Source organism: Anabrus simplex, chromosome 6 (genome assembly GCF_040414725.1).
Source record: "Anabrus simplex isolate iqAnaSimp1 chromosome 6, ASM4041472v1, whole genome shotgun sequence".
Taxonomy (NCBI): Eukaryota; Metazoa; Arthropoda; class Insecta; order Orthoptera; family Tettigoniidae; genus Anabrus; species Anabrus simplex.
This window is the reverse complement of record NC_090270.1, coordinates 94,348,549-94,420,637: the sequence shown is the minus strand read 5'-3', so window position 1 is coordinate 94,420,637 and position 72,089 is coordinate 94,348,549. Positions and strand designations below refer to the sequence as shown.

Here is a 72,089-nt window from a genome sequence, read left to right as displayed (position 1 = left end):
TATCGCGGTCATTTGTATAGAATAACAATTTTTATGAATAGGAGAGAAAGCTTTGATTAGAATTTCGCAACAACGTGTAAAAGTAGAAGTTGAAACGAGAAAAGTGAATGATGAAGGAATAACATAAATGAAGCGAAATAGGGGGCTATTATGAGAAACTGAAACAGCGAAAACTATTTAATAAGTAAATCTACAGAACCTTCAAAACTCTTCAGCCGTTACAATAGTGACAGCCTCTTTTTCTCCCTGTATCCTTCATATCCTCATTATGTTTAGTACACAGTGCATAATTAGTAAAATAAATTACGGTTTCTGTTTATGGTTTTAAGGGGCTGCCTCGCCGAGGCGGTAAAGGCGTGCTCGGTTCGCCCGGAAGGACGTGGGTTCAAATCCCCGTCAGGAAGTCGTAAAATTTAAGAAACGAGATTTCCACTTCCGGAGGTGCATGTTGCCCTGAGGTTCACTCAGCCTACACCAAAAATGAGTACCAGTTTAATTCCCGGGGGCAAAGGCGGCCGGGCGTAGAGCTAACCACTCTACCCCATCATGTGCCGCGGTTAACAATGGTGGAAGCCTTTACCTTCCACTCCTCCAAGGGCCTTCATGGCCTGTACGGAGGTGACTTTGTCTTTTTTGTTTATGGTTTTAGGATAATAATAAATGAAAACGCTTAGGTACCATACAAGTCACGTGCCGGAAGCCCTCCTTATCACAGTTAAGGGATAAATTAGAAATATTTTGTTTAGAATCATTGTCCTTTCACAACGATAATAATAATAATGTTATTGGCTTTACGTCCCACTAACTACATTTACGGTTTTCGGAGACGCCGAGGTGCCGGAATTTAGTCCCGCAGGAGTTCTTTTATGTGCTAGTAAATCTACCAACACGAGGCTGGCGTATTTGAGCACCTTCAAATACCACCGGACTGACCCAGAATCGAACCTGCCAAATTGGGGTCAGAAGGCCAGCGCCTCAACCATCTAAGCCACAACGCAAGCTATGGCTACTTCATTGTTCTTACCCTCTATGTCTATCTTCATTCTAATGACACTGTATGTTTCTCGTGCTGCACTTAGAGTATAATAGAGGTATGTATGGTATAACTACTCGCCCGTTTGGGGGATGGTGGTGTTTGTTGCTTTTGTTGTATTGTGTCCAAGCGATCTATAGGGACAGGTACTAATGAGCACAGACTAGCCAGTGAGTCACGCTGTGTATTTGTCCAACAAGTCTCTGTGTACTGGCACTGTTCCTTTGTGACTTGCACTGTTATTCAGTCTCTGTCAACATGATGTTTGAAAATATATGCTTCGGTACACACACGCAGTTGAAGTGTGTTATTCTCAATGTGATCACACCTCCTGTTTGTTGTTCTATTTAAGAATTATTATTGTGTAGTACGCTTCACTATATGCAGGGTGCTATAAAAATACAGGGTAAAAGTTCACGAATGGATTCTTCATAGTGTTATGGTAATAAAAATCCACCGTTCTACCCGTTCAGCAAGCAACTCAATGTGGTAAACGTCCTAGGAATATGAGGTACGAATTTTAGATAAATAAAATATAATAAACTACTGGAGGACCCGTGCTGATCCGTAGCATTCCTTATAAATAGGTCACATAACTCGTCTTAATATGACTGTCCTAGTCATACATATTGGATATCCTGTGCTTTTCATTGGTTTTATGAACATTTAATAAGAAGCGCATTATTGGTATTCCGTAGTTCGTAGTCAGAATTCATCCATTCTGACGTCATCATACCGTATGTTTGGTAAAAATCTATCCATATATTCGCTTTTTAAAATCCTGCAGTTCTTTATCTAAAGCTTGGTATTGTGTCGTTGAAGGCAATGGAATTTGTAATCGCATTTATTCTATATAGAACGGTTGTTTGTGAGCTCATAGGTTAGTCTCGAAGGAGCGTTTTTGCCAGGCAGAGAACTTTTCTAAGATGCATGGCCTTCACTCTTTCTTGTGTAGCTAGGTTATCTTTCGATAAGTGTTCCCAGATAATGTCTAGGGCGTATCTCATGATGGGGTCTGTTTGTACGTAGACATTTTTCTCTTAGCAGCATGCAAGTTATTACGAATGCTCTGGCATCTGTTGAATATATTTGGAAGCTGTGAAACTTTAGAGAATCAAAGAGTATCTAGCAGGGAATAGTATTGTTCCGTGGGCAGAGGAAGTGTATACTCTCTGGCTTGACAGATATTATTCATACATGGCCACATGCAATGACATTACTAAGGATGAAAATCACATATATCAGAGTATTAATGAAAGTGTTAGTCACTTAGCAACCTGCTAAGTACAGAATGTATTGCGGTTTAGGGTAAGTCTTCACCTGCAATTATTGGAGTGATTATTAGTGATTGTTTTATGATTACTTAAAGTTGGCTGAACTTAGAGACCTATCTATGTCTCATGATTCACTGGCAGGTAATTCTGGAGAAAATAAAACAAAAATGAAGCAAATCGGTCCAGTAGAACGGATGTGCCAAAGCTTTATTTTTAGGAAACTCTTCTAATATATAGATGAGAATATATTTAATTTGATTTATTTTTCAACAGGCATTTCTGCCTACTTGCAGAACATTCCCATTCCTTATTTTTAATTTTATAAATAATTTACAATAAAAATGAAAATATGAAACCTAATACTATGCTTATGGACTATGGACAGTGGTAAGTGCGTGCTTCAGATTATTATTTTAATTTCTCTTAAAATATACATTGCGAATCTAAATTAATCTAAGCACTAAATTATTCATGGTACACAAGTATGCTATTCCGTTTAATTTATGTATTCTCTCTGTGTGAATCACCCTCTGACTGACCGTAACAAGACACTCACCTCGTGAAATATGTCCACGTTTGGCATTTTATTAATTGACCGACATATTCTCTTTAATGGTGAATTTCATATGGTGATTTGTGTTTGATCTTTTAATAAAGAAAGATAAATTATTTATATTACTTCCAAACGGTTCATACAGGTTTATTTCGTGGAGTAACTCTCGGTTATGCCGGCCCCGTGGTGTATGGGTAGCATGCCTGCCTCTTACCCGGAGGCTCCGGGTTCGATTCTCGGCAAGGTCAGGGATTTTTCCCTGGACCTGTTGGCTGGTTCGAGGTCCACTCAGCCTACGTGATTACAATTGAGGAGCTATGTGACGGTGAGATAGCGGCCCCGGTCTAGAAAGCCAAGAATAACGGCCGAGAGGATTTGTCGTGCTGACCACACGACACCTCGTAATCTGCAGGCCTTCGGGCTGAGCAGTGCTCGCTTGGTAGGCCAAGGCCCGTCAAGGGCTGTAGTGCCATGGGGTTAGGTTAGGTTAGGTTAACTCTTGGTTATCTGCTTTACCTTTGATAATTCTATGTAGGTATTTTACACTCATTAATGTTCTCCTAGTATGCAACTTATCCATCCCAAAATTTGTTATTAAGTCACTATATGCCACATATATTGCACTGGTTTTAGAGATGCAGAAATAGAGATATTTTAGAAATTTAGCCTGAACATCTTCTATTTCTTATATACGTTTAACACATGATAGATTCCAGACTATAGAGGCATATTCTATTACTGTTCTAAGTAGTGAATTGTATACCTGTATTATGGCTCTGATGTTTTTGAATTTGTTTGTGTTTCTCACTAGAAATCCTAGGCCTTATTTACGGCGTTATTTATGTGCATATTGAACTGAAGATTACTATCAAATATTACTCCTAAATCCTTCCCCTCCTCAACTCGTTTTAGGCTGATACTGTTCATTTCATAAGAATGGATTTTTGGTTATCTTTTTCTGGTAAATATCATTGATTCAGATTTCTTTATTCGCATTTTTTAATTTATTTATTCCTAAATATAACAATCCTTTTCTTGGTCGTCGTTATCTGGTCGATTAGATTAGCAGTTTGTCTTTTTCTTACACTAAAAGCGCTAATGTGAGTCAATGCAGAGTTTCGCTTAAGCCCTTATAACCAAATTTGGTGTGGACATTTTTCAAAATTCACAAACGTCTGAGGTTATTGAAACAAGGAACACATTACACAAAGAATTATGTAACTGAATTAATTTGAATCAAAAAGGAAACGCATAAATAAACAATAGATTTTAGTCTGCTTTTCTGAAACTGCATTCAGGCCGGAAATGATTTTCGAAATTTTGTGTTTTTTAGTTTGATAGAGCTCTACAGGACTCACAATTTGAAACATTTCAGCGTCCTTTATCCCTTCAACTACCTGTGCAATTGATAAAATTGTTTAATTTTACGTTTTTTGTAGTATGGAGACCCCTACTTTGTCTGCTAAGAATTGTTTTCAATATTAAAAATAAGCCATATCAATATTGGACCGGGAATCGTTAATGTCCGAGTTGACACTCTGTCAACTATGAACTGAGTGTGTGATATGTTTTGATAGGCTGGAACTGAATCCAAACCACTGATGTAAAGTCGAACTTCGATATTTCGAAGTGCTTGCAGAGGCTTAAAACTCTTCGAGCTATCGAAAATTCGAGGTATGGGAAAACGTAAGCCTATGTACTAGGCTACTTCGGCTACATGAAAAAAGGTATCAGCCGATCGGTTAGTTACTTCCTCTCTTTAGGAAGTGTCCTCTTCGAAAACCTCACTTTAATTCCTATATCAATTTTCTAAGTTAACGAATTTATTTTCTTACTTCTTCTAGTCAGCATTTTATGTCGTCCTTACTTTTGCCATCATTACTTCTTCTACTTCCCAAGTAACAATATCCATCAGCTTCTTTTACGGTTTCATTTCATACCTCACCTTAGTTCCTTCGACTGCAGTCTATTTATTTTCTTCTTGAACTCCACCGAATTCCACTTCTGGAGGTGAACATAGCCCTGAGGTTCACTCAACCTGTACCAAAAATGAGTAGACCCCTATAAGATTCATTCCTATGGGCAAAGACGGCCGGGCATAAATCTAACCACTTTACTCCACCAATTGCCGAGATTACGGGTAGTAGAAGCCTTCGACCCCTACCAAGGCATTCATGGCCTGTACAGAGATGAATAATATGTTTTACTCATCTTCAAGACTGTGTCCATAACAAATAATAATAATAATAATAATAATAATAATACGGAGTAGAAGAAGAAGAAGACTGTAGTTCATTCCTGAGAGGTATTCACGCTTTGCTGGCAACACTAAAAACGGGCCTGGCTTGACATATTCGTTTGTACAATAGAACTTTTTACTGGAACTTACTGCTTCATAATAGTCATAGCCAGATTTAAATGGTACAAACAATATTTTTAAATTTGTCGGGAGTGTAGGCAGATTTAAGAGCTAATTTATATTTTTAATACTTAGAATAATCTGCGACTTCGTACCGTACATCATGAACCACAGAAGTACCGAGTTGAAACACACAGCTGTTTCACAGTCTTTGAATAATACCCTTTTAAATTCGTAAGTTTATTTTGTAGTTTTTCACTCAACTTACACTTTCGTTTTGGGGCCATTTTAGGAGCTGTTTAGTCAAAACATATAAAAAGAACGAAACCACCATTATTTCACTTGTCGCATTACAAGTCGAAACATATAAAAAAGGACGAAACCACCATTATTTCACTTGTCACATCACAAAATCGAAACTTTAAACATTTCAGCAATTGCGAAACAACTGTTCACTGTCTATGTTTGAGTTTGACCGAATGTAAACTGAACTAACACTCCATTCGCAAACAGTGAGCTAATCATCTTCAAAATTGTACATGCTTCCGAATCTTTCATTGTTTTGATGATTAGTAATAAATGCAACGGACATGTGCGTAAATGCATGGTTACTTTTTACCGTCCCCTTGCCTGAAGCAAAAACCTGTAATTATTTTAATTTTGTATCAAATTCGGGGTATTTGCATGTCCCTACTGAGACAGGTAACTAGTGTACATAACACGGGATGAATATCAACCATACTCTGTACCAATGATCTGTTTCAGTGATATTACAGATAGAAATCATGAACTGTAAATCACTCCTCTATAGCAGTTCAACGATCGAACGAGTTGCCGCACGGTTAGGGCCCCGTAACTGCGAGTTTATATTCAGGAGATGATGAGTTCGAGTCCCATCATCGGCAGCCCGAAGATGGTTTTCCACACTGGGCAAGTTCTGGAGCTTAACCTAAAAGCCACGGTAGCTACCTTCCCAATAGTTTTCCATCCTTGGCTTGCCGAAAACTTTTGATGTGTTACTGAGACGTTAAAAATCCACCACTGTAATAGTAGTTTATGCTAGTACTGTAGTTTTATGGTTCAGTAACATTCAGTCTTTATCCATCGCAATCATAAACAATACTGTATTTATAAGTAAATTTATATCCATGTATAAATATGCTTGATTATGGGCTGAAAACTATTAGTGATTAATGAATTATTCATGTTGCTATTCAATAGCAGCTACCGAGCGTTCTAAATTTAATCACACAGTTTCCACCAGATAATAAACTCGGTGATTACGGCATATTTCTATGAGCACGATGTTTATTTTCTACCGGAATCTCAACCCCTAAAAGAGTAAAATGTACAAAGGTAAATCATTGACACGGAGGAAGGGGAGTTTAGACATAGGAGGAATAAATATCTATACATTTACGAAAGGAACGTCCAACACGAACGGATAGATGAGCATTACATTTTTTGTCACATAATGAGAGTGGATAATAGCAGATTGTCAAAACGAGTGTTCAACAATATTGACAAGAGCAAATGGCACCCAGTGGATCCAAGGAGTAAATATTTATGACAGAGATAGGAATAACAAAAGATACGGTGTAATACAAGACAGAATAACTTTCAGAAGATTGATAAAAAATTTCAAGGGTTTACAGGAGAAGGGCAAGAGGAAAGGTAATAATATATGGACACAAGAGAAGAAGAAACAGAAAAGTGAAAGGATGGAGAACTATCGGAACAGAAGAAAATGAGGGTCAGGATGAATGCAAGGGTTACTTTCCGTGATCCTTAGATGGCCAAAATTAAAAAACAGTAGAAGTAAGCTTAACTTTTATGCGTTTCATCCCTCTTCGTGCGACATCATGGAACCCTATAACTAAAGAAATATTCATCTCTTCTCTATCGTTTGTTATTCTAAGTATTGAATTACTTCCATCCCTCTTCAAGGATAAGCATTACCTTTAATGTAAACGTACTATTGCAAAGACTAGTCCTTGAAATTATCATCGTTGCGCCTGCGAAATCCGCTCTGTGATAATGTTGTGAGAGAAATACTCACCTGCAGCACATATATGAAGAGCTAGAATTCTTTGAATATAGTCGCACAATATTGAACCGTGCTTCGGAATTCCACACGGAATAAAATAAAGACAATCTAAAGGTCTTTGTTGTATTATTTATGTATTAGTTTTTTTTAAGTGTGGTAGGTGAGTGGTATTATCACCTGCTTTTCACCAAGGCCCCTGAAGCTTCAATTCTCTGCCAATGCATGTGGAAGTTCGGAAAGGAAATTCCTGTTATTTTGGTTCAGATTCTACGTAATACTGTAGGTCCCTTGGCAATTATCATTATATCAACAGTCACGCAAAAACTTCCAGCTTGCTTAGCATGGTAGCTATCATCTAGTCGACCTGAATTTAATGCTGCAAGGTAATCACATTTTCCACCTTTCCTGGTAAAATTACAGCCGCTTTATTAGTGCACACCTTGCCCATCAAGTATTGCCACACAGCCAATTGAACATCAAAGGTTGGGGCCGATGATCTTCGATGTTAGGCCCCTTAAAACAACAAGCATCATCATCAGCAAGCAGCATCAGAACATCAAAGGGATGAGCGTATTTCTACTGTACGTTCACTTTCCTTGCACTTAATAAACATTTCCGAAGATCAGAGATTTATTCGCGTAAACAAATCGATAACATTTTCAATCATTCCATGTTATGTGAAGGTTATTTCCATGATTTTGACTCAGCTGCGTCCTATAACTCAGCCTCTTATGTTCGTAAAGATGAGTACCAAGAAATGTGTTTCTCTGGTTCGTGTCAATTACTTTTCAGTAATAAGTAGTACGTTGACTGCAAATTCACCATTGCATAGAAAGATCCTTGGACTATACCGTCGTTGCGCCTGCAAAAGCCACTATGGGATGATGATCAAGTGGGAATGGGTGGCTCTGTTTCTAGAAAATAGAACTCAGAGAATTAGAGTAGGTGAAGCTTTATCTGTCCCTGTAATAATTAAGAGGGGAATTCCTCAAGGCAGTATTATTCGACCTTTATGTTTTCTTATGTATATCAATGATATGTGTAAAGAAGTGGAATCAGAGATAAGGCTTTTCGCAGCTGATGTTATTCTGTACAGAGTAATAAATAAGTTACAAGTTTGTGAGTAACTGCAAAATGACCTCGATAATGTTATGAGATGGACAATAGGTAATGGTATGTTGATACACGGGGATAAAAGTCAGGTTGTGAGTTTCTCAAATAGGAAAAGTCCTCTCAGTTTTAATTACTGAGTTGATGGGGTGAAAGTTCCCTTTGGGGATCATTGTTAGTACCTAGGTCTTAATATAAGGAAAGATCTTCATTGGGGTAATAACATAAACGGGATTGTAAATAAAGGGTACAGATCTCTGCACATGGTTATGAGAGTATTTAGGGGTTGTAGTAAGGATGTAAAGGAGAGGGCATATAAGTCTCTGGTGAGACCACAACTTGAGTATGGTTCCAGTGTATGGGACCCTTACCAGGATTACTTGAAATCCAAAGAAAAGCAGCTCGATTTGTTCTGAGCGATTTCCGACAAAAGAGTAGCGTTACAAAAATGTTGCAAAGTTTGGGCTTGGAAGACTTGGGAGAAAGGGGACGAACTGCTCGACTAAGTGGTATGTTCCGAGCTGTCAGTGGAGAGATGGCGTGGAAGGACATCAGTAGACGACTAAGTTTGGGTGGTGTGTTTAAAAGTAAGAATGATCACAATATGAAGATAAAGTTGGAATTCGAGAGGAGAAATTGGGGCATCGTTTATAGGCAGGGGAGTTAGGGATTGGAATAACTTACCAAGGGAGATGTTTAAGTTAAGAAAAGGCTAGGAAAACAACAGATAGGGAATCTGCCACCTGGGCGAATGCCCTAAATGCAGATCAGGATTGATTGATTGATTGATTGATTGATTGATTGATTGATTGATTGATTGATTGATTGATTGATTGATTGATTGATTGATTGATTGATTGATTGATTGATTGATTGATTGATTGATTGATTGATTGATTGATTGATTGATTGATTGATTGATTGATTGATTGATTGATTGATTGATTGATTGATTGATTGATTGATTGATTGATTGATTGATTGATTGATTGATTGATTGATTGATTGATTGATTGATTGATTGATTGATTGATTGATTGATTGATTGATTGATTGATTGATTGATTGATTGATTGATTGATTGATTGGGAGAATACTGACCTGCAGCACATATATCATCAAGAGCGAACATTCTTTGAATATAATCGCGTAATATTGAACCATAGCGTAAAGAAGAGAAAGTATGATCACTTCCCCACACGCCCGTCACTTGGCATTGTCAGTGGCAGGCACCACGGCATCTGGCCGAAACTGTGGCGTGGCGGTCGCTAACTGATTTAGTTGTTAATACAGTACCTCGTATGGCGCGCCGTGTTGTTTAACGTTCGTGGATCTGTGAATGTTCGTGCGACATCATGGAAGCTAATCGGAAGCTACATGTGGTTTTTAACGGAACAGAAGTCGCCCGCAACATCTTCCCAAAATATCTGGGTGTCACACTGGATCGATCCTTGTCGTTCAAACAGCATTGCCTGAATCTGTCAAAGAAGCTGAGTACAAGAGTAAATCTGCTGCGCAAACTAACGGGCAGCAACTGGGGTGCAGATGCACTCTTAGCACCGCTTCACTTTCTCTAGTATACTCGGCTGGTGAGTACTGCGCTGCTGTGTGAGAAAACAGCGTACATTCGAGTAAGATTGACGTACAGCTCAATGAAACGATGAAAGTTGTTACTGGTACATTGAGGTCCACTCCTACTCTGTGGCTGCCTGTTTTAGCAAACATTGGTCCCCCAGATCTGAGGAGAAAAGCAGCGAAAGTACAGTTGCTCAAGAAGGCCTTAGCACACACGAACTCACCCCTGTTCAATGCCTTACGAGAGCCACCTGTGATGAGGTTAAAATCCCGGAATCCACTCTGGACTGATCTACACTCCCATGAAAAATTCAGTGTAACAACAGAATCGAGACAGGGATAGGAACAATGTCCACCCACCAACGCCTTTCTGATTAAAGACCCAACGATGAAAGTGCCAGGATCTATCTTCTTCTACATGAGTGGTCAAACCTCAACCTTTGAAGAACAGGCCAAGGCAGGTGCCGATATATGGTGAAAAAGTGGGATATTGTGAAGGTGCTGCGTGTGAGTGTGGTGCTGAGAAGCAGACATTGCTTCATGTTGTTGAGAGCTGTCCACTGTCAGCATTTAAGAACGGTTTACGGACTCTGCATGAATTGACACCAAGTGCAGTGGACTGGTTGTCGAAGCTGGACAATCTTGATTAATTATTTCTCTATTTTAATTTATATGATCATTGTATATCTTTGCACTTTATGCTTGTAAATTCCATGCGGTAATAATAATAATAATAACAACAACAACAATAATAATAATAATAATAATAATAATAATAATAATAATAATAATAATAATAATAATAATTCCATTGATTGAAAATAATGCTTCAGAATCCCATATGTAATAAAATGAAGGTAATCGGAATATCTGATTCTATTAAAAGCACATTAAAAACCTCTGGATTTTTCATTAATGAAAGTCCACAGCCTGTTTCCAGTCATTCGATCGGGTGAGGAATGGAATGAATGAAGCCCACACCTAGCGGCGAGGATAGGAATATTGTGCCGGCTGACGAAGCATCTGGGGCGATGATTAATGAATTACAGATAAAATGATATTGGAGAGTGTTTCTGGAATGAAATATGACAGGGAAAACTGGAGTACTCGGAGAAAAACCTGACCCGCCTCCGTTTTGTCCAGCAAAAATCTCACATGGAGTGACCGGGATTTGAACGACGGAACCCAGAGGTGAGAGGGCGGCGCGTTGCCGCCTGAGCCACGGAGGCTCTTGTTCAATAATAATAATAATAATAATAATAATAAGAAGAAGAAGAAGAAGAAGAAGAAGAAGAAGAAGAAGAAGAAGAAGAAGAAGAATGAAAGTAAATAAATGTTACCTCTATGACCCTCTTCAAAAAGGCGAGATTTGGCGAAATTCCACTCTCTTTGAAAATACTGTGTATGGCGCTTTGACAGCATAATGATGTGAGTACTTTGTGTACTTTATTCCTTCACTGTTAGTCAGCACAGCATTCTAACGAGTTTCTCTATTCGGTGAGTACATTCTTAATTTTGTTACGGAGATATGCCCTATTGTTTTAAGAGGTTTCTTCGGCGGGTTACGAGGCCTATAATGATTTAGATACTTTTTTACATCATCCGAAAAGGGCGACATGTTCTTATTCCCCGCAAGAACAGATATCTAACAAAAATGTCAGTGTGTAATGGTCAGTTTCATGAGTAGTACATTATCAAGGCTGATAAATTTATGATTAACGGCAATGTGACGGAGCTTACGCAACTGAGATGGCTGTCATTCAGCATGAGGATGAGGAAGATGATATAATTTAACGACTAGCTTCCAAAGCGGGTGAGTACCGACAGTGAATCCACAGTAACACAATCTGTATACAATCATGTTATCTGGACAGTGAGAGTAGAAGTGGGACTGGAGCAGAATTTCGTGCAGTGAAGTGAATACCTCGGGAATTTTCCTCAACCCCTTCGCTTAGCGTGGTGTTAACAGTAAATTTAGGCTTAAAGGAACCTTATACGTCCATTTGAAGAAAAAAAGTTTTCCGTTGTATTAAAACTGCTTTCGCTTGTCGGCTCGCCGCTGCTCATTGCAGAGTCGTCCGGCTCCATGGTTAAATGGTTAGCGTGCTGGCCTTTGGTCACAAGGGTCCCGGGTTAGATTCCCGGCAGGGTCGGAAATTTTAACCATCATTGGTTAAGTTCACTGACACGGGGGCTGGGTGTATGTGTTTTCTTCATCATCATTTCTACATCGCGACGCGCAGGTCGCCTACGGGAGTTAAATTTAAAGACCTGCACCCGGCGAGCCGAACATGTCCTCGGATACTTCCGGCACTAAAAGCCATACGCCATTTCATTTCACTGCAGAGATAATAGAATGTAAGCTGTATTGTTATTCTCTGTGTGTCTAGAGCTGAATTTAATATCCTGTAATATTATTACATTGGTAATGATATTAACAACTGTGCTGCTGAAGAAAGACCGTGTGTTTGTACAAAAATTGCTCGCAAACATAACTTCATTTTCGTAGCATCTTTAATTCCAGAGCGCAATATTGTGAACGACTAGCGTAGCTAGCGCCGCTCCACTGAAGTGAGCACACTTTCTTTTCTACAGTATACGCTATGATTGAATCTTACGAGGGCGAATCAAAAAGTAAGTTTCACTTCCAAGTTATGGCCATTTATGAAACCACCTACACATAGGCAACAAGGCTATGACAACATGTAACGTAAGTTCACTTTTTCATATAGTCCCCAAGAGACTGTGCACATTTCTCGGAACAGTCAACCAACTTTCCGATTCCGGATGCGGAGAAATCACTCCCAGCGCAATGTAACCCTCAGTTGCGTAAGGCAATTAAAGATAAGTGGCAGGGAAAATTGAGCGCCGGTGTGATTTTGTTGTACGATAATGCAACACCTCACACGGCCCTCCAAACGTCCGAACTGTTGCAGAGATTCAAGCGGGTGGTATGGCAACATCCTCCATACAATCTAGCCTTAGCGCCATGCGATTATCATGTGTTCGGTGAGCTGAAAAAGAAAGGGTTTCGGTGGACGACGATTTCGAAACGATGGGGAGGTCAAAGCGGCTGTCTGCAGCTGGTTACATAGCGATGGAAATGATTTCTATGCATCCGGAATCGAAAAGTTGGTTGACCGTTCCGAGAAATGTTTGCAGTATCTTGGGGACTATGTGGAAAAGTGAACTTACGTTGTGTGTTGTCATAGCCGTGTTGCCTGTGTATAGGTGGTTTCATAAATGGCCATAACTCGGAAGTGTAACTTACCTATTGATTCGCCTTCGTAAATTACAGAACCTGTCCGGCCAAAGTTCTAAGCTGAAATATTTCATATGGTGGTTTTCGTAGGTACAACGACTATATACTCCAGAGATTTTCTTACCACGCTGATGTCATCAGGTCGCTGGGGTTAGCTGCGTCACATAGCTCTAATATCGAGTGGTTCAGCTCACTTCAAACCGATACAGCGAGCGTACCTGATCGGAAGCATTTCAGCTGCGAAGTTGTGCTTAAATAAACATACAAACAATAGCCAACAAACATATATACTAACATACATATAGTGGCTATAACCAAACTAAATAGTTTTCTCTGCAGGTTACAACCTACATCGGCCATTTGACCGCCAAAATATCAACTGCGACACATACACTCCCTCCCAAAGAGGGGTAACGTTAGAAACCTGTCTCTGAGACCGGTATGACGTTACCACAACGGTTGTGTTACGATCCTTAGAGACAAAATTATACGAGGTAGGCTATACTTTTTTTACAATATCCTTTAAGTCACACTGACAGAGATAGGACCTACGGCAACGATGGGATAGGAAAGGTCTAAGAGTAGCAAGGAAGCGACCGTGGCCTGAATTAAGGTATATCGCCAACACTTTCCTGGTGAAAATGGGAAACCACGGAAAACCATCTTCAGAGCTGCCGACCCGTAAAAGAAAATTCAGAATGTCTTAATTTGCTTCATATTGACTTATGAATGTAAATGATGAGTGAATTGTTGAATAGAGATTATTCCGACTGCTATAACCGTCCCATTGCTGTAGAGTCGGGACAATTTGAGAAGAGTTACATGATTTTCGACTTACGATAAGCACATACGCCGATTGCTAAGGAATGATAGGGAGTGCATGTTAGGACTGTATAATCAGACATCCGTGTTGCTAGATGAACAAGGACTGCTTACTGTGGTTAATGAACTCATCAACATAATGGGACTGAGGAGACTGAATGTGAAGAAGACAAAGTGGATGGTTGCCAGCGAGAAAGGGGATGGTATTCTAGGCAGTCCCATGATCTGCAATGTTAGGATTGAAAAAGTGGCATCATTTAAATACCTGGGATGCCACCTAAATGATGAATGGGACTTTTCTCGTCAGATCCCATGCATAATTGTGCACGCTAGGATTTTTTTTACGGAAAATGATATTTTTTGTGGTAAATTCTGATCTGTCATTAACACTTCGCACTTGACTAATTCACCATTGTGCATTTAGCATCCTGTTGTATGGCGTAGAAACTTGGACATTGGCCAACACAAAAGAGAGTGGATGCCTTTGAAATATGGACATTGTAGTTGTAAGTTTGCATTCGGGAGATTCTGTATTCGAACCCTACAGTCGGTAGCCCTGAAGATGGTCTTCTTTGGTTTCCAGTTTTCACACCATGCAAATGATGGGGCTGTACAGCCGCTTCCTTACCGTCAATAGATCTTTCTTACCTCTACATCAGACCTATCTGTGTCTGTGCGACCTAAAGCAAAGAGTAAAAAAAAAGACTTACTGAAGGATACGTAAAATGCCTTTGAGAGCAAAATTTACTGGTGTAGATGTTTTGAATCGTATGAACCAACAACTTGAAATTCTCAGTACAGTGTCATCAAGAGAAGACTGTGTGGTTATATGATACGAAACTCTAAGTATTATCCGCACACTTTATCTTGGTGCATTTATACCCTAGTGCTGAATCGGTCGACCTCAGCGATCTTCGAGATTCGTACTGGCAACCTTTGAAACACAAACTATGAATCGCTTAAGCATCGTTGTGCGACATCTGGCGTACACGTTACGTACTAGTACTGTTGTTGTTTACACAACAAAGCCAAAGGAACAAGATTCGCATCGAGAAATGTTTTATAATGTTAAATAATGTGTATGTGACATAGTTGTTGGCTTAAGATAATAACGGTTTAGAAATTTCATATCGATCGATCATATTCTCGATTCAATTCAGATTTCATTTTCATTCAGTTGGCATCACCAGGCAGCACTATCGATACCGGGACAGCTCCCTCCTTACTCCTCACCCCCGTACACAAATACACCAAGATAAAGTGTGCGGATAATACCATCTACTACAAGTAATATTCCAAGGAAAAATTAATGGAAGAATATCGTAGCTCAATAATTTGAAACCAATGGTTTGAGGTAAATACCGCTTCATTGTTCCGAACAGCTACGGGTAAGAAAAGATCATGCTACAGCCGCCAACGTTCAGGGAGGACAAGGCACGCAAAAAGAAGAAGAAGAAGAAGTTTTAGGTGACAAGCTAGATAGAAAGTTCACAATAAGTAAATAATATAAATAAATAACAGCTCACAAAATCGGAGCAATTATAGTTTCAGTTTGGGAGTAAATAACCAAACTAATAAATACAATAATCCAGAATCATATCTACTTATTTTTTTTGCAATTGGCTCTACGTCGCACCGACACATAATAGGTCTTATGGCGACGATGGTTTTGGGAGAGGAAAGGGCTAAGAGTTGGATGGAAGCGGCTGTGGCCTCATTTAAGGAACAGCCCAAGCAAAACACGGAAAACCATCTTCAGGGCTGCCGACAGTGGGGTTCGAACCCACTATCTCCCGAATGCAAGCATATAGCTCCGCGTCCCTAACCGCATGCCCATTTCTCTCGGTGGGAAACATAAATAGCACTTATAGTGACTTCATAACAACAAAAACTTATTTGCAGGTTACAAGCCAAGAGGTTTCAAATCTAGGAATCAGTGGAAACGAAATTGATGTAATTAACATGAAGAGAACTCGATGAGACTAATCCAGTACTAAAACAATGGCCCGGCTACACTGCCACTAACAACTAGATTGATTCTGCCGAACCCACTCAGTCTCTCATTTATCTCACCGCCAGTAGACGTCACGCACAAACACCTACGGGTGTGTAGACGACACAGCCCATCTAGAGTTTAATAGTTTGTGGCGTAGGCCAAGAGCACTCTGTATATCGGAAACTGGTTTCATACTAACCCAACCCTCGCTGTGCCCGAAGGCAATTAATTGACCACCAGCAGAGCTATGCATATCTCTCTCTCCCTCGTGTGTTAATGATTAACAAATCCATCAGTAAAATAGGAGATTCGGATTTCAATTTCGAAGGAATATTTTTAGTTCGTTCGTCTTCATATCGCTAAACATGATGCGACGCTTAATAGACAGCATTTAGATACAGACTCCTTGATGAATACTCAGTGGTCACGCCTTTGGTTCAGAGGGTGCCGGGTTCGATTCCCGGCCGGATCTTGAAATTTACTCGTGGCATTAATTATTCTGGCTCGGAGCTAGGTGGTTGTGTTTGTCCCAACACTCTCCTCTTCCTAGTCAGACAACACACCACACTACCAAGCTGCCTTTGTAGAGCAGTGGTAATGTGTCGACCTCCGGATCCCAAGATAGCGAGTTCAAACCCAGCAGAGTTAGTCGGTTTTTGAAGTGCGGACTCTAGGATGAGAATAAGCCATCTATTTATTACAGCATTACAACACTTCACACCGAGTGAGTTGGCCGTACAGTTTGGATCGCGCAGCTATCAGCTTGCATTTGGGAGATAATGGATTCAAAACCCACTGTCGGCAGCCCTGAAGATGTCGGTGTGACGTAAAGGAAAATGAAAAAAGATCACTTTACTTTCATAATAACAGTAAAACCAAGACTACACGTGACGTGTATTGGGTCGAGGAAGGAAACTCAGCCAAATACTTCAGTAATGTGAACGTTAAGTACAGCATTCGGCCGAGTGATATGGCGATTAGAATGACCCAGGCACTGAATAAAAACCGTTTTTTTTTTTATTTTCTTGCGCAAATGGATGCCTACAACACCTGCAGAGTTAAGTCGTTAGCGTATTTGGTCTATCTGAACAGCTTGTTGTTGGCTGGCGAGTGTCGAATGAATTTGAAAAGTATTTCGTTTATTTTGTGCAGAATTTTATAGAGTGTGCACGTAAAATGACCTCGATGTGGGGAAATAATAATTCCCGCTGGTACAGCTTCTCTCATAACCGTGTTTCCTCGTTGGATTTTATCATCCGTGTTCCGCAATAACCTATCATACTGTTCATTGTTCATCCTAACTGGACATTGTGTACTGTGTGGTATCTTCACTATCCAGTTCTCGAACAAATGAGAATTTATGAATACCCGTTCTCAACATATTTTCTTTTTTTTTCTATTTGTTTTACGTCGCACCGATTCAGAGAGGTCTTACGGCAACAATGAGATGGTACATGTCTAGGCCTATAGTCGAAGCTACAGTGGCCTTAACTAAGGTACAGCTCCAGCATTTGCCTGGTATGAAGATGGGAAACCACGAAAAACCATGTTGAGGGTTGCCGACAGTGAGGTTCGAACCTAATATCTCCCGAATAGTAGCTCGTTGCAAGCATTATAGGAATAATATGTTTGGCGTAATACTTGAAAATATTCTTCATTGGCGTCCTTTTTATGTCGACCACGCACTCTGCAAATGATTGTTTACTGTTCGTGCAAGCACATGGGGGCCACAGAGACTGATTATCCGTGTGGTTGCTATTCTGTCAGACAGAACGGCTTGAATGATCCTTTTGTTTGGTGAAGCAAGATGGCACGAGTGGGGCTAGGTGGCTGTGAACTCACTATTTACCAGCTCCTCCACCATTGGTGGAGCACTAACTAGTCATACTCCCCAGTGAGTTTCAGTTCTGTGGAACGTCCAGCCACCCTTTCCGAGAAGTTGGTGTTCACCGTCGTGTTCCAGGCTTTGCAGACCCACTTCTTGATACACGCGCAATAGAACTGCACAGCCGACTGCACTTGTGCAGTAAGACCACCTGTGAAAATACACTTGGTCTAATGGCTACAGACTAGCGGAGGCGAGTTATGCGTCTCTATGAATTGCACCATCTCCCCCATCCAGGATGATTGGCGTCGAAGAAAATTACAGCCAGTGTCGGTAGGCATCTCAGAGTAAATATCGAAGTTAAATTGTTTATCCCTTTTTTATTTTTACGTGGATTCCAGATGATGCAGATACGCAAGTACACATTTCTTCGATCCAAAAAATAATATATATTGATTAACGTCTCCACCAAACGTTCAATAGTGATATCGGTTATCATAAATTGGGCTACCTTAACTCTAACTTACGTAATATTTCAACTAACTATAAATGATATGAAATTATACCTTATTCACTAATATTTATTCATGAAAAGGAAATATGATGGATAAATTATAAAGTATCTGATTGAAAATCCTAAAATTAATCAATTGATTCTGATTACAGTCTTCAAATTACTTGTATATTATCATTAGTCATTGTATGAATATAATCGTCAATGAAATGTATCGCCGCTTGATATTTATCTAACATCACACAAGAAAATAAAAGAAATACGTTATTTACAAATTCGCGTGTGTTAAATTAATTGTTCAGTCTTGCTCACACAAAACATTCATTTTATCATAAGTTCATCTTTGATTTCAAGGACAATGATTTTCGTTGTTCATATTAAACTTTTCATAAACTTGGCATAAAGAATAAGATCAGTTTCGTACCTATGTAGCATTCATGGGCTACAATTTGTTCAAAATCAAAATATTACTAGTGATTAGCATTGCATTGAAACATCTCTTACCTTTCAAAATCAAATAAACATATCGTAAATAACCAAATAACTTCTCAATTTAATTGGAAATCCAATGTATGTCCTCATGAATTTCAACTATAAGATTAGGGAATACCATTGACGAAGATTTGAAATGACTATCAACCTCTCCATGTTATTAATAAGAAGATGTATTAATGACTATACATGCCAATAAATGCCTGCTATACTTGATATACTCGTACTATCAAATGCAACCTATAAGTAGGTATCTAATGTTTAAATATTCATTTAAACGAATAATCATACATTTCGTAAGTATCGTAATATGCTACCGATTACTATGTGATATGGATTATCTACCAACGAAACATCTTTATTGCTTAAATAAATATTAATGATCCGCGTCTGCGCCAATATTTAATCCTTTCTCTTCTCACATTTCATTCATTTCAATTATATCCTCGCAACATTAATAAATATAATATTAGAATAGTTTAGATATTATGATATTAGACTGATTGAAAGATTAAAAAACACGTTTAAACATTTGCCACTATAATTGGGATTAGAAATCCTGTAGTGCGCAGTAAATAAATAAATAAATATTTTCTCACTTCTTTCCTTCCTATCTTCATATAACATCATCTCATATCTCTATTCTCATATTTCCCTTCATTCACACTTCAATATTCATCTTATATAACCCATATTGAGGCAGAAAATCTCTTCATCTTTAAAATAAATCAATCTTCGGATCAATATTTACAGTTACAATATTAACATATATTCCGTCTATCTGTATATCCATATCTAACCTTATCTTACTCATTTATGGCAACAGGTAACCTATATTTGTTAAATACGATATCCTACATTTCCCCCTAACTTTCTACGGCATTCTATTCTTAAAATATTTCACACGTTATGACATGATATACTGTAAATGATTGTTATCGTACAAATCACACTATCATATAATATAGTTTCTTCCCTAATTGGATATGGTATTATTTTCTTAAGAAGACTGCCTAATTCCTTAAAACGACACGCGAATGGGTCACTTGAGAGGAAAGACCTTAAATATTGATGTGTCTCGAAAATAAAAACGATCTATCACATGATAATCAAAATACATTCAATCTACAATGCATGAAAACTATGGAATTCAATTGATATTACTCTGAAAGTTATTTTATTCTCCGCCTGCCGGGATTGCGTTAATTCTGTTTAGCCATCAGTTGCATTGGTCAGCCTCGTTGTTCCGCCGCCAGTCATCGAGATTTCTTCGGGAATCGAGCTCTGCTTTGTCCGTCAAATTGGCTGGGTTTCCTCCGGACAGCTCCCCCATATTCTTCTTTACAGGTCCATGACGTAGGCGTCTTGCGCAATCGGAAAATACGAAATCATAGAGGAGATTAGTCAAAACACATTGCAAATGCAAATCTTACTTGTTTGATAATGGTCTTAAGTATCGGCTTAGATAGATATTTATGTTTTCTTTAATTCTGTGCAGACTACCAATATGTCTGCTTTAGCTTTACGTATTTATCTCAATTGTAATTGCTAGTTGTATTTTTTTAGCTAAAATTGTGTATTCTAGTCGAATCTTTCTTCTTATAAGCCAAGGCCTGTTCAATAGCCTCTTCTTATGATTTGGGTAGGTGAGCCTTGCCGTGTTTGTCGTATTCTATGTAATTATTTTAATGCTAATATTAAATTTAAATGTATTTTACACGTACAAGCATATACTATCTCTTTCTTTTTTAGTTGATATTATAACCTTGATGTATTTCCTTCCAAGCCGCTCTTCTTGCAGCTAACTTGCGTGCGCTTTTTCTTTCAATGTGCATTCAATTCGATTTTTGCTAAGTGTTGGCGTTAACAATTTGACCATTACTTTGTCTCGCTCACGGCCACTAAGATTCTGATCGTAACTGTTCCGTGCATTTCCATATTTCCTTGATGTTTTAGCGTCTTACGCGTATCATTTAATTTCATTAGCGGTAATCACATGCAGTTCGACTCCGTGTAATTGCTCTCAGAACAATGAAACGGCACAGTATGATTGGAGTTCTCCCTACACAGGTACAGTTTGTGTTGTAAAACTCCTTTGGATCGGTGGTTCCTAGGTGGTTCCTAACGGTTTACATCAGGAAGAGAATTCCAAAGCGCGTCTTCAGTACTGCAGAATTGAAAACAACCGCCTTGAACCTTGGATTGGTTATCGGTGCAATTAAGGCAAATATTATTTATTTTAAAGGAAATGATATAAGAATTTATTTTTCATTTTGATAGAATCAAACAGCTGTTTCTGTTTATAATAATTAACGTAAAAACACTGATTTTTCCCAAATAGAGCTCCAAATATGTTTGGTTTCTGCTACTCATGTGTTTTGATAAACGATGCATATTTTACCTGAAACTACAACAAACAAAAATTCATTCTTCGCCTTGATATCTATAGAACAGTAGTCTTTCATTCAACAACAAACGAAATTATTGAATTAAAGTTCAGATAAAATTACAGACTAATAAACATAACCTTAAAGGTTGTCATTATATCAAAGTAAAATATTAAAAACGTAATGTTTATATTAACTGAGTCGGCACTGGAAAGATTGGCTTCCTTCTTAACAGAAATTAATACTTTAAAAATAAATTACAAAACCTAAAACATTTAAATTAACTGTCATTAGTCATAACTCATAATCATAACTGTTGCCTCAATAACAAAACCTAATTACTTGCTTTACTTATTTCTCTTCAATCAGCCTTCCACTGTGAACTGCAGTAAATGTACTGTCTCGCCCTCAAGCACCATCACTGCTGCTCAGTCGCCGATGCTGTGCAAAAATGCTACAGGGTAATTAATGACGCCTGCACTAGTAGTTCGCATTGTTAACTTTGAATTAAAAATACCAGCCTAATAATCTATTTGAATATATTTTGAGCATTAAATGAAGTTGTAATATGCAGACTGACTGATTTTTAAGGTTTCAGGGAGGTATTCAAATTTGCATTCTCGGGGTCACATGAAATAAGTGCAACCTATTACTGCCCTTAATGCAACAATTATGCCGTGGATATACTCAGCATGATTCTAGCACATATTTCACAGTATGCTACGCATCCCAGTCCACGAAACTTTGGGAATCTAAAAGCGATTCATCATCATCATCAAACTGAACATCGCATGGAGTTCCTTGCACTAGAAACGAAACTGGAGCTCGAAGGATTCTGAAGTTTATATCAGCCCTGTTCAAAGTGCCAGTGATCACCTTTTGAAGTCTCGAAGTTAGAACCCATAGTTCTTGATAGCCATTACGGTGCACAATTTTAACTCCAGATGCAAATTGCAATGCCTCGTTGTCACGTTCAAGCTCCACAAAACGTGATTGTGAATATGGTAGCCTCGAGTTCCAACACACGAGAGAGTTAGTGGAGAGAAGGCTGAAGAAGAGAATTCCTTCGTCGTCCATAGCTTGAGCTGCGACCTGTCCTTGTCTTGTGCCTGGAAACAATCGAAACGAGCGCGGTCTTCGATTAGTGCCATTGAAAAAATTAGAATTATCACGCAAGACAGAGGCACGAACCCACGATTCACTGTCACTAGCAAGACTATGAAAGTAAAGTATTTTATCTCCATCATGATAAGTTGGGCTCAGGGCAAGGCCTATTACTCCATCCATAAGGTCGAACTCTGATCCTGCAATTCTGAAATACCCCCAGCGAGGGTAAGGGTAGAAATAATTGGACTCTATACGCCACGAAGTGTGGTCTCGGAGGCTGTAAGCAATGAGGCGAAATCCAGTAACATCGGCCATGTAGGCTACAGCATCATGGCATGTAGCAGTGATGTCGACAGCAATGTTGACTATCAGCGTGTTGGAAGATCGCTGAGAAGGTGGTATTGTGTACCTAACAGAGAGCTGGTCCAGTACAGTGTCGAAGATCAGTAGAGTTGGAGGACATATTTGAGTCCGCTTGCCCAGAACATCCACTTTACCTGTGTCTGGCACCCAGAGACGACCGCATCTATCCACCTGGAACAAAGATATAAATAATAATAATAATAATAATAATAATAATAATAATAATAATAATAATAATAATAATAATAATAATAAAAAACCTTCTTCTACCGCTTTTCCCACACCTGTACGGTGGCGGGTGTGAAATGTGTTGCACATGTGGATTTGGCCCGGTTTTACGGCCGGATGCCCTTCCTTATATGGAAGGATGTAATCATTATTACGTGTTTCTGTGCTGGTTGGTAGTGTAGTGTGATGTCTGAATATGAAGAGGAAAGTTTTGGAACAAACACAACCACCCAGTCTCCAAGCCAGAACAATTAATCAAACAGAATTAAAATCCCCGACCCGGCCGGGAATCGATCCGAAGGCCTCAACGCTGACCATTAAGCCAATGAGTCGAATAATAATAATAATAATAATAATAATAATAATAATAATGCAAGTGCAATTCCTCGAAAGGCGCTGACGTCACTGGAATATGACGTAAAGGAAAGTTATCGGTAAACTGCCCGACTCGTTGGCTGAATTGTCAGCGTACTAGCCTTCAGTTCAGAGGGTCTCGGGTTCCATTCCCGGACGGGTCAGGTATTTTAACCTTCATTGGTTAATTCCAGTGGCTTGGGAGCTGGGTGTTCGTGCTGTTCCCAACATCCCTGCAACTTACTCACCACGCATAACACAGTCCTCTACCACAATAACACGCATATACCTACTCATAGCAGATGCCGCCCACCCTCATCGGAGGGTCTGCTTTACAAGGGCTGCAACCGGCTAGAAATAGCCACACGAAATTATTATATATCGGTAAACTCGCCAGCTTATTAAATGACTCTTAAATAATTTCTAAAACCAATTTAAAATACGATGATAATAATAATGGTAGAAGTACATTTCCATAAAAGCCAATGACGTCACCAGAACACGACGTACATAAATGTTACCGACAAAGTAGTCAGCAAGTATTGCACCACGTTTTACTCTTTGCTGGACTGGTAAACGTAGAGGGACCACTTTATTCAGGTAAGTTCTAATATTCAACTATTAGAACGGTACAGACTGATTTTGAACATAAACTTTTACATTTCTTAATAATATCAATCAATTTGATAGAATCTGATGATGTTTTCAGGAACGAAACATGTCATTCTGTTTTTAATTAATGGTATCTGTTTCGGGTATAGAGGCCTAATCAGTTATAAGGTAATTTAGGTAATTAAATAGACAAAAATGGCTTTCATTATAACAACTACAAAAAGCATAACTACGAGTTGAGGCAAGCGTTAGTACTGCGCATCATTACTGTGGCGCACCGAGAGACTAGGAAGAGGGCAATCAAACACATGAAATCACAATACCGCGGCCGAAGTCCATGTCTGTCAACGCAACCACCAAAGAGATGAGAGGCTCTTCCCAGCGTGAATCACGCCAGCTACTTAGAGAAGGGCGTCAATAGAATACAAACACAGGAATGGGTAATCGATGGGAACCTGGGCGAAGCCAATAGGTTAACAACCATAACAGAGGGTGGAAGCAGTAAGGGCAGAGCAGTTCACTGTAATAACACTCTCCGTCACACTTAAGACCAAAATTTAATATAATGAAAGAAGAAAATAAGTCAGGTGGGTGGTGCAATTTAAAATAAATTAAACAGAAAACAATTAAGTTTTTTAAGGAAAAACTAATTATAAAACCCATTTTCATATTATTACCAAGCATGGTAACCAAGCATGAATACCAACTATTTCAACCAATATTAAGAGTTCAGCAATATTCTTAGGATGGAGTTAACTTCAGATTAACTTAGATGGTCTTTACAATTTTCCCCCTTTTTTACAATTTGCCTGTCTCGAGCTCGAAACCATCTCTCTTTAAATGAAGAAATAATAATAATAATTATTATTATTATTATTATTACAAGTTATTAATAATTTAGGTGCACCTAGGTCCGCACGCGTCCTTACAAATTACCAAAACAATGTACCACATTGTTATTGAACAGTTAAAAGCAGACAGGCATTAATACAATAATTATTACATGTTTGATTTCCTCAGTGAACACGGAAGCGTTTCAAATTAAAACATCTGACCGCGTCGCCTAACAGACCGACAATGTCCACAAGTAATATTAGGAAGGCAAAAATAAAATTTAAAATGAGCCCACATCAAGAGAAAAACAATAAAGGATATCAACAATAAAGTAACACAATAATACGGAAGTAATTAAAACCCATCTCGTGACAGTTCATCACACCAAGGGCACAAGTACGCCGCACAACAAAGAACGTCCACACGACTCAAACATTGTTACAACACTGACACGCCGCGATAATGCGAACTAATCAAAACTGTTGTCAACAAAACAAAAGATGGAAGCATACCTCCAACAATGTAATTAAATAGAGTGTAGATTCAGAACAAAATTTATAAATCCAAAATTCAAGAAGGAAAATTTAAATAAAATAATAATAATAATAATAATAATAATAATAATAATAATAATAATAATAATAATAATAATGAAGAAAATTAATTTAAAAGGAAAATGAAATTAAACTCGATTCGACCCTAAACACGCTTCAGTATTCACTTAGGTTTAAAATCAGCAGTAGTTACATAAATCTTAAATTTTCAGACGCCCTTAGTAGGGTAACTATACAACCAGGCTAGTAAATAACTTTCATTTGATTTCTTTCATTTCCACGGGGAAGAATGTTAAATTAATAACAGATACAGTGATTTAACTTGTCACAGATTCTGTTAAAAGAACAGGTCGTTTTAAAACACACGTTCTCGTGACGAAGAAATGTGTCCTTACATTTTAAATTGACATCTTGCCCGAAAATGACACAACAGCTTGGGCCTAATTATTTCTTGCGGGATTAATAATTTTCAACCACAAAAGTTCACTCAAAGACATATGATCGAAGGCGAATGGTATCTTCGGTCCAAGAAAACGTAATTATTATTATTATTATTATTATTATTATTATTATTATTATTATTATTATTATTATTATTATTATTATTATTACTATTATTATTATTCCGATCCGACATTTTGAATTTCGATGACCGGTGAGCTTGCCGAAGCAACGCACATCAATCTCGCTGAGACGGTTAATATAACATATAAGGCTGGACTTACCGAGGTGATGAGGCTTCTTCACATTGTTAAATTTTAAAACGTCTATAGCGATGTAATAGAATAACGGCATGCTTGGATGTGAATGGAACCGTCACTTCTCAAAACTTTTAAAATAAGAACACCACACAAGTAATTTTCTAGCATCCACCCATCACAAACAGTAATTTAATACATAAGGGTGGTTTGAACACACACACCAGCTGTCTGCTGGCCATTGTCACCAGAGTTCGTAAGCTCGACATGTTGCCTTCAAGCGAAGCTTGCTTACAACTGCCAGAGAGCTCACGGCTACGCGAGGGAGCGTTGTGTCAAACAGTCGACAGTCAATTCGAGCGCTGACCAATACCAACTTCAGAACAACAAGACTCCACGGAATATCTAATGGTGATGGATCAGCCCACTGTTATCGTACAATTGTACACCAATAAGAACGTTAACAGTCCAACTATTAGTTAACGCAGAGTTCCGTTCCATTGAGCAAGGTTAAACAATAGTTTCCATTTCCGTTTTCTTTTAATTTCCACACGAGCAACTTTGCGGTGTAGCGGTAATTTCACATAATCTTCATAATTTTACCGCGTATGTGGCTTACGTGGAATACCGTGGAACTTGCAGGAAACTGCGGTAATATTATGGGCTAGGCGGGTTCAAAAACATGGCGTCAGCATTTTTTACTGTGTCAGCACCCGTGGTCATGGACCCCGGCCAAGGTCATTGACCCGTTCACGTCATGACCGCGTGACCGTGACGTCACATTGTTTGTAAACAAATCCACGTGCTTGACCGCTGTCATCTCACTCTTTTAAGCACGTGGGCGTTGCTAACCTCACTGCTGCCAACTTGACTGGGCCTAACCTAATTATTGGCACCTTAAGCACGTAGGGGCGCGGAATTTAAAATCGACGTGCTATTTGACAGCTGTCAAGATGACAGGTTCTAACCACGTGGACGCGGAATTTAATCACGTGACCGTCGCTAACCTCACTGCTGACGCCATGTTTCTGAACCCGCCTAGCCCGTACTACTGGTAATGGTGACATCAGGGGCAGAAGGGAGGTTCATTCAGTGAGCAAATTTGCAAAGTTAAAATTTGCGAAGCACATTGGTGATGATGATGATTCTTTTTCCACAACGTTGTGCCCAACTATGGAGCGCGACTGAACTTATTTAGCAGATTAGTTTGCTTTGTCTTCCCAGAATCTCTTTATCCTCTCACTGTGTTCTTTACTTCTGTTCCTCCGTTCATGCAGTGGTAGTTCTCATCTTGGACTTTTCAGCAAAATTATGTTTGTTCACCGACGTTCTAAAGCTAGGCCTGGCACATATAATTTCACCAGTTATGCTGAATTCTTGATGGTCTTTTTCAATTTTGATTATCCAATTATTCTTGATTTTTAGTGAAGAGCATAATTAAATATTGTTTTAGTAAGTCTTTCACTGTCCATTCTTTGAATATAGCCATGAAATTACAGTCGCCTTTTTTCTAATCAAGTGATATTTTCTCAGAATGCAGGTATAAATCAGGAGACCTCCTTTTCATCCACACTCCTTCTATGCATACTGGGCCAAAGATTTTCCTAAAGATTTTCCTTTCTTGTTTTTCTAAATTTTTAGTTAGTGATCTGCCTCCAGTGATCAAGATTTCTGATGCGTATAGTGCTTCAGGCTTAACTGCAGTGTTGTAGTGTTTTAATTTGGCGTTCCGAAATACTGACTTTTTGCTATAAGCTTTTTGTAATTTAGAAATTATATCTCTGTTTGCTTCACGATTTTATCCGGATGGTTGGATGATTTCCCCTAAGTACTTGAAATTATTTACTTAAGTACTTTTCCAAACTGAGTTACCAGAGGTTGTTTGTCTAAGTATCTAGGGGATCCTTCCATGTAGTCCTATTGGGCTTTCCCATTTGAGACTTGGAGTCCAGTTTTAGATGCAATTGCGGGAAGATTTTCCAGGGACTGGATTGCTCCTTGCCAATTGTTGGACAGAATTACCAGATAATTTGCGAAAGTCAAACATTTGATATTATCTTTAACACTGGAGAGGGCACGTAAAAATAATCCCGTGAGGAGGCGCCACGGTGTTTTCGACCGGGTCGTAAAAAGTAACACGAATTTAGCAAAGGCTATTTCTAATATTACAGAACTAGTAAATAATTTTCCACGAACTTGTAAATAATTTACTTTCGCTATACAAAAATCGGAAGGTAAACAATTGACGTTCATTTTGCTTCGTCACTAGATTCTTGACTTTCCGTAGTGCACCAAACACATGTCACTGCCGCGCGTTCTTGTTTCAGTAGGCACATCTTCCAAACTCTTCTAGTTCTTGTTGAGCTGCAGAGGGCTGTTGTTCTTCAGACAATCCTAGCATTTAGCGAACGTGCCGTTTTTAGCCCCGTTGGGAGAGTTTGAATACCGTTCTTGCAAATATCTCACGCATAGCTTTTGATTTAGTTCTTTCAAATATTAAGCCTTTGAACATTAAAGTTACCTTTCACATGCTTGTAAATATTATGCGAATTAATTTGAGTAATGTTGAAGATGGTAAGGAACAGACATTGGTCAGCGGTTGCTTATGCGTGAAAGTGAGACGCACTTTATAAGTCTTTCGATTTCTTTTTCCCTGTTTCTATCCATGCTGCGTTGGACTTCACTATCTATCAAGGCACTATTTTACACGAAAATTTAAAAAAAATGGTATATTAACTGAAAAAATAACTCAAAATTTAACTCGTAAACACGCATACGTAATGGGGCGCGCCGGGAGTTTTAGACCGGGTCCGTCAAACAATGCACTTACGTTGAAAATAAGGAGCATAAGGGATGAATTGTTTACACACAGTGATAGTGGACGAGTTCAATATAAGGTACTGCATGGATGGAAGCTAGCGACCCGCTACGTTAAGAACTATAAACATTTATCTGTGAATCTGGTCGAAACGACCATGACGCGCCCTCACCAGGGTTAAGTCCGGCTCCATGGCTAAATGGTTAGCGTGCTGGCCTTTGGTCACAGGGGTCCCGGGTTCGATTCCCGGCAGGGTCGGGAATTTTAACCATCGTTGGTTAATTTCGCTGACACGGGGGCTGGGTGTGTGTGTTGTCTTCATCATCATTTCATCCTCATCACGACACGCAGGTCGCCTACTGGAGTCAAATCAAAAGACCTGCACCTGGCGAGCCGAACTTGTCCTCGGACACTCCCGGCACTAAAAGCCATACGCCATTTCATTTCATTTTTCACCAGGGTTAACAAGCTTGTCGATATTAATCCCTTTCGTTTCCTTTGGCCAGATTCGAGTGCCTGTACATTCTCTAGCACAGTAATGGAGATAAGCCATCTCTTCTTTGTCTGACCTTTTTGTTAATATCAAAAGGTTCAGAAATTTTGCCAAAGAAATTAACATTAGAGGTGTTGTCTGTCAGTGTCTGTCCGATTAAATTTGTTTTCTTATCTTCCAGGGCATCAAAAAGTGTTTGTCTATCTAGAGAATCATATGCTCTTTCGAAAAGTAAAAACTGAATATTATGATTATTATATTATTAATGATAAGAAGAATAATAGAGCACTCGTGCTGCTCCGCAGTATTCGTTAGTAATTGGTCAGATAACCTGTCATGATATGAAACTGCTTCATGGCCCGCCCGGGTACATTTTCGAATGTTTACTTTTAGAATATGTCTGTTAGGTTATCCGCCCAGAGGCTGGCTGGATGTTCAAATAACACTACCAAATGTTTTGCGGAAAAACCGATGGTAGCGCCGATATGAGGCATACTAGGCAAGATGAGGAGTGAGGTAGTTTGCCATTGCTTCCCTCTCATAAGGAATATATTATTCCTCGCTCACATTTTAGTGGTAGATGGACACCCTAGTGCTGAATCAGTCGACCTCGGCAATCTTCGAGATTCGTATTGGCAACCTTTGAAACAGAAACTGTGAATCGCTTATGCATCGATGTGCAACATCTGGCGTACTTATTATGTATTAGTACTGTTGGTGTTTACACAGCAAAGCCAAACTATAGAATTCATGCTAGGAACAAGATTCGCATCGAAAAATGTTATATAATGTTATATAATGTGTGTGTGACACAGTTGTTGGCTTAAGATAACAAAGGTTTAGAAAATTCATATCGGTCGATCATATTATCGATTCAATTCATATTTCATTTCCATTCATTTGGCAGTATAACCGGAACCGGGAGAGCTCCCTCCTTACTCCTCACTCCCGTACACAAATATATCACTAAAACGTGTGCGAGTAATACCTGTTAATTACGTCTCAAGTGAATTTTTGTGCATTTTTACTGTGATGTTGACTGATGTTTTACGATCTATTTTGTATCTTAAGAGTAACTGTTGTGTTTAATTCAAAGTTTAAGTTTTAGATTATTGTTGTATCACGTGGAATTTTGTCCTTGTTGCAGCCTCTATTGTCTGGAAAGTAGTTAAAATGAAATGGCGTATGGCTTTTAGTGCCGGGAGTGTCCGAGGACAAGTTCGGCTCGCCAGGTGCAAGTCTTTTGATCTGACTCCTGTAGGCGACCTGCGCATCGTGATGAGGATGAAATGATGATAAAGACGACACATACATCCAGCCCCCGTGCCTGCGAAATTAACCAGTGATGGTTAAAAATTCCCGATCCCGCCGGGAATCGAACCCGGGATCCCTGTGACCAAAGGCCAGCGCGCTAACCGTTTAGCCATGGAGCCGTAACCGTATGTATTTACGCGTTGCGCTACAGATACGTTGCACACGATTCCAGCTGTAAATGGGGCTGTCACGAATCAGTTTAGCGAGCCCTAAAACTGTGGATTCAACATTAATCTGGGTCATTTTGGATATTTTCTTTTTTATCCGTTCTGACCGCCATCCTAATGGAGGCTGGGTATGGACCTAAATGACATCCGGAGTGTCACAATTCACATCTGCGACCCCGAAAAGTATGGATTCGACACTAATATTGGTCGTTCATTTATTACTTTTACATATCACTCCCTCCTCTCTCCATCCCTAGCAGTGCTAAAGTATATCTTACTCATTATTAAGTCATACGTGTACCAAGTTTGGATGAAATTGTGGCTTTACAGTCGCCGTCGTTTTTAATCGTTTAGCTGCGTTTAGCAATCATGCACTGCAGTACCACGAGAAGAGATCTAGAGCTTTATTGATTGTATGATTCAAAGAATATATCTACATAGAAGAAGTCACATATAGCAAACTGACGTTTTGACATTAATCTCTACTGCTGCATACTGCCGATGCTATATCATTCGGTCGAAGCGACCGATTAAATACGAATAATATTACTATGATCTAAAACTTCAATCTACAACAGTAACCGACGTACGAAGTAAACTGAAAGAGTTAATATGGAGAACAGTTGATATACTAGTGTATAACATTGTGTTGTATGTTGCCTGCACTGTGTGAGCAGGCAGGAGAACTCCTTTACAAACTACTTGAGAAAGTTACAGAAAATGCTCTTTTCATCGAGTGTAATGAAAGAGGATAGAAGTATATTAGTGGAGTAATGCAGTACCTGGTGTATGCATAAGTTTTTTCCGGTTTTTTGTGGTAAAGAAAACACGTAATTTTCAAGGGAAATTCGTTTTTTGTTTATTCACTACATCCATCTTTCAGGTAAGGTATGAATATCATTCCAGAAAAACTGCTTGTCTTTTGAGCGAAAACATTCATCGAGCCATTTTCCAACTTCCTCGAAATTGCTGAAGTGCAGCTTTGATTGATGAGAAGAGGTGATAATCATATGGCGCCAGGTCGGGGCAGTACGGCGGCTGCGGAGGGATGTCCCACCCAAGCGAGTTCAAAGTGTCTTTCACTGGTTTTGCTGTGTGAGACGGCGCATTGTCGTGTAACAAAATCACTTTGCCATGTATTGTGGCTCATTCCGATCGTCATTCGACCAATGCGTGATTAAAATTAATCATTTGTTGGCGATAGTGTTGTGCGTTAATGGTGTCGCCGTACTTCAAGAGTTCATAATACACAATACTGCTTTGATCCCATCACAATCACATTGAAATTGTCGAAACCATGTCTCACATGTTCTAATCGATGGAGTGTGTTCACCACATGTTTCTACCAGCAAACGATGACTTTCCACAAACTTTACCTTTTGATTAAATAAGAATAATGCGTACCGCAAATGTTCTTTTTCAGCCACAAACGTCCACATGATTACTGAACGATACAACACAGATGCTAGTGTTTGGCGGACTCAACTTGTGTGTGTTGGTAGGTTAATGTCAGACGAACAAACTGACGTATGTGTCAAATTCATACGCTGCGTACTGTTCGCTGTCGCCATCTCTTAGTAAAACCAGAAAAGACCTGTGCATACACTTGGTAGTTTCCTACGGTAGAAATGTGAATTACTGTTCGTAAGTGACGTGAAAGTGGTTGCTAGATTTCACCCATCATCTTTACTGCAGAGTGCTGTTTTAATTTTTGCGTGTAATAAGTAGGGCCTAGAGTCTTATGTAAATACATATAGTATTCCATTTCTTTACTTCTAGGCAGCTGGAAATGTTGGAGAATTGCGGTTCTGATATGGTTATAGGCCTACCTGTGTTTCATTTTAAGTATTTTTAAATATTATGTGAAGAATGTAACATTTTTGTAGATATCTAGGTAATTATTAAAAATTAAAAATTGTGTTAGCTCGCTTTTCAGACTATCTATATAAATAAAGTTGTAGGGGCCCACTGTCTGCAATTTCGTTTACTTTGCAAAGTTTCTGGATATTTATTCCTTTTTGGTAAACTCAAGACCGTATCAGTGGTTTTTAGATTCCGTGTCTGTCTGTTTGTCCGTCTGTTCCATCATCACGACGAAACGACTCGACAGATCTCGACCAAACTTCATATTTAGAGTATACTCATTCAGGGGAAGATTTAGATATGCATGTGATTTTAAAATCAATGAATATACTGGGGGTTTATAGCAAAATCAGAACACATTTCTTCAGTTTTCTCTTATACTACTGATTTTCTGTAAAATCCATAGAACATATGTGAAACATCCCTTCATTTTAAATAACTTTTGTTATGTACATACTTTCTCTTACTCTTCAAATGACGGAGAAAATTACTATTTTCTGAGGCTTTCATGCTCTGCACTGAGTGACCAACAAACCGACACCGAACCTTCCGATTCACATAGCAACGTCTCTGGCTGGTTGACATCAGGGAAGTAACGTAATGCCATTTTCGTCATCATTCCTGTTAACTCGTGGTTGTTCCTTGGGTAGAAGATGAGAGAGACGTCAAGCTGTCATTCTGCGGGATATTTGCGGAATGCCGTTGGAGGATACAATCGTTTTCGGATAGGATGTCTGTTAATATTTGAACAGTACCGCGGAGTGTAGCCCATTATTTCACACCGTAAAGTGTTTTCTGGCATTTGCTATAATTTTACTGTATTTCTCTTCTACTTCTGTTTTCTGCTTTATTTCCTTGTCTTTGCTTTGCCTTTATATACTTAAGTAATATCATCATAATTTATCTTCTTATCTGTTTACCTAAGAATCCCTGTGCCTCAATTTATTCACCGTTACCGCTTTCTTACATCCGTAACTCATATCATCACATTTTACTAAAGGATATTTCATTTTCCTATACACCCACTTGGCATTTACATATTTGTCCTATCCAGCTGTCCTCAGTTATTATCCAATTTTCAATTAATGTCAATTTTCTTAACTCTATTATTTTCTTCCTTAACTTTTCCGTATGTATGAGAGTCCCAATCCTGAAATCTGGATACTCTTTCCTTTGAGAAAAAATTCCAAGATGCTCAAATGTATGAAAAAAACGAAATATGGAGGCAATTTTCATGACAGTGCAGATCTCCGTTTCGGAGTAACTGCTGGCTAATCGGCAGGTCATATCACAAAACAGATTATACAATCGCCGCTCAGTTTGGAGAAATCTTCAACTTTGGTCGTAGGACCTTATGTCGTATTTAGATTCCTTACACTTTAGGTAGAGCTGCAGTGATGGATTATAATCGAATCCCTAACTCGACTGTGACTGGCATTAGGAAAGGGGCCTGTCATAATACTGAAAACTTCCCGTATATTTTGTGAATGGCAGTTGGCAAGTGAGTCTGCCGTTATAGTAGAAACTCCCGAAATCGATTGTGTACCAAATGTGGCCTGTCATTATCACGGAAACTACACAACACGCACCTTACATCGGAAACGAAGTATGCGGTCCTCTCCGTTTAGTTTCTCGAATTGTGCTGAGAGACATGCAATTTAATATAATGCTACTCACTACGTGTACAGAAATTTACGTAGAAATCCGTATACAAGGTAGATTACCGTAGCGCAGCAGAGGTACATTTGTTAGTAGTAAATAATTGCCGAATTTCATCTCACATAGAATATATTTCAGTTCCTACCGTTGGCTTTAAAATTACGATTTCCAACCCTTTGTCTGTGAAATACAGTAGATCCGATTGTCTCAATTGTATACAACAGCACTAATCCTTTCTCAGAATCTGGGATGGCTAGGTGCCTTTCATTGGTCAGAATTCTAACAAACTCCGTAACGAAATCTAGATTATTCAAGCTCTTTATCTGTTTACAAAATCATTAATGATGAACAGAAAGAGCCCCGGAATGTAGTCTCAATCAGCTAGTTTTATCTTTCAAAATATTTACCGGTGACTTACTGCGATGTTGAACGCTCTTTTTCAGCCTACAGGAAAATTTTATCGCATCAACGCCTAAACATCACAATGGAAAACATGGAAAAGTACTTGGCGACACACTGCGCATCGCGTAAAAGAATTGCCGTATTATTTGTGTTACTTAATAGGCATTTAAAGACAGAATCTATATTAACTTTGTTTAGTAACATGTATTGTTTCTTTTATCAGGGCATGAGGACAACAAGAAATTAAGTGCAACAATACGTTGTGTAAGGTACTCCGAGATTTGCAGTGCAAAACATTATTTTTAAATATTTGATGTATTTTGATTATGCCCTTAATTTGATTATTAAATACTGTCAAAATTAGAAACCTGTAGAGCAGGGCCTCTTAAACGTCCAAAATCTCACGCGTGCAAACCGAGGCACATAGGTTCTGTGCACCGTGTATCGGCCCGACTCGGCTGTGTTCGGACCAGCATTTTGTCTCGGGGCGACTCGGTTAAGCTCGGCTAAGCTCGGATCAACTCTACTCGGCTGGTACAGCACTCCAGAGAAAGTGAGGAAGAGGGAGATAGATGGAGCGGGCGAGACAGGCGTGGGGAAAGAGAGAGACAGCGCTATTGCTTAAAACCCAGCGCAGCAAAGTTGCCTTTTCAACCTTACGCCGCGCAATGCACTGGTTCATGCACCCTGAGACGCCCTGGTGTAGAATATATAAATTATATAAAGAAAAAACGATGAGTGTCATAAAAGATGGAGGTATTTAAAACAATTTTAATGTCTCATATCATAACCATAAGTCATATAAAAGGAATATATGAACATTTTTGTAACTTAAGTGCAGTAATACTATTTCATATTTAATTACATATTTTGTGATTATCACACAATACTCTATTTCACTGACATTTACTACATTTTATGTACGCATTTCGCACTTTGGTATAAACGTAAAAATCCTGGCCGTAGCAACAAGAACTAATGTAGATATTTTCTGAATTGATATCGAGAATACAATTGAAATGTTAGAATTCTTGTTCTTTAATTTTACAGCTTTCCATTTCTATCGTGAATCGTGAATTCGTGGCTTGAGCTACAAAAATTGTTAATTATTTATTGTTGGCTACTTAACGGAAGGAACAAAGCTCTTCTTCGGACAACTACAGTAAGTTCAACACCATGTCCTCCACACTGAGAGCGTCCGGAACGTATGTCAGTGATATATGCGACTGTCATATAACTCTGACACTGCACGTGACAGGTAATTAGTGGACCTCCTGCTCATAAAAATGCATTCATCACATTACATTTTACGTAATGTATGCCCATTTACTATGCTGTTAGGAAAACAAAAGGGACAAATGTAAGAAATATCTAACTTCACTGTTTCAACCTAATGTAAGGTGCAAATAATCTTAGTATATTTTCAGTTCTGTTCTGCGTGAAACTATAACATATAAACATTATTTTGATATTTACTGTCCAAAAATATTTCATTCACATCAGAGATAAGAAATGATGTATTTTTAGAGCAAAGGAAAAATACAGACTTATTCGGAAAGAATCTATAAACCTCAATTTCAGGCTTATTCATATGACGGAATGTTAACGTTCGACGGGATATGCCGGGCTGAGTGACTCAGACGGTTGAGACACTGGCTTCTGACCCCAGCTTGGCAGGTTCCATCATGGGTCAGTCCGGTGGTATTTCAAGGTGCTCAGAGACGTCAGTCTCCTATCGGTGGATTTTTTGTTACGTAAAATAACTCCTTCGGGAATAAATTGCGGCACCTCGGCTTCTCCAATAACCATAAAAATGTATTGATTGGCACATTGAAACAAATAATAATATTAAAGTAATTGGACGGGATATGAACACGAGACTGGAGAAACCATTACAGGACAGTGGCTCTGTGTAAAGTATGAAGATGGTGCAGAGGGCGTAAAACACTTCATTCTTATTTAATGGGAGCACCGAGCAAGTGGCTGTGCGGTTTGGGTTACTTATCTATCAAATTGCATTCGGGAGATAGTGGGTTCGAACCCCACTGTTGACAGACCTGAAGATGGTTTTCCATGGTTTCCCATTTTCATATCAGGCCACCACCACTTCCTTCCCATTCCTAGCCCTTTCCTCTCCCATCGTCGCCATAAGACCTAATCTGTGTCTGTACGACGCAAAAACCAATTTAAGAAATTAATTGGAGCCATGTTATACTGAATTCAGAAAAAGCTGATGATATCCTGCACTTATTGCAGTACGTACCAATGAGTGAAGAGTTAATATTTTATAAAACCTTGCAGGCCAAGTGAAGTGAAGACGATGGTATTGATGGAGAAAATTAGATTGATTGATTGATTTATTGATTGATTCATTTATTTATTTATTTATTTATTTATTTATTTTATTTATTTATTTATTTATTTATTTATTTATTTATTTATTTAGTTATTTATTTATTTATTTATTTATTTATTTATTTATTTATTTATTTATTTATTTATTTATTTATTTATTTATTTATTTATTTATTTATTTATTTATTTATTTATTTATTTATTTATTTATTTATTTATTTATTTATTTATTTATTTATTTATTTATTTATTTATTTATTTATTTATTTATTTATTTATTTATTTATTTATTTATTTATTTATTTATTTATTTATTTATTTATTTATTTATTTATTTATTTATTTATTTATTTATTTATTTATTTATTTATTTATTTATTTATTTATTTATTTATTTATTTATTTATTTATTTATTTATTTATTTATTTATTTATTTATTTATTTATTTATTTATTTATTTATTTATTTATTTATTTATTTATTTATTTATTTATTTATTTATTTATTTATTTATTTATTTATTTATTTATTTATTTATTTATTTATTTATTTATTTATTTATTTATTTATTTATTTATTTATTTATTTATTTATTTATTTATTTATTTATTTATTTATTTATTTATTTATTTATTTATTTATTTATTTATTTATTTATTTATTTATTTATTTATTTATTTATTTATTTATTTATTTATTTATTTATTTATTTATTTATTTATTTATTTATTTATTTATTTATTTATTTATTTATTTATTTATTTATTTATTTATTTATTTATTTATTTATTTATTTATTTATTTATTTATTTATTTATTTATTTATTTATTTGTAGAAGATAGAAATATATGCTCAAATGGCCTTCGCTTGAATCGCAAATGGTACGTATAAGTTGGGGGATTTGTTCAGAAGAGTTTTATGGAGGTAAATTCAGGGAAACGGTGTGGACTAAGATCGATAGTGAGAAAATAGAGAGCTGTATATCAAGTAAGGTCGACATAACGTTGTTAATGTTAAACTTCAGAAGTATTGTAAAAATAGGGATATCAACAGGTAATTATATAGAGGATAAACATGAACGCCAGCGAAAAACTTTCGGAGGTGGTTCAGGGATACCTTCTGAGTATATTGGTATAAGGAACCCGTGGACTCCGGTGGCTCGTTCAGAGTTATAATGTAATTATGATTTATTCGGTTTGTTGCCCCAATCATTGTTGTTGCCGTGAAAATATCCTCACAACAGTGAAAAAGCCTGTAATATGCAATAACCAAAACATACAACACAAAGCGCAGAGTAACGCAACAACCCTCACATGAAAGGCGTATACTTATCACCGTGGGTTCAGTCTTTTATATCAGTGTACTGTACTGTACAGTACGTAACAAATTCAGAACTATTCCCTAACAGGTAACAACTCCGTATCGTTGGCTTCCGGTACGTCAGAGTGCTCCTGCGCGACAACATTCTGACACCCCGCCGTCTGTCAAGAACTAGCATTTAGATAATATTCAGTGCTGATGAGAAATTGACGAGTATGAATTATTACGTAAATGTTAATGACTAGTGGTCAGACACAAGGGTTTACATTTCATCGATAACTGCCGTAGGGTGACATGACCCAGTAACCTTCATAATTACGAAGCAGTAATTATTATTTGCCGCAGGATTGTGATTAAAAGACAACATTGTTAGTTTCCAACTTTGTTATTTTATACGTCATGCGGCGTTAACTGAGAGACCTACTGTGGCACAGATGAAAGGCTAATGTTTTGGTGTCGAACTGTCCCATCAGCATTGACAAACTAGTCCCCACTGCCGCGTGCGTTCACTGTAGCCTGTGGAGGTTTTGACCAACATCAAAAAACTATTTCTACTTTCTGTTCAGTGCACTCTTCATTAGTCCAAGGCTGCAGTGGAGGCTTGTAGATATTTTATTATCTCGAAGCCTTCGGTTTAAATTCTGATCATGAAGATGACGTTATCTCTGGTATTGCCAAGAGTCTCTACCTGCTTCGATGTTATTTCTGAGGTACGTTGCGGGGCCGTAACTTTTTTGTCATTTGCTAGTGGCTTTACGTCACACCGACACAGATAGGTCTTATGGCGACGATGGGATAGGAAAGGCCTAGGAGTTCGAAGGAAGCTGCCATGGCCTTAATTAAGGTACACACACCGCCGGGCCGAATGGCTCAGACGGTTGAGGCGCTGGCCTTCTGACCCCAACTTGGCAGGTTCAATCCTGGCTCAGTTCAGTGGTATTTGAAGGTGGTCAAATACGTCAACCTCGTGTCGGTAGATTTACTGGCACGTAAACGAACTCCTGTGGGACAAAAGTCCTGCACCTCGGCGTCTCTGAAAACCGTAAAAGAGTAGTTAGTGGGACGTAAAGCAAGTAACACCATTATTATTAAATTAAGGTATAGCCCCAGCATTTTCCTGGTGTGAAAATGGGAAGCCACAGAAAACCATGTTCAGGGATGCCGACAGTGGGATTCGAACCCACTATCTCCCGGATGCAAGCTCACATATAAAAAATAGTATAACGAACTGTCAGCATTGACAAACTAGTTCCCACTGCCGTGTGTGTTCACTGTAGCCTGTGGAGGTTTTGGTCGACATCAAAAAAACCTTTCTGTTCAGTGCACTCTCCCTCCGTTCATTGCTGGTTAGCGTGTCGGCTTCCAGACCCCAAGACTGTGAGTTTAATCCGCAAGAGGTAGTCCGATTTCTCTGGGGCAGAATAAAGTCGATTCGACACTCCTTGTCATACGACGTCGGCATATGGAGGATCTCGGCTAACACATTTGATGTTTACCTGCCGAAATTAACTGAAATTCAGCGATAGGTCACACAACAAAGATGAGGCGGTTTACTCCGCCATAGGGAGACAACACACCTCCGAATGCTTTTGCATACATGATATTCTTTATTTTACCTTCTGGTGCATAAATGTCTGGGCTTGTCCACTCTTGAGCAAGAAACATATAACTGGCCATGAGAGAACCATGGATCGGTCGAATGGCTGCATTGTTTGGGTAAGTTAGCTGTCATTTTTCATTCGGGAGACAGTGGGTTCGAACCCCACTGCTGGCAGTCATGAGGATGATTTTCCGTGGTTTCCCATTTTCACGTCAGGTAAATACTGGGGCTGTACATTAAGTCCACGGACATTTCCTCCCCAGTACTATCCCTACCTTATTGTCGTATCCCCAGCAAAAAGCAAAACGCCGAGTGGTGAGTGGAATCACCTGATGACTAACAACAGTACTAAAAACGAAAGGGTAATTTATAGGCGTTAGGTAAGTTGGTTGTTAAGAATTGAAACTCATATGATTTCCTATATTTGTGCATATATTAAACAGATGATGTACAAAGAATATACACGTACAATTGAAGTAGGTCACTTAGTGTGACGTACTGGAACTAGCCTTACTCAGAACGGCTACTCCAAGTAAATGCAAGTGCAAGTGGACTCTAAAGTCATTAGGTCATTAGGGTACCACTGAAATAATAAAGGGGTGGAAAATCTGAGTACCGTGGTGTCCCACAGAGAGATTTCTCATGCTTTATGTTGCCAACTACGATAAACCCAGAAGAACTAGGGCTTTGCATTGAGAATCTAAGTATGGATGACGAATACCAAGTGTTAGCAACACCCTCCAAACTTGATCTACTAAGAATTAATGTTCCAAGCAGCGACACCACTTCTGGAACCGATCGCGGTTCCCTGACGTGAGCTGAAGGTCACACCTACATGCGTATTTAAAGGAACTGGTAATTAATATGAGAATATCCCCTACACTTAGCTAAGACCTTTTCTGGCTATCTATTAGCTCTAACACTTCCCCCATGGCTACTCACACTATTGAACACGTAGCAATTCTCATTTTCATAAACATTAGTACTCGCCTCTTAACACGTATCTTCATAACCTAAGTCCGCCTTTTCTAATACTTGACGTCATAAACATGACTCTCCGTCTCGTAATACTTGATTGGGGTGGCACATTACTTTTAAGTTATAGGACACTTCATACTACCCATTCTCTTGCTATTTCCAAACATTGGAGCGTGACTGTTTACTGTAGATTGCCTGTATCAACTTACTTGTAAGACTTCATCACCTCACAAGACTCTGTTTTTTTTTTTTTTTTTTTTTTACGTCGCACCGACACAGATAGGTCTTATGGCGACGGTGGGACAGGGAAGGGCTAGGAGTGGGAAGGAAGCGGCCGTGGCCTTAATTAAGGTACATCCTCAGCATTTGCCTGGTGTGAAAATGGGAAACCATTTTCAGGGCTGCCGACTCTGTTTTTACCTCATTCCTTTTCACCCCTACACATGGCTGCTTAGTTAACACAGGCCCATGGATTAAGTTTTCAAAGTAACCATTCTATACCATGTACTACTCATATTACGTAATGTTACGTAACTCAGGCTCATGTCCCTGGACATGACACTGTACATTACTATTTGTATTGCCGGGCTGAGTGGCTCAGACGGTTAAGGCGCTGGCTTTCTAACCCCAACTTGGCAGGTTCGATCCTGGCTCAGTCCGGTGGTATTTGAAGGAGCTCAAATACGACAGCCCCGTGTCGGTAGATTTACTGGCACGTAAAAGAACTCCTGCGGGACTAAATTCCGGCACCTCGGCGTCTCCGAAGACCTAAAAAAGTAGTTAGTGGGACGTATAACAAATAACATTATCATTATTACTATTTGTATTTGTATTGGTGCAACGTAAAGCAAATTATAAGGAAAAATTCCCAGTTACTGCCTGCTACCTTTAGTGACTGGGAATTGCGATCGCTTGAAATCGAAGGCAATATCGGTGGGTCATAGGAATGCATGGAATAAAATTATATTCTCCTTTAGCATTGCCTGTTAATGCAATCGCCCCTAGTACGCTTGGCATGCGTTGTTTCACACGTAGTCTTGTTCCATTGCACATTATTGGTGGGTCGTTATTATGTAATAGTATTATCGGTGACCCAGTTTTCAACGAGCAAGTAGCCGTGCGGTTTGAGTCACGTAGCTATCAGCTTGCATTCCAGAGATTGTGGGCTCGTGCCCCACTGTCGGCAGCCTTGAAAATGGTTGTCCGTGGTTACCACTTTTACACCAGAAAAATTCTGGGACTGTACCTGCCACGATCGATTTCTTTCCACTCCGAGCCCTTTCCTACCCCATCGTCGCCATAAGAATTCCAAATAATTCAAGTCAGTGGAATTCATTACAGCCTGTTTGCTCCGCAACACCGGTGGATTTGTACGTTGTTACGCAGCAGAGAATATTATCCTGTATCTAGATATTTATCTTATTTACCCTGTAATTACCACGGTCGCTACCTTCCCCTTCCAGGTCCTCTCCTATCCCACCGTCGCCATTAGAACAGTGCTGATGCGGCGTAAAGCAAAAATAAATTAAAAAAGCAACAAACCGCGACAACGCCCAATAAATCTCTTATTTTTATATCTTACTACATATTACGTCTAAAAATTTAAGTTGTATATTTTACTGAAGTTTTTTGTCTGTGACAATATTTCATATAGCATGTTATTTAACATTACTTTAAGAGGATCATGGCTTTGGTGAGAAAACTGTTGTAACAACTTTAGCAGATATAATACTTCATTGTTCTACGAGGGAAGTGACCTTTAGCGCCTTGGAAAGGCCATTGGAAATAAGACCAGTTTGTTTTAGGATTTTTCTTCTATTTCTCAGCCTTTTGAATAGCAAAATCGACTTTCATTCTTTTTCTACCGCTTTTCCCACATCTCTGGGGTCGCGGGTGCAAACTGTGTCACACATACGTCTATTTGGCCCTGTTTTTCGGCCGGATGCCCTTCCTGACGCCAACCCCATATGGAGGGATGTAATCACTATTGCGTGTTTCTGCGGTGGTCGGTAGTGTAGTGTGTTGTCTGAATATGAAGAGAAAAGTGTTGGGACAAACACAGACACCCAGTTCCCGGGCCAGAAGAATTTTCAGAGGCGATTAAAATCCCCGACCCGGCCGGGAATTGAACCCGAGACCCTCTGAACTGAAGGCCTCAATGCTGACCATTCAGACAATGAGCCGGACTTTTAAATAGCAAAATCGACTCTTTGGTGATATTCACTAACATTATCCTGTTACGAGTATGGAAATTTGGATCCAGTAACCATAACTATCTCGGCTGATTAACGCTAGCAACTGTGAGTTTAATATATTTAAACAGAATCTCTTCTTGGATTTGCCTACACTCACGCACGTGCCCAATTCTAACTCCAGGCCTGTATTCTAAAACGCCATGGAGTATAAAGAGCCACCTTCAGTGGTCTCGGATTACGTATTCAGACTACAGTCCCAATTACCCTGGGTTCGACTTCCGTCTCGGTCAAGAAAGCTTGAAATGGGGCGGGTTCAATTCCCAACCCAACCGTCCTAGAAGGGGTGTTCCGTATTTTTCCACTTACGGAACTTGTAGGGCAAACGTTGCGATGAGGTTACTTCCAGTAATTTTCCTTTAGGCATTGAAAATGTATCAGTCCCTTTCACAACGTTTATATAGGCCTACGCAAAGAAGCCTTCCCTCAGACGGAAGTGTGAATGGAATCCCTTGAGCTGACAGCGCCATGGTTACAGCCGGTCATTTCATGATCCAAGTTCTAAAGGGGTAGTGTGGTGCAATTATCTAGAAAACGGTTGGTTTCAGGGCTTTGAAACTTGATTTTTGGGGTCCTTTTGGGACTTACCAAGTTTTATTCCTTGCGTCATGAGGCTTAAAATGAGCTTTGTCTCGTTCTTTTATCACAAATTTAATATTTCCCTCATGTGTAAAAGAGCCAGTATCTAGGTAATGGAGGAGCTGACCAAATTTCTTGTAGACGGTGTTACATGCAGGTTCCTCAGTGGTAAGAATACAAAATGTGATTCGGGTTAGTGAAACTGTTTAGATTTGTAAAAGGAATAGTCAGAAAGAAGGACGACAAACTGTCTACTTTATACAGTATACAACCCCTATCCCATGATTTAAGTCACGATTTACGTAACTGGTAAGACAAACTTACAGTAAGGTTTCAGTGTATGAACCTCTCGCCAGAATTACTCCATTCGAGAAGATTCCAAGGAGGGCAGCACGATTTGTTCTGGGCGATTTTGGGTAAACGAGTAGTGTTACGAAAATATTACAGTCTTCGGGCTGGGAAAATTTGCGAATAAGATAACGGTTTGCTCTTCTAAGGGGTATGTTCCGCGCTGTCATTAGTGAGATGGCGTGGAATAATATTAATAAAATAACCTTGAGTGGAGTTTTTGAAAGTAAGAAAGATCACAATATGATGAAAATGAAATACAAAAGATCGAATTAAGGCTAGTATTCATACATAGGAAGAGAAATTAGTGATTGGTGTTATTTATAAAGGGAAATCCTCAATAAGTTTCAATTTCTTTGAAATTAAGTAAAGTCTAGCTAAACATTTGATAGGTTGTCAGTCACTTGGGTGAGAGCTCTGAATTCAGATCAGTGGTAAATGAATGAATAGCCATTCTGTCGCTGATAGGAAAAAAATCCGCGGGGCTGCTTCGTTTTGCAAATGGTCACGCTGTAGAGTTCAACAAATGCTATGTCTTCAAATGATAATGCACATTTAGTTGTAGCCAATATGGTTTGTTCTTCATTTTCTACAGTCTGCCAGTATTTACATTTACCCCCTCACGTGTACGATGAAGCTCTAATGGACATAGTTGAAATTACCAAGAAAGTTTTAATTTAAATGCTAATTTTTATGGATTGTGTATCACACGTGTTGATGATATATGTATATGAATGGGTCAAACTACTGCATTATCTCTGTAAACGCTACTTCCATTAAATATGATATGTAGAGTCCTGACTTTTGGCGGTAAGAGGTTAGAATGCAAACTTATTGAAGCGTGTAATAAGTATAACCTACCACACTCAACGGTTGTGTTATGAGGCTTGCATAAACTTTACGGGTACGGTCCATCGGAACCCCTAGAACAGGGCATCTCAGGGTGCATGTACCGGTGCATTGTGGGGCTCAAGGTGCATAAGACGACTTTGCTAGGTTGACCGGAGTGCAGATCCCCCACTCCTCGATTTTGAGCAATAACGCTGTCTCCCTCTTCCCTAACGCCCGTCTCTCTCGCTCCCCCTGTTTCCGCCTTCCTCACTAGCTCTGCAGCACTCCTCTGAGCCGAGTTGAGCCGAGCTTAGCCGAGTCTCCCCGAGATAAAACGCTGGTCCGAACGGAGCTGAGTTGGACCAATGCACGGTACACAGAACCTCTGCGCCTCGCTTTGCATGCGTGAGATTTTGGGCGTTCGAGAGGCCCTGCCCTAGAATTTATGTTACTCTTGCCACATAACGGAAGAATGGACTAGACGACACTTCCTAATAACCCAATTATTTTGCATTCTAACCTATAACAGCCTAAAAATTCGGAGTCAAATGATGTGTAAAGAGTGACGTGTTTTAAATCTATATTTGAATAAAATATTCCATTACTTCCATGAACTTTATGTTGTCCTTATTGCTCGGAACTTGTAACACTGTAGATAAATGGTCAACATTCTGTTCTTCTAAATACGTTGTTCGGAGTTCAATTTTGGCTCAGTTAGGCCTACGAGACTTTTACCACGTAATGTTGATTCTTGTAGTTCAGGAAAAGTGCGACCTGTCCCGTTCATGTCTCAAATTCTCAGCCTGCACTTCCCTCCGGGTAGATTACCTTGTGGCTCATAGTATACTACACGACAGACAAAAGTAGAGTTTTTTAGGAAATGAAACGTACGACATGCCTGTGATCTAAAAAGAGATTGTCCTGAATTCAAACCGTTGTTGTTAATCATTGCTCTACTAGACACTGCTAGACGAAATTATGGCAGAGGGAAGAACGATGGTTTGGATTCAAGAAGAATGTTTACACTAAGAAAATGTACTAACCCACACTATTACTGAAATTATGTCACATAATCGTTGAATTTACAAGAGCAACAGTTCAGAAGGTATTCGTAGTATGATACCGGACACTGTTTTCAAAATCATGAGGCGTCTCAATATTCTATGGACTGACGCCGCGTGCGCTTCATAGTCATTCGTCTCCTATGTTTGAAACTGTGAAGTAAAATCCCAGCATAACGAGCTCGATAGCTGCAGTCGCTTAAGTGCGGCCAGTATCCATTATTCGGGAGATAGTAGGTTCGAACCCCACTGTCGGCAGCCCTGAAAATGGTTTTCCGTGGTTTCCCATTTTCACACCAGGCAAATGCTGGGGCTGTACCTTAACTAAGGCCACGGCCGCTTCCTTCACACTCCTAGCCATTTCCTGTCCCATCGTCGCCATAAGACCTACCTGTGTCGGTGCGACGTAAAGCAACTAGCAAAAAATCCCAGCATATTCAATTGGCATTTAAAGGGTACTTAAATATGAGAATTCTGTGTGAACAAATTAAATGACACCGGGGGAGTCAACAGCTTGGTGAAAATCTTGTAGCGTCTAGCTGTTAAATAGCACATGGGAGATATTTGTTTCGAACTCTACCGTCAACAGCCATGAAAATATTTTCCGTCATTTCCCATTTTCACACCAGACAAATGCCGACACTGTACTTCAGTTAAAGGCGCTACCAGTTTATGCCCATTCATAGCCTGTCCTTACCTTATCGTCACAAATTGTTTTAATAATAATGTTATGGTTTTGACGTCCCACTAACTACTTGACGGTTTTCGGAGACGCCGAGGTGCCGGAATTTTGTCCCGAAGTAGTTCTCTTGTATGCATATAAATCTACCGGCACCGTGCTGACATATTTTAGGACCTTCAAATACAATCGGACTAAGACACCATCGAACCCGCCAACTTGTGCTTAGAAAATCAGCGCCTTGACCCTCTGAGCTACTCAGCCCGGTTACAACTTATTTTAGCATGGCGTTAAACAGATGTAGCAGAAAACGTATAAGAAGTGGACACGTTGAAGAACTCCTTTCGACGCAAAATTCCGGCTGTTCGGTAGCAGTTCATGGCATGCCAAATATGTATTGAACCCATGACCTTTTGGACCAAAGGGTTCAATATTTAATTATCACGTGGAAATCTGCTCGCATCTGATAACACAAGTAATTACAGTTGTACGTCCAATTTCAAAAGTATTCAAATCAGTTTTGTGACCTGAATGTGATTTTTGTTTCATATCTGTAACATTTCATTTCTGTATGTTGTGTTCCTGTGTTCAACATTATCACACTATTATTATTATTATTATTATTATTATTATTATTATTATTATTATTATTATTATTATTATTATTATTATTATTATTACACGTATAACCCGCTAAACAGACTACGTGAAGCGTCTACTTGATGTGAGATTTTCTCAGGCGTCATACTTCTTTCATCTTGTTACCGTGCGCTTTCTTCGTGTCTTCAGACCAAGTAGTTCCAGTCTTCAAATTGTTTGATATCTTGGATCACGTTTTAATTGTATACTATGCACCACGTAGCTATCAGCTTGCACTCTGGAAATAGTGGGTTTGAACCCCTCTATTGGCAGCGCTGAAGAAGTTTTTCCGTGGTTTCCCATTTTCACGCCAGGCAAATGCTGGCGCTGTACTTTAATATGGTCACAGCCGCTTCCTTCCACCTCCTAGCCCTTCCCTGTCCCATCATCGCCAAAAGACGTATCTCTGTCGGTGCGATGAAAAGCCAATTGAAAAAGATAAAGATAACATTTCTGTCTGTGATTTTGAATATTAACCTGATATTTGGCGTTTATACCGGACAAGGCAAATAATGGCCTGTGTCAGGTTCAGTTTAATTCCTGTTTGCTTGTTTGTTTGTTTGTTTGTTTGTTTGTTTGTTTGTTTGTTTGTTTGTTTGTCACATCATCGCGGAGAAACTGGTAGAGAGATCATCATGAAACTTGGTATTTAAATTTAGAATACGGACGAGTTGTATCTTAGCAATAAACTGTTTAACAGAATTCAGAGAGATGGGGGTCTTCGAAAGGGAACTAAAACATAAAACGTGAAGCATCTCTCATACGGTTAGTATTACAAGAATATTGCTCATGATAAAATTAATTTAGAATATTATTTACAAAAGTTTGTATCCTAACAAGGGAATTATCAGTGGCCATCGCCTGAAAGTAGTTGAAGAGACTTTATAGAAATGTCTATGAAGAGTTGCTATGTATATCATACCGACAATGTGTTAAATGCTTTGTTCATCTCTACGTACTTCTTGAGTATTAACTTTATACTTTTTGGGATTCGTACCAGAAGGAAGAGATAAAACACGGAAGTGCACAGGGCTAGAAAGAGCCAGGAAATGAATAGGCTTACTCCACACACTTACCTCGGTATTTTAGTGACAACATGAGGGATGGAGTGAAGCGTAATCATGCGTGTGCTAAGTGATAATTCCATCAAACAACAGTCAGTAATTCGTAAAAACTGATGTAGAACGACCTGTTGAAACAAACCTCTTTATGAAACCAGTCAATAGAACACAGGTACTGCATCAAGTTTTCTCCCTGCCTATTTTGCTCCTGGTTTTACCTTCCTTTTCGCACAGCTTTAGGGACCCTTTGATTGAAGTGCCAATCCCAACTTTGGACTGTTGCACCTCATGAAGGAAACTGTGGTAGATTTCTCGTTGTACATTGCCCATTTCTCGCGAGTGTGTGACGTATTCACGGACCGACTAGTTCTCGATATTACCGATCCTCCATGTTCCCGATGTCATTCACACATATCCTTAGAATTCAGTAATTAACAGTTGGTAGAACATGAAGTTCTGTTTCAATCAAACTCTAGAACTTCAATTCTGTTAACTTCAGATTGTTAGCCAAGATTCTAACACGAGCGACAAGCATTGTAGAGTCTTTGTTAATTAGTCATTGGCACACTGCTGAAATGAAACTGGATCCAAGAAGCTGTCAAATATTTTGGTGCCAATCTTTAATAATTTCTCTAAACATTTACTCCAATTAATAAATAAAATGCTACAACAAATTAAAGTTTTCAAATTGCGCATTCGAAGGACATGGAAGAAGTAAAATGTCTTGACATCCTAGACGTGAGACATTTCCTCTAGGATATAAACTAAGTTGAATCTGAAACGCAGTACCATCTGTAATAAGTTTTAAACTCCACCTACGTGCTGCACTCATACTAGGTTAAGCAAGGAAAAGTTTATAGAATTGAACTTGAAAGTGAATATTACTTGGTAGCAGAAATGTTAAATACAAAGCAGCGTATACCAGGTAGAGAGTAGGAAAACGTGCATTTAGTATTACAAAGGGAAATTGTGGGTGTGGTAGGGGGTAGTAAATTTAATAAATAATATAATAATGCTTTTGACTTTCCATTCCTCCTACTAGGTTCACGGTTTTCATAGACGCCAAGGTGAAGAGGTTTTATGATGTGCCGGTAAATCTACCGAAAGAAGACTGACGTATCTGAGTTCCTTCAGATACAACCAGACTGAAATGGGATCGAAAAATACCAACTTAGAAAGCCAGAACATTCCCGTCCGATGCATTCTGGTCCTTGTTCTGTGATGGTGCAGCTGCATGTACCATTTTAACTACATAGGCCTACCAGCCCTCCTGGCAATTTTAAATTTCTAGCAGTACCTGGAATCAAACACGGTCCTCCTCCGACGGCTGTTAAGAGCCGCTAACCCTTACTTTAAGAATATGTAACATAATAATAATAATAATAATAATAATAATAATAATAATAATAATAATAATAATAATAATAATAATAATAGTAATAATAATAATAATAATAATTGTAGTAATAGTTGTAGTAATATATTAACACGCCTTCAGTTACAACAGACGTTAAGAGGAGTCGTACGCCAGACGTTCCTTGAAAGGGAATCATGAACATTCCGGTAAAATCTATTCATCCGAATTACTCTTCTTTATGCACTTCTAAATACCCTACGTTGAGTTGTTTGTGTTATAAGTGTCTTAGATGCGAGAGGATCGTATAAGTATCCTTTATGGTAAATTGAATATCCTTTTCCAGGGCGAATTTCCATTACTTCGACATCTTTATAAATCTTCTGTAACTGGAGGGACGTCATATTTTATTATTATTATTATTATTATTACTATTATTATTATTATTATTACTATTATTATTATTATTATTATTATTATTATTATTATTATTATTATTATTATTATTATTATTATTATTATTATTATTATTATTATTATTATATGTCCGGCCCTGTGGTGTAAGGAGCAACGCGTCTGTCTGTCACACGGCGGACCCGGGTTCGATTCCCGGACGGGTCAGGGGTTTTTAATTGTACATGATTAACATCCCTGGCCTGGGGACTGGGTGTTTGTTTCGTCCTTAATGTTCCTTTCCCCACATTTAACACCTTACACTTCCGCAATTTCCAAACACACGCAGGTTCATAACATATGGTGGAACGTAGGGGCAAAAGATCTTCTTAGGTCGAATCCCCGAATAAATAGCATTTTTTAAATTATACATTACATACAATAACTTCTATTTATATTAAGATGCCCACCCCTTAGTACCGGTTCTTTTCGAAAGGGATGAGGCGAGATCAACTTTTTGTGACAAGTCTTTGTGGTGGAATACCCTTCGTCACTTCATCCTCATTTGAGGAACTGATTAAGATGAACTAAACGATGGTGTATACTTTTATTTCGTGTGGCTATTTCTAGCCTGGTGCGTTCCTTGTATAGCAGACGTGAGTGGGCGGCATTTGCCATGTAAAGAAAACTGCGTATTATTTTGATGGAGAATAGGGTAGTGGTGTGTGACTTTCAGGGATGTTAGGGACAGTAAAACACCCGGCCGGGTATTGAACCCGAGGCCCTCTGAACTACGCTGACCATTCAGCCAAGGAGTCGGATATGATGCGAATTAAATTGTGAAAGGAGGTGGAAGGAATCGGTTGTGGCCTATGAATAGAAACTGTCCTGGCATTGCCTGGAAGTGAAAATGCAAAACTACTGAAAATCATTCTCAGGACAGCCGACGATGGGTTTCGAAGCCACTCGTATCCCGAATGCATAGCTTGGCCCCATAGTTGTAGCGTGTTAACAGGTGCGGCCACTCCGCTCGGCAAAACCCCGCTATGTTATAAAAAAGGAAACAAAAAATTAAGAAGAAGGTGCAGAATGGAAAGAAATATAATTATGTACGGTTATTGAAGTAAGGAGTAATTGAAGGAGCTACCAGGAAATAGAATTTATCGGAGATAATCACATGAGGAGCAGCAGGAGAGTAAGGAGAATGGTCATTATTATTGTATCGGAAGTACACTCAGCCCGTTCATTTAAATGAAGCTCCTTGGAGAATGCCATCTAAAATCTAAAACTCGCAACAACTAGCGCAATGGGTTTGAACATTTCTCGACAGATGTCGCTACTATAAACTTATGTTATGCCCTCTGGTGTCAAGATTGACTATTAAAATTGTAGAGTAATTTTCTATTTTAAGGTTTACTAAACAGAATTGGTTATTCTTTGTTTTTGGGGTGTTAAAGTTTACAACACTTCTCTCTCTTCCCGCCAACTTACGATGTTGGCCAATAGAAAATGTTGTATATTTAGTTTTCATCCAGTCAACATTGTGTGGTATTTATTTAATTACGCAATAAGAATTGGGGGTGTGTCGGGCCTTGGCCCAGAATTTTCGGGAACTTTCCCCTCGGGTATAAACGCTGGCACATTTTCGGACCAGGCTGTCTTATTCATCGCTCCAGTGTAGTGTGTGTGTGTTCGCAAAGGAGGCGGGGGCGCCTTTTCCGTCTTCAAGAGGTCCACCAGCACAAGGTAATGGCAGATCTAGTCTAAAATCTGATAGTTAGCTCGAGAGGAAGGTTTCAAACCTTTAGTAATATCACTTAATTTTCCTAAAATGTAAATTTCGATTTAAAGGCAAATTTCAAACAAGTCGAAACAACTTAGCCGAAATCATGGAATAGAGAGTGAGATACCCTCTCGCTTTCCCTCTCAACTTGATTTTGAGGTGACTATGATTTTGCAAACGTTTCTACCTTATAATGTCTGCAACTTAACTTTTCTCCATCTAGTCACCTCGGTAGTATAGGCTTAGATTTTGTAACCTCGCGTCATAAGCCCAAATAGGTTCTTAAGGTTTTCATTTCAATTTTCAAGGAGCGCAAATGTCTACCTCCTCACCGTTTTGATTTCTGTTCCAGTAACTTTAACCTGTTGTTTTTCACAAAGGCCTGATAAAATGGGTACTCGATACCCCCTGTTAAACTCTTTTTCATTTTCATGTAAAGTTGTTAGACTGTTGATCATTTAAAATAATGAATACGGTTTGATTTTTTAAAATGTAGGTGTGCCTTTGATAGGCCTGGTAATTTCTGGAAATAGGTACCTAAGTGTAAATTTATAGCGCAAAGACGCTCTATCTATTAATGTAAAGGTTGAATGGTGCCTTTAGAAGGCTGTAACGTTATACTGTTCGGAGAGCAGTCTCCTAGATAATTTTGTGGAGCAAAAGTGTTCTTTTAAGGTTGTATATTTTGGATACTATGTTCTTACTATTGATGTAAAAGAAATTGGGATATCCGTCCCCTTAACTGTTCGTTGAAAGAAGCCGCAGCGCTCACGGAGCATTTATAATTAGGGAGCTTCAAGCTCAAATTTGTTAATTGATTATTATTCGATTTTTTAAAATTGTTACCCAATCTTATGAAATTCTGTACCTGAATTTTGTAAAGTTGAGACTTTGAAAAGAAACCAAAAGATAGCAGAGAAAGAAATATAGCTCTAATTTTGTAAAGTTTTAAATTAATCTTCATGCCCTTTTTCACCTCTTTTTCTTCTGCTAAGGGCTTTACGTCGCACCGACACAGATAGGTCTTATGGCGACGATGGGATAGGAAAGGCCTAGGAGTTGGAAGGAAGCGGCCGTGGCCTTAAGGTACAGCCCCACCATTTGCCAGGTGTCAAAATGGGAAACCACGGAAAACCATTTTCAGGGCTGCCGATAGTGGGATTCGAACCTACTATCTCCCGGATGCAAGCTCACAGCCGCGCGCCTCTACACGCACGGCCAACTCGCCCGGTTTTTTTCACCTCTGTCCACCACGGAAGCTCCGTAACATTATTATTATTATTATTATTATTATTATTATTATTATTATTATTATTATTATTATTATTGGATGAATAATTTGTATTTAGGAATTCAATTTGCAGTCTTTGTCATTGAGTATAATCTCAAGCGAGGAATTTCAAAGAGAGCTTCCGGGAGGTCACATTTGTCAGTGTACCGGTGCTAAAAGACTGTGACAACGATCTTCCTCTCGTCGCTCCTTCCCTCCCCTATTCCTTCCCATTACAGACGTTCACAAACACCTTCATTAGTCTCACCTTACACATGCGACAAGAAATGAAGATCCTTAAATTGTATCTCTAAAGCAACTTGGGTTCCAACGTACTCCAGCAATTAGCTCACCTTGAGCGTGAGTCAGCCAAAACAAATGGCCGGTGGAGTTCCCTGGCTGATACAGGGGTCCGCTTTTTGCCTACAATAGAGCACATTTACCGGAGGTCAGAATGGTGCCGTACTGGAACTCTCACCTGTTTTCATACTTTGTTGATAGCTGTCTTCTGTTACATGTAAGCTACCATGTACATATCAGTTGCCTCACTGAAACTCTAACATTTCTCACATTAATGGCAAAGGTGGGCTATACGTGATAGCACATCACCAACCTTACCACCACCAAACATCTCTATATGAAAAGCTTTGACTATTGATTGACCTTGTAATTGTCCATCTTTTATCTTCTTTTCTGCTTCTTACTTAAAGTCGAACTAGCAAATCGAAGGTTTTCGGCTACGAAGGGATGGGAAAGGGTCAGGATTGGGAAAGTAGCAGCCGTGGCCTTAATTAAGGTACAGCCCCACCATTTGCCTGATGTGAAAATGGGAAACCACGGAAAACAATATTTAGGGCTGCCAATGGTGAGATTTGGACCCACTATCTCCCGAATAGCAAGCTCACAGCTGCGCGACTCTAACCGCGAGGCCAACTCCATCCTTAGGTCAGGTAGGTTGGTGTCTGAAGGCATTAAAATGCATCATTTTCGTAACTGAACATTTATCAACATAAAAAAGCTGTTACTAATTATTTATAAATGTTATGATGCAAATCATTTTCTACCTCACCGGTCCCTTCTGTCTCGGTTGCTTTACTTTTCTGTCCCTTTCCAGTTGCTTTACTTTATTTTTGGTCTTACCCTCCTTACTTCATAATTTCATCGACTGTCTGAACCCACTCCATTGATTCCATTCGATTCCCGGCTCTGACATTAAATTTGAAAAGTGGTACGAGGGGTGGAACGGGCTCCACTCAGCCTTGGTAGGTCAACTGAGTAGAGGGGGGTTCGATTCCCACCTCAGCCATCCTCAAATTGGTATTCCGTGGTTTCCCACTTCTCCTCCAGGCAAATGCCGGGTTGGTACCTAACTTAAGGCCACGGCCGCTTCATTCCCTCTTCCTTGTCTATCCTTTCCGATCTTCTCGTCCGCCACAAGGCCCCTATTTAACATAACCGACGAGGCCGCCTGGGCAAGGAACTGGTTTTCCTGTCGAGTTGTATTCCCCTACCCGAAGTCTCACGCTCCAGGACACTTGCCTTGAGGCGTTAAAAGGTGGGATCCATCCACAGACATATAGTAAATTGTCAGACAGCGACCTATCTCGTTGCATTGATGGCAGTGAAGCCGGAAGCTTGCGGCCGCCGCCATCTTACGTCACTACAGATCCACTGTACATACGTATGTTACCGTGTTATGTGCAGTTTTGTTGTATGTTTTTTATGCATATTTTACATTAATATTTCGGCAACCCTCTGTGTGATGAACGAGGAAGGACAGAACAGGTATTTCGATAGACCGGTAAGTGGCTTACATGTGCTCATGTACACTTGTTGTTTGCTTACTAATGCAATTAAATCTATCAAGGATGCCTAATTATGTAGCAGACAGAGAGCACTTCCTTCCGATGTATATTTGTTGGCATAGGGCGTGATGGATTGCGACACAGGGCTTATTATTATTATTATTATTATTATTATTATTATTATTATTATTATTATTATTATTATTATTATTCATGTACACTTGTTGTCTGCTTATTAATGCAGTTAAATCTATCAAAGATGCCTAATTATGTAGGAGACAGAGAGCTCTTCCTTCCGATGTATATAATTATGTATTATATTGTGTTAACCGTTACGCTACGGAATAATAATAATAATAATAATAATAATAATAATAATAATAATATAATAATAATAATAATAATATAAAAATGTAAACTCGTATCCTCATCCCGAGCTGGTGCTGCTCTTTTCCGACATACCCACGATGGACGTGAGTTGCATGTGAAATTTAACCACATACCAGCCCTCATGCCATTCTTAAATTTCTGGCAATACCGGGAATCGAATCCTGGCTCCCGAGGACGGCAGCGAATTGTGTTAACCGTTACGATACGGAATAATAATAATAATAATAATAATAATAATAATAATAATAATAATAACACATTTGGTTATAGGTTCTTATTGTTTTGGTTATGTTAGTAATTGAATAATAGTGGTCTCGGTCTCTTCTATTCTTTAAAGATATCTTGTAAGGATGTCAAAATTACTGTTAAAATTAGAAGGGAAGTATTGCAAGCTTGCATCAGTCGAAATAGGTGTTAGGTTTATTATCACAGAATAGTATTGATTATACATATCTCAGGATTTGTGATCATTTTTTAAAAAAATGTTATTGTTTCGGTGCGTCGACCATTGCGGATCTTATTCCCCTACTGGCACCATATTGTATGAACCTGCGTGTTATTGGAGTGGCGGTAGTGTGGAATGTTGTGTGTGAGGAAAGGAACATTAAGGACGTCACAAACATCCAGTTCCAAGGCCAGGGATATTAATAATTAAAATTAAAAATCCCTGACCCGGCCGGAAATCGAACACGGGGCCGCCGGGTGACAGGCGGACGCGTTGTCCCCTACACCGCGGGGCCAGACGGTACGTATGTTAGTCAATTCTCTATAATGTGACACTTGTAAGGAAACAGTTGTTCAAAAGAGAAAATCCGTATCCATTCATTTTTTCAAGAATAGATGTAACATTTATGTTCATAGGAAAGATTTTGTTCATGTGCGCAAACTTACTGAAATTTATTTCAAGAGAGAATACATGTAATGTTTTAAGTCGAGTCATGAAAGGGAACATACGAAGCCCGCCTGGTGGCCGTGATCGCTAAGGCGCTGAAGACTAAACGGTGGTTAGCCATCAGAATGTTGGCCGGCAGGGTAGGGTAGGTGGTGGTATACAATTTCTAATCACTAGATTGCGTGCCGAAAGCCTGTATTAAATTACAGTCCTTATACGGCGTGAGGGCTTATGACGCTGCTGATGGTGATTCATCCGTCGGATGGAGACGTTAACCCTTGAGCAGACCCCTTGGTGCTATTCGACAGGAGTAGGCTCTGTGCTGGCACCGGGTTTCACCCTCTCCCTACTATCATATATCACGACATTCATTTCATCTCATTACCTCCTTTGATGAGGTTGACGTCAGGAAGGGCATATGATCATAAAAATCCGCCACGACAGATTCATCTCACCTCATACCCGACCCCGTAGTGAAACGGGACAGGTTTGGACAAACATGAAAGGGAACGTAACGTAAAGAAGTCACAGCTCAGTTGTATGAAACTTTTTTTTAACGTTTAAACTCACATGCTTTAGATCTAAAGCCAGAAGACACGCACGTTGATCGCCTTATTTGTGTAATTTTATCAATGTACTTGAAAATAGGTGTGAATCATGCTGTAAGAGAGTTGAATGGGAACATATTGACCATACATCGGTCTATAACATGTGGCTATTTTAAACATTTGTAAATTTACATACCGTGTTTCTTGTTTTAAATAGTAATATAAGGGGCATAATAGGTGTAATTAATCTGAATTATTGTTATTATTTCGATGTGCTTTTAATTATTTAAATTATCTCCTCTCCAATATTCCCGTTTGTAGTGACGTAAGATGGCGGCGGTCGCACGCTACCGGCTTCGGAATCCTGCTGCTCAGTGCCAGTCTAAATCTATATGTCTGTAAATCCATCGCTGAGTCCGAGGGAAAGACCAACTCTGGAGGGAAAATTGGTTAAGAAAGAAAAACATAATACTGGCTCTATGGATAAATTCTACAGAAGGTTGTTGTAGAAAATGTAAATTCCGATCTTTTGCGGAGGAAAATTGATCCTACGGCAAATAATAAACGAGATATTTACGACTGCATTTTTTTAAATTTCCTGTGTCCTACCATTAGTCTCGCAAACATAACAGAATCGGGTGTCTGGAAGAGAACAAGAGCTGAACGAGGGAGGTTAGAGAGAAAAGATGAAAGTGGGGAGCCTGAAACAAGTTTGCTGAATCTGTGCCAAGATCAGCTGGGGTAACCGTGTTCGGCATACCACGCCCTTAAGTTGAGAGTTACTGGTCTCCACTTCAGACGCATCTTACGACAGACAGACGATACTATGGATATAATATTCTTTCCCCTCCATCCACAGGGAGTCTTACAACAACAGTCACCACCATCACCATTCTCTATCCCCGAATAATTCTACATTTCACGACAATCATTTCACTGACCTGCACTCTGAAGACAGAGGTCATGCCATTGCAGTCACCCTCGTGATGCCATCCCCAGCTGGGGTACGGCTCGAGGACGGGCGACGCGTCTCCCGGATGGCCGTTCAGGGTCGCCAACGTGGCGGGAACTCCTCGCAGTAGACGTGGGATTGTTATCCACACACGCCCATCATCTGAAACGACAGCAATATGAGCTGACCAACATTGCCCAAGGATAAATATGAGTCAAAAGAAATCCAAATAACTTCCTTAAATATATAAGACTTATTGTGGAATAACGAAGAACTTCATCACTACAATAACTGATTAGTTCGGCTTCGTTGTCTAGTTTCTTAGTATTAATATTAGTATTAATACAGAGTTTGAGGGATGTTCCACCATTCAACAAATTGCAAAAATATATTAAATTATAAGAAGACCGGTTTCGACTCCCTTGGAGTCATCATCAGTTCTTGGTGAAAATTAAATCAAGGGGAATGTGATAACAATCATCATAACGAAAAACCATGTACTTATAGATGATTGCATGGAAACACATCAATGAGTTGCTAGACATTACCTTGAAATGCAACGTACACTTGGCAAGCAGAACTTGGAGCTTAGAAAGTTCCCAGTTCTGGCTCTAACAGTCTTGTGTTCATGGAACACGGAACACTGGAATTACATGTACTGATTGAAAATATATACAAAACACAATAAGGACACTTATAATGGTACGGAAACTTTGCTCTCTAAGAGCATTCTTGGATTTGACAGTCCTGTTTCCATCTGAAAATGATTGGATGAAATACGCACAATGAAGCAAAATGTACAAAGACATGGTTCTAGCCCTAACTGTCGCGCGTTCATAGACACGGAACACTGGGAACACATGTATTGTTTGAAAACACACACATACGAATAAAAACACTTATAACCATAACATCGCTGGGGGTGTGTGTGTTGTCTTCATCATCATTTCATCCTCATCACGACACGCAGGTCGCCTACTGCCGTCAAATCAAAAGACCTGCATCTGGCGAGCCGAACTTGTCCTCGGACACTCCCGGCATTAAAAGTCATACGCCATTTCATTTCATTCTTTAATTACCATGGAGTATGACAAGGGACCACTTTATTTACCACACGTTGTGCAGTGACATTGAGTGTCCAAAGAACGATTTTCATTTCAAATTCTTAATTATTACAAACACGAGAATTTGTTGTCATTGCATGTCAGCTTTTACTTCTCAATATGTATGGGTATCATGGGAAGTATGAAGTTAACAAATCAAACAGAGTAATAGGAAATGAGACTATTTTGTGGCATAAATGTGTCTTATGGCTGGAGGTCATCCGAAAATTAGTATGACCTGAGCCATGAAATGTATGATGGAAGTGTAACCATAGCAACCGTGCTGGCAGTGATGTAAGGTATGGAAGGATGGCCAGACAACGGTACCCAGCGAACGAACAGGGTGTGTCTTATGGCTGGCTGCCATCTAAATTAGCAGCCGTTGATGAATGCCATAGCAGGGAGACATATTTGATCTTCACAAAGGGAAAACCGATGTCTTTTTTTTATTCATTTCTGGTTAACATATTACATTGTTGGTAGAATTCTCATAGCGGTTGTCTCGATCATCTTTTCTGTAAAGTGGTTTACTGATAATGATAGTAAATACTAAGCCCACCAACTAAACCCCATAGGGCGACAGCTCCGAAGGGCCACTGCCTACCAGGCGATCACCGCTCAACTCGAAGGCCTGCAGATTATGGGGTGTCGTGTGGTCAGCACTCGGCCGTTATTCTTTACTTTCTAAACCTGGGCCGCTTCTCACCGCCCAATATCTCTTCAATTTTAATCGTGTAGGCTGAGTGGACCTCGAACCTACCTTCAGATCCAGGTAAAAATCTCTGACCTGGCCGAGAATTGAATCTGGGGCCTCCAGGTAAGAGCCAGGCACGCTAACCATACACCACGGGGCCGGTGATGGTAAATACAATCTCACTAAAAACTAGACGAGGATACAGAATTTCATGCCCTAAGCTCCTCTGTTGAAACAATGCGATGAGATCGACCTAAAATCCTACCCTCCTGCACTTTTCCGAGACAGTTCAGTAATAGTTGTAGATATGTTACACGATGTGAGGAAAATGCCATAATTATTTTTAAGAACTCCTACATTTGTGTGTGTTTGTTCATTTTCATAACGGCTATAATGGAAAGTACGAGGGTGATCGAATAAGTAAAGTAAGAAGACCTTTCCGTATATAAATGTACAGTTCATGCACAAATAGATGTGATACATGGAATGATTTTTATACACATTATTTTTTTACCTATTCTTGATCCAAGCATTCGTTTGGATGGAAACCAAGACATATACCTCGACGAACAAGGTTCATGGTTAAATATCTGAAATCAATACATCATGACTCGGTCTCCTAATCCTTTTCCATCTAGATGCATATTCAGTCGTTCAAAATGATGGAGATCAGCCGGTGTTAGGTCAGTACAGAATGTTCTGCTACGACTCAATTATAGAGCCGTAGCAGCCGAGAAGGTCATTTGCTGGCCTTTTCATCCTTATAAGCCAACGGCCGTAGCCGTGTTGAAACACCGGATCCGGTGAGATCTCTGAAGTTAAGCAACACCGGGCGTGGTCAAGAAATGGAGGGGTTGCCATGCGCTGTTGGTGGGGGTAAGGGAATGGAGGAGTGGAAAGGAACTGGCCACCCTACCGTACGTAAACTCCGGCTCAGGCACACTTCTGCGGAGGTTCTGACCTGCCTTCGGGCAGAATATACCCTTACCTTACCTCTTACTTATAACCTTTCACAACCGTCGTGATGATGCTCCATTCTCCGATAAGAATCAAGACGTTTCTCTTCTTGCATTAAAGTATTCCTACTTGCGTATCTTCATTACCGTCATTTAGGAGAGACTGACATATGTTCCGACAAAATGTTTTCGCCACGTCTAGTACACGATTGAGCATGCGCACAGCTTCTCTCTGTCGCTCGCTTTCCGAAATCAAAGGACCATGATTTCTATTTCCATACAGACTGTTCCCAAAGCAACACAAAGTGTTCCTATGAACATATGCCCTACGGTCGGTCGTTTGTGAGTAACAGACTTTCGAACTTTGTGTAAAAAGTACAGCCGAAACCGGTTGTACCGACTCGGAAGGGACTGCCAATTAACGGCCGATATAGGGGATAATTGCCTAAATCAATTTTTTTGTCCTTGCTAAAAATGGTATATCTGTAAGTTTTAGACTGCACACGTACACGGTTAATTAACAGAATAAAGTTAAATCTTCAAAAACATAAGTGAAATACTGTATTTGTGCAGTGGAGCTGAGAGGAATTTTTCTTTTTATCGTGACATAGTAAGTACAGCAATGATATGTCTGCAAAATATAAAATAATAAGTTAGGAAAGAAGTGCCAACGGCCGTAGCCGTGTTGAAACATCGGATCCCGTGAGATCTCCGAAGTTAAGCAACATTGGACGTGGTCAAGATTTGGATGGGTTGCCACGCGATGTTGGTGAGGGGTAAGGGAAAGGAGGAGCGGAGGGAAAGGAGGAGCGGTAAGGAACTGGCCACCCTACCGCACGTAAACTCCGCCTCAGGACACCTCTGCGGAGGTTCGGACCTGCCTTCGGACAGAATATACCCTTACCTTAGGAAAGAAGTAGCGACGGTGTAAATTGGTCAATAAATGAGATGTTCACAACGTCCTTCCGAATTGCAGAAATCGTTTAATATGATACACCCAATTCTTTCGCGACCCTGGCGTTTGTCTCTCCATTTTGTAATTTCTTCAATAATAATAAATACTTTCCATTTCTTTCGTGATATCTTCACAGCAATGCTTGCCTTGACTATTTAATAGAAATACTTATTTGAAATCTACCATCTACTCAAAACGAGAGTTTGAAAATAAGCGTTACATTGTTGTCAGCAATTCCAAAACGCGTAACAAACAAAAATCAATATTGGGCGTTATATTCGATACACTTCTCCGAAAATGTGATAAAGATACGTCGTTTTATACGATATGTCACCGAGCTCGATAGCTGCAGTCGCTTAAGTGCGGCCAGTATCCAGTATTCGGGAGATAGTAGGTTCGAACCCCACTGTCGGCAACCCTGAAGATGGTTTTCCGTGGTTTCCCATTTTCACACCAGGCAAATGCTGGGGCAATTAAGGCCACGGCCGCTTCCTTCCCAGTTCTAGCCCTTTCCTGTCCCATCGTCGCCATAAGACATGTCTGTGTCGGTGCGACGTAAAGCCAATAGCAGTAATAATAATAATAATAATACGATATGTCATAATAAGCAAGTTTTTAAATAGGTCTTTATGTAAGTTTTAGTTGGGAGCATTAGATTTTGCCGTTATATCCAATACGTCGTTAAAAGCGATGGCGCAATAAGCGGGTTCAACTGAGCTGTGTTGGTAATAGCCTTACCTGGCACATCCCATGTCGAGTAGTAGTATTGACGTACCACCGGGGATACTGCAGCCTAATGTAAGAAGTCCTCAAAATGTCCACCATGCGCCTGAATGCACGTCTGAACACATCAATGTCGGACACCTTGGAACATTCCACGAATTCAAACGCAGCTTGCTCCACATGTTCACGAAGTAGGTACTATAATGTCCGAAATGGCATGCCGGACTCCAAACTTAATCCAAAATACGAACTCTCCCCCCATTACAGTTAATAACTAAAAGAGGGTTAACTCGTAAATGACCAACCGTAGGGAGGATGCTCATAAGGACATTTTGTGTTTTGGGGTGTACTATCCACCTGCATTACTACACATATACCTGCCTCTGTGGATCGGCGGTAGAGTGTCGGCCTCCCGATCCCAAGATAGCGGGTTCAAACCCGACAGAGGTAGTCGGATTTTTGAAGGGCGGAAAAAAGTCCATTCGACACTCCATGTCATACGATGTCGGCATGTAAAAGATCTCTGGTGACACATTTGGTGTTTACCCGACAAAATTCATTAAATCTCAGCCATAGACGCCCAAGAGAGTTTCAGTTTACTCGGTCTGCCATCTAGTGGGGGGCCTAGAGTAAAACGGAACGTCGAAATTGACGAGCAGACAGCCAGATGGCGTCAAATTGAAATGTCTGCACACGGTAGCTGAGGCCATACCATTATTATTATTATTTTACTACACATATGTTTAGGAACACCCTATACAGAGTGTCTGAAAATAAGTTACGGAAATTACAGTGCTCTGAAACAAAAATCGATCTGTATCATATCGTCGTTGCCGGGACAAAACCTCCTATGTGATAATATTTTTGGAGATATACTGTCCCGCAGCACATACATTATGAAGAGCGAGATTGCCTTGACAACTGTCACACAATATTGCACCTTAGATGACAGAACCTTACCGGCCAAAGTTCTAAGCGAAAATATTTCACATAGGAGGTTTTGTCCCTGCAACGACGATATTTTATTTCATCCTAGTGAAAGCTCACCGGAAAATCGACGAAGAAATGTAAATTCAATGAGCAACTTCTGTGTCAGCATGTCAACGTGTGGCCGGCCAAGCTCTCTTGCTTGATAAGCTTGGGCGGTGCGCTACGTGTCGCTTGCTCGCCTACAACCTTGTTAGTACTGGCGGCGTATCACAAATCAGCATCTGTTCATCACGCCCGGATTAAGTAGCGTCTTTATTCTGATTATCATACGCTAACGGTATCCTAGGATATACTCTAATAAAACCAAGTCCAACGTAGTTCCGTACGTTATCACTGTGTTTTGATAGTTGTTAATAAGAAATGTACATCACACGTTATATAGTTTTCCTGACTTAAGTAATTGGATCTTTACTGTTCAACTTTACAATCCTTAGGCCATTGAAAAAATATGTTTAGTGATAATTGATTTCTGATAATTCTTTAAGTATCGCACATACTGTGAACGTTATGTTTCCCGTGGTGCAGGACAAAAGTGCGTAAGCACGGAAACTTACGCTTGTCCACTCCCTTCCCTATGTGCTGAGTCACGCAATACACACTACTGTATTGCTTGTCTACTGCACAGCAGAAGTAAATAACCGATACCGTCAAGTCCTCACTCACGCGTGCATGTCTGTATTCCGTTCACTCGTACAGGTTGACATCATTTCTGCGAACCTCAAGCACTTTCCTTGGAAATTTTGAATGCTAATATTAACGCTCTTCACCGCTAACGTTCTGTTGCGCATTCAGTGCACTATGTCGCAGTTACTCATGGCCACCAACCAGATGGTTTAGAACAAAAATGAATGACGGATCCTCTCTTGCATTATTGGTTTTATTATCCCCATACATTTTCCGTTAAAAAAGGGGAGGCTTAATTTCAGACATTCTCTATATATCCCACGGCCGCCGATTCGTGCAATCTAGCTTCATTTCTCAGGTGTTCTACTTAACAATCCCAACATGCTTCCTCAGCATGTGCAATATATTGACGAAGGAAGATCAGGCTCACCGCAAGTTTCCTATGAGAGCAGAATATTGTGTATGTTTACCTGCACTGTCCACATCCAGAGGTACGGAGTTCCCCGGTATGTACCTTCCGGAGTTAATCACACTCTCTTCGAAACTTCGACTTGGGAAATTGAAATCCAAACTTCTCCATTCGTACACTGACTGCAGGCGGTGCAGAGGCTGCACAACAAACATGGGGGGTAACACCAAGGACGTGATGAACCACAAGATGCCCATTCCACCTGTAAACATAAGAGAGAGGTTTTAAAAAAAATTAAAGGCTTTTTAATGCCGTAGATATCGCTGAAAATACAATGAATGCATGCATTTCTGCCAATATCACATTGTATTTTTCCTGCAACATAGGTAGAAATGCGGCGACGGGGAGGAGAGCTAGGAATGGGAAGGCAAAATCGCAGCTTGGTTTAAGTAACCAGCCCTTTATTTACCTGGGGTGAAAGTGATCAAATTAAGAAAATTCATATTTAGGGCATTTGACGGTAGTCTTCGATACTACCATCTACCGACCCATATTATCTGCCGACTACGTTGATATTACTTTTATATATACAATCCGGCCTGCAAATCAGAATCTGGATAAATAAGAAATCTGTTCATTTCTAAACATTTTGCTGGTTTCAGCGAAAATCATACGTATTATATGTTTCTTTTCGTCGGGACGAGTGACTCAGTGGCCCCAACTTGGCAGGTTCGTACCTGGCTCAGTCGGGTGGTATTTGAAGGTGCTCAAATACATCAGCCTAGTGTCGGTAGATTTACTGGCATATAAAAGAACTACTGCGGGACTAAATCCCGGCACATCAGCTTCTCCGGAAATCGTAAAAGTAGTTTGTGGGACGTAACGCCAATAACATTATTAACATTTCATGTTGCTTTCCCGCGTCTCATTTTTGCAAATGACCTCCTACTTACACTGACTCCTGCGAGTATGCAGGGTAATATAACTGAATTTCTGCAAAGATTGGAATTTAAAAATGAGTACACAAAAAAGAAAGTTAATGGTGTTTTAAAAAGAGGCTATAAAGAATGAAAAATGGTGAAATGGTGAGGCAAAATTAGAAGTTGTTAAGAAAATAGAGTACCTGGGTATGATAATAAGTGGAAACGGAAAAATGCTCACAACAAATAAAAATAGTAAAACTAAATAGTGTGAGTGCATTGTCAGCTATTAACATGTTGGACAAAAGGATGCCAAACACTGATTACAGGGTGTATAAAAATGTATTTAATGCAGTAGTTCAATCAGAGGTTTTGTACGGAGCACAAAACTGGGGAGTTGAAAGAAACGTTCCTACACTGAGGTAATCACAAGTAAATTTGCTAAATTAATAATGGGACTACCCAGTTGTACAGCCAATTTTGGAGTAAGAATTGTGTACAATGACATACGTCTACAGGGAGATATTGTTAAAAAGATAATTAAGTATTGGTTAAGACTGAAGTTGGGATCATATGACAAAGTGCTACAGATAGCCTACCAGCAGCAAATGAAATATCAGAACCAAGGATACTGGACGGATGGGGTTAGCAACATTTTGGAAACTGTAGGAATGGGTTACTACTGGGAAAAGAATTGCTTAGAGCGGCAAAAAATACGTTAAAAAAGTGCTAAGAGTTGAGTATAATGAAAAGCAACAAATCGCTTCACAGTGTAAACATAAGAGGTCACTTGAGGAATTTTGTAATGTAACTGGGAGAATGAGGACAAATGTAGATAATAGAACACAAAGGGAAATGGGGTAGTTAATGGGAGTACATAAATATAAAGCATACAGACAGAATAGCGATGATAACACATGTTTATTATTTTGTAATTGAATGGACACATCTTATGAAATATTGTTTAGAGACAAAGGAAATACGAGAGAAATTTATGAATGAGGAGGATAGGAGGAAAATTGATAATAAAACTCAGTTGTACTGCATACCGCTGTAAATTTATTGAACAGAGAATGGATGCACCCAGGAATAATTGCTAAATTATTCAACATAATTAATGTAATGTGAAGAAATAAATTGATACATGCTAGTCAGTGACGGAATTATACTTAACGTAACCTAGGCAATAGAAATTTGTTGAAGTCTATAACTATTAGGTACGCAGGTTATACTTAAAATATGTTGAATTTCCTTAATAAATAATAGAATTCCCACTGCGAAAATAGAAACAGAAAATAAAACGTTTCTCCATAAGGTTGTTAACAATGACAAAGATGATATGGAACTGACTTGTCAACTACTAATATTAGCACCCAGAAAACCGACAGGTAAATTTAGGAACCTATTTTTCTTGCCGAGAATTAATACAAACAAATATACAAATTTACCTGTATAGAGAATGATGTCATTTCATAATAAATTACATCATCTGAATATTCATTTCTCTCAAGATGTAAATCTGACTTCTTGATTCTTGTAGTAAATTATTACAGGTAATTAATTACAGTAGCTTAACGTTGTCATGTTGCCTGTTTTTTTGTTTATACATACTTATGTATGAAGAGGAGTTTCAATTTGTACTGTCACAGTTCATTAACTCAGTCTGTTTTGATCTTTTTCTCTCTGTTAGATGGTTCCTACTTTAATTATTTCCATATGGCCCTGTGACATATCATTTTGAAGTCTGTAAAATATATTTTGACAACATATATACTGTGTTACAAGGCGAGGGACTTCCGACAAATTGGAGCCTTTCTAATAGCTAGACCGAGCGAAGCCGGGTACGACAGCTAATTCTTTCTTTCTTTCTTTCTTTCTTTCTTTCTTTCTTTCTTTCTTTCTTTCTTTCTACAGGGTTGGTTTTTCCCTTGGATTCGGGTTGAGTGGCTCAGCCGGTTGGGGCACTGGCCTTGTGACCCCAGTTTGGCAGGTTCGATCCTGGGTCAGTCCAGTGGTATTTGAAGGTGCTGAAATACGTCAGATTCGTGTCGGTAGATTTAGTGGAACGTCAAAGAACTCCTCCGGGACTAAATTCCGGCACCTTGGCGTCTCCGAAAACCGTAAAAGTAGATAGTAGGACGTAAATAAAATAGCATTATTATTATTATTATTATTATTATTATTATTGTTATTATTATTATACATACATACATACATACATACATACATACATACATTATCATTATAGACTGTTATGCCTTTCAGCGTTCAGTCTGCAAGCCTCTGTGAATTTACTAAACGTCGCCACAATCCTCGATTTGCAACTAGTGTTGTGGCCTCATTTAGTTCTATACCTCTTATCTTTAAATCGTTAGAAACCGAGTCTAACCATCGTCGTCTTGGTCTACCTGTACTTCTCTTACCCTCCATAGCAGAGTCCATTATTTCCCTAGGTAACCTATCCTCCTCTATTATTATTATTATTATTATTATTATTATTATTATTATTATTATTATTATCCCTCGGACACAGCGAGGGATCCCACCTCTACCACCTCAAAGGCATTTTGAAGTCTGTAAAATATATTTTGTTATGATATGTACTGTATTAGAGAGCCTCCGTGGCTTAGGCGGCAGCGCGCCGGCCTCGTACAGCTGTGTTCCGTGGTGCAAATCCCGGTCACTTTATTTGAGATTTGTTCTGGACAAAGCGGAGGCGGGACAGGTTTTTCTCCGGGTACTCCGGTTTTCCCTGTCATGTTTCATTCCAGCAACACTCTCCAATATCATTTCATTTCATCTGTCATTCATGAATTATTGCCCCAGAGGAGTGCGACAGGCTTCGGCAGCCGGCACAATTCCTATCCTCGCCGCTAGATGGGGCTTCATTCATTCCATTCCTGACACGGTCGAATGACTGAAAACAGGCTGTGGATTTTCATTTTCATGTACTGTGTTATAAGGCGAGGGAGCCTTTCTAATAGTCATACCGAGCCGAACGAGGCCGGGTACGACAGCTGTGCATTTCTGGAACGGGATACCTTAGGTCGGGGCATACAACTTGGAAGGAGGAGCAGTACCTCTCCCACGTGGCCTCACATGCTATGCTGAACGTAAGAACAACAGTCCACATATCAAACAAATTGGAGGGTGTGAAGTTGAACATCAGTATGTATACCTAGGCTCCTTACTATCCAATTCTGGTGGTTCCAAAGATGAAATAAAGCGAAGAATTGAAATAGGAAAGGTATCAATGATCCGTCTGCGGAAGATCTGAAAAGATAACAACAACGCCATTAAGACAAAAAAGAAGCCCGTTGAATCTCTAGTCTTCTCAGTCTTCTTGTATGGCGCAGAGACGTGGACCATCCTCAAACGTGATCGTGAACGGATAGAAAGCTTTGAAATGTGGTGCTGGAGGAAAATGTTAAGGATTCCTTGGACAGCTCATCGCACGAACACATCAATCCTGAACCAACTTCAGATAAAAGTTCGTCTATCGTGTAAGGTCTCTCAGCGGATTGTATGCTACTTTGGACATATAATGCGCCGAGATGGTAGTCTTCAAAAGCTGATTGTTGAGGGCAACGTTCAGGGAACCAGACAACGAGGAGAGTACCAACGCAATGGATTGACATGGTTAACGGCCCCCTACAGTGTTCTCTCAGAGCAACCACATTGAAAGCTTTAGATAGGGAAGAATGGCAGAGTATGGTTCATCGGCTAGAGGGCTGAATATTATGAGTCACGACACCTCAGTCATGAGGCAAAACGAAGAAGAAGAGGAAGAAGAAGAAGAAGAAGATGATGATGATGATGATGATGATGATGATGATGATGATGATGATGATGAAGGCAAGGAAAAGAGAAGGAAGCCTCTGTTGGCTTAAGCCACGGAAAACCACTTCGAAGATGGCTGAGGGGACGGGTAATCGGACCCTCTCTGCTCAGTTGACCTCCCTAGGCTGACTGGACCCCGTTACAGACCTCGAAACACATATTAAATCTCGTGGCAGAACGGGGAATCGAACCCGGACCTCCGAGAGTGGCAGCTAATTACATTATGTACTACACCACAGAGGCTGAGACGGCAGCTAGTTATCAAATATAATACAATTTTTCACCCACATGAACAAGTTTTGACAGAAGTATTATTTGAGATATCGACAGATCTCGTGTAGACCAAACAGGTGACACCTCCTCGTACGTGTTATCACGCCATGATGCTAATTTTACTGCGTTCTCGAGCTCCGATTTCACCACAAAACGGCGGATTTACGCTCCACTCGTTATTACGCCATCATATCCTGAAAGCTATTTAGTAGAATGAAACATCTTCACTTTTCCTAATTAGCTTTTGACAGATAAATATCTGTGTCAATTTGCAGCTCTCTTGGTTTGCGGGAAGTGTGAAATACACATATTGTAATTAAAGGAGTTAATCCTACTTCACCCCGTTAATCATAAAATATCGGAATAAAATATCCTTATATAGTTTATACGAAGTACTTGCCAAATTCTAGCCTACTAGCTTTGCGGGAAGCAAGTGATTTAGAAATATTGTATTTAGGGTAGTTACCCAAATTTCAGCCCTCCCCTCTCCCTATTACCACAAAACATGGGAATAACATATTTTCACTTACTCTAACTTGCATATAAGGAACACCTGTACCAAATTATATCCCTCTAACGTTGTGAAAACTGTGTGATTTAATGATATTATGTTTAGGTTATTTACCCCACTTTCACCCCTTTTTGATAAAACAGAACTGAAATATATTCACCTATTCTAATTAGCTTATGAGAGAGTTCTTTGCAGCTCTCTAGCCTTATGGGAAGTGTGAGAATTAAATATTGTAATTAGGGAAGTGAACCCTATTTCAGCCCTTTAATAACAAAATATCGGAATGAAACATCCTTGCATTCCTTACTTAGCTTGCCGGGCTGAGTGGCTCAGACGTCTGAGGCACTGGCTTTCTGACCCCAACTACGCAACTTCGATCCTGGCTCAGTCCGTTCGTATTTTAAATTGCGCAAATGTATCAGCTTCGTGTCAGTAGATTTACTGGTACGTAAAACAACTCCTTCGGGACAAATTTCGGCACGTCGGCGTCTCCGAAAGCCGTCAAAGTAGTTAATGTGACGTATAAAGAATGACATTATATTATTATTGTTATTATTATTTACTTGGGTTATAAGAAGCCCTTGTACCAAATTTCAGTCCTTTAGCTTTGTGGGAAGTAAGTGACTCATTGATACTGTGTTTTTTGTAGCTGCCCCAATTTCACCCTTTTTGTCATAAAATATTGGGATAAAACTTGTTTGTTTATTCCAAATGATCTTACAAGAAATGATATGGCTTATGGCTTTTAGTGCCGGGAGTGTCCGAGGATATGTTCGGCTCGCCAGGTGCAGGTCTTTTGATTTTACGTCCCTAGGTGACCTGCACATCATGAGAATGAAATGATGATGAATACTTCACATACACCTAGCCCCCGTGCCAGCGGGATTATCGAATGATGGATAAAATTCCCGAACCTGCCGGGAATCGAACCTGGGACCCCTGCGACCAAAGGCCAACACGCTAACCATTTTGCCATGGAGACGGACACCATACAAGAGAACACCTGTGACAAAATTTAACACTTCTGGCTTCGTGGGAAGTGTGAGAAATAGTGATGCGTGAGTGATTAAGTCAGTCAGTCAGCCAGTCACGTCTTTTGCTTTTATATAGAGAGATTGATTGATGCGTCGTCAATAGGTGAATGTTTCTATAAATACCTCCTGCTGCTGTGGTAGAGTCATGTTTAGCCCGGATTTGGTAACGTCAAACAACACGCAAAGGTGGAAAGCAAATCTGGGTGTCAAATAGCCACGAGTTCAAATGATGTAAAGTAACATACATATTGAATTTTGGGGGCTCTCTGAGGTACTTGTAGTGCATTAGATGGTTGAAAAATGTATTTCTTTTAATATCATTCTACTATCTCCAGTACTACCGACTATCTGACTCGAACTCGTTAACTCTTCAATCAAGCTGACTGGTATACGACCTGAATCGCCTAGGCAACTCGGTACGTCAAGAGTGATATTGAAATAGTGCTTGTCGTATTTCAAGGATCTTCGCTTCGGGTAACTGATAGAGAGCACCCCACGCCTTTCAGTTTATAACTAGCATGTACCCGCGGTTTCACCCGCGTTTATTAATTCAGCCATTATATGTTTTAAGATATTTATTTAAAAGCAAAATATAACATTATATTTCTTAAAACACATTGTTTTATATAGCTAACGTGCATAAAATACAGTACTTTTATATTTAATAGCTGTGCCCGAGACTTCGAACGCATTGAATTTTCTTTTTGACTTATAAAGCTTCCTTGTCAACGTTTGAAGTATTTTGATTTTTTTTAATTGTAATAATCTCATTTGAAAACCTCTTTATATGCAATGTTTGTTGTACGATTTCCTTGGGTTATTTTGACTTATAAAGCTTCCTTAGCAACGTTTTAAATAGTATGATATATATTGGCCTTTCGTATTAATCTCATTGAAAAATCTCTTTATAAACAATATTTCGTGTACAATTTCCTTGGGCTAAAACAACAAAGCTAATGGTATCCCTCACTCGTGAAAGTGCGACGTACAGCTTCCCATGGGTAAAGCAACCCTTAGTTAAATCTATGCCAGCTTTGATCAACGTTGTCCTTATGACTTTTTGATTGACATAGCTTAGCTGATATTGATAGAAAATTGCAGTCTTTTGGAATCAAAGGGAAAATTCGACGGTATTGTGGGTATCCGTGGTATAAATTCCGTCTCACTTTTTCCACATCCAGATATTATACGATCGTCTATAACATGTATTTGCAATGACACTACTCGCAATCTAGTACCATTGCAAAGTT

The 72,089-nt window shown here is 39.3% G+C and overlaps 1 protein-coding gene across 1 annotated transcript; it reads right to left on the bottom strand.

Annotated features, from left to right (window-relative positions):
• Window positions 1-21,969: 21,969 nt before the first annotated feature.
• On the bottom strand, window positions 21,970-68,550 carry LOC136875869 (protein yellow). The gene is made up of 4 exons (XM_068228234.1): window positions 68,373-68,550; window positions 64,323-64,523; window positions 57,797-57,969; window positions 21,970-22,890 (listed from the first exon to the last, which is right to left on the bottom strand). Exons 1-4 carry the CDS (start codon window positions 68,548-68,550, stop codon window positions 21,970-21,972), a joined length of 1,473 nt encoding a protein of 490 aa, XP_068084335.1.
• Between the last annotated feature and the right edge of the window lie 3,539 nt (window positions 68,551-72,089).

Bases quoted from the DNA above. Each gene is read 5' to 3' on its own strand.
- LOC136875869 (XM_068228234.1), bottom strand. From the start codon at position 68,550: ATGGTCCACGTCTCTGCGCCATACAAGAAGACTGAGAAGACTAGAGAT. The intron at 64,524-68,372 runs GTAAGGAGCCTA...TTATGTTTACAG, and splicing joins GGAACCACCAGAATTGGATA to GTGGAATGGGCATCTTGTGG. The intron at 57,970-64,322 runs GTAAACATACAC...CTGTCGTTTCAG, and splicing joins TCTGGATGTGGACAGTGCAG to ATGATGGGCGTGTGTGGATA.